Below are 71,578 nucleotides of genomic sequence, written 5' to 3'. Positions count from 1 at the left end.
AAGGGAGGAAATGCCTCTCTGGCCCAGCCTCATAATTAGACCCTTCAATTGCAATTACTTTTGCAATTAGCTCAGCTGGTAATTGGAACTGGAGGTGGTAATTTCTGTCCTTCACGGAAGCTCCCTTTGAATTGAGCTTTACTTATCTGTCCAGGATGCTGGGGAGTGCTCTGGGGAGCACTCAACTCTTGGGAGCAGCTCAGAGAGCACAGCCTTGGGCTTGGCACAGTAGGAGGTGCGGGGATTCTTCTGAGTCCTCGAAGATGGAACCTGAGGTGTGGTTGAACAGGAGCCTCACAGGCTTCTTAGCAAAGGGTGATTCTGAGCTTAAGTTTTGCAGAGCTTGGAAACGCAACATCCTAACCACCTCCATAACCGGAAGTCATGAGCTGAGCCAGTGCAGGTAGGCAGGCTCTCCAACAGCCCATACTTCTGGTATTTGTGTCCTGGTATAACTAGCTCTCTGAGTGCAGGATGGCGTGGTGATCCTTGCTTTGAATCATTTGAACATAACAAAGGTTTCTATGATATTTGTCACAAGGGTTTATGTGTCAGAAGGTTTAATCTCCAAGTTCATGGGTCAATGGTATTTGGAGGCGGGGAACTTGGGGGGCAAACATGGTTGAGTGAAACAGGAGGGTGGGCAGGAGAGTGGGTAGGAGGGTGGGCAGGAGAGTGGGCAAGAGGGTGGGCAGGAGGGTGGGCAGGAACGTGGGCAGGAAGGTGGGCAGGAAGATGGACAGGAGGGTGGGCAGGAGGGTGGACAGGAAGGTGGGCAGAAGTGTGGACAGGAAGGTGGGCAGGAGGGTGGACAGGAAGGTGGGCAGGAGGGTGGACAGGAAGGTGGGCAGGAGGGTGGATAGGAAGGTGGGCAGGAGGGTAGGCAGGAAGGTGGGCAGGAGGGTGGATAGGAAGGTGGGCAGGAGGGTGGATAGGAAGGTGGGCAGGAGGGTGGGCAGAAGGGTGGACAAGAGGATGGGCAGGAGGGTGGACAGGAGGGTGGGCCTCCCTGTCCTTATTACAGCTTTCTGAGGAGAGATGGGCCGAGCTGAGAGACTTGCTCGCTCTTGTCCTGTGATACCGTCTATTAAGGTCCTTCCTACTCTCTAGTGTCCTGCTCTCCCACTCCCCACTCTCTCTGGTACCTTGAGCAAATACCCTCACAGTCTCCATGAATCACCTAGGTGTGTGTAGACTGAGACAAAGGCTATAGAGAAGAAAAGACCTCTCTGCCATTGTATTTTACTCCCAGAAACATGGAAAACCCTTCTGTGTCTCTAGTTAATAGAACCGTGGGGATTTCTGCTTTCCGAGCAAGCAGTCCTGCAGATTCTTGCCACAGGCTCCTTTAATTCAGTACAGACACAGTCTGTTTGGAGGGGGCGGTAGCTGCTGCAGCCTGAGCTCCTGACACACTGGCTGCAGGCTGGTTTCATGGACACTGTCCTGGGCTTGGTGGCTTTGTTAATGGGGCTTACATAATGCAGGAAAACATGTTTATTGGCTTCTTACTTGCTGCTGAGCAGCAGGTGGAGAGATGTGCAGGACAAGGCATGAGGACACGGACTTGGAGCGTTGGGTGTGCCTCTCCATGGGGGTCTGCATGAACTCAGGGGTCTGGGGATTTGACAAACGTGTCTTTTGGGGTTTTATGGATAGTTTGTTACTCCGGCATGATTGAGTACATCGTGAACCATCAATGAAAACTTAACCTCCTGTCTCTTTCCCTTCCCCAGATGTTGGGGGAAGGGACTGAGAGTCATACCTTGGTCTTTTTAGTGACTAGTACCTATGCTGAAGCCAGGCCATGGTCTCTGGATACCAGTCCTTTATTAGCATGCAAAAGATATCCTTGTTACTCCCCCAAGTCCAAGGATTTCAGGTGCTCTGCGTCAGGAGGCAGATGAAAGTCTACTTTACCGTGTTATAGGTATTGTCTCCAGGTGGCTTACTCTCAGTCGGGGAACAGGACCCACAGGATAAAAACACAGTGCAGATGGGCAGCTGCTGGGCTCACACAACCCAGTCATGGGAGGTCAGCCAAGGCTATCTACACATTGAGAGCCCGAGAGCAGCTCCTTCCATGAAGTGGGATGCCAGTACTCCCAACCTGGCATCAACAGCCTGGAGGATCTGGAGAGCTATTGGAATTCAGCTTGTGTTGGAAGCTCAAAGAAGCTGGATTCTGATGTCAGCAAAGAACAAAAGCAACATCACCACCATCATGGCCATCATTGTCATCATCATCATCATCACCACCATCACCACCATCATCCTCCTCCTCTTCCTCCACAGCAGGGCATCAAGACAGGCAGCCAAAGAACAACATAAACTCACATTTAAAGTGGGTCTTTCCAGATCAATGAACCTAGTCAAGCATCCCTCAAGGGTGAGGGATGATTGGAGGTCAGGATGAAAAGCAGGGTCCTTCTGACCTGGGTTTGAAGGTAGTCTTGAAAGACCCCTTGTTCTAACCATCAAAGGCAGAGATGAGATACCCCCAGTGACATAGCAAAATAACAATGGCCTTAGAGAGGCTTGTTATCTCTACCCAAGATACCCAAGAGTCACAGTCATAAGGGTGGAGGGCTAAGTTTGACTTGTGGTTTTCAGGCTAAAGTCAGCTAAGGCCATTGCTTAAGGCTGGGAGTGAGGGTAGTGTGTCACGTCAGTGAACGTGGGAGGATGCTGGTGATATCGTGGCAGCCAGGATCAGAGCCACAAGAAGGGGTATGGAGTGAGGGGGCCTTCCTCACTTCCTCGTGTGAGTTCTAATGACACACTTCCTCCAACAGGCCCCACCTCCCAAGGATGCGACCATATACAAATATACAAAGGTTAATCTGTTGGGTAGTTAGTTCATTGTCCGCCTGATTCAGTCATCTCTCAGTAATTGAATCTACCTACTGGAAATCAACACATATACATGGGGCGGGGGGGGGGCAACCTCATAACCAAACCGAATGGTGTGTGACTTCACCCAAAGTTGGTCACAAACAACAGACAAAAGCCATGATTACGCCCATTTCTAGCTCGTGGCCCAACAAGTCTATGGCAGTTGCTTACAGAGGCATTGATGACGACCTACTCACAAGAGCATGGGTATCTCAAAGGCTGGAGAGCCCACCTAGGCATGGGTGACATCTCATTAAAGCTGTTTTTTTTTTTTTAAATAGCTTCCTGCCCCACTTGCATGCAGACGCCAGCAAAGGACTGCTACCTTCCTAGCAACTGTCTACTGCTTACATCACCTGGAGAAGCCTATGGACCTTTTAGCTTTCTGAACTTCCAGAGTCCTGCAATTTACCTTATAGAATATCATTGATTATTAATTGTTTGATACTTTCATGATGCACACAATGTATTTCAGTCATATTCACCTCTCATCCTCTCCAGTCCTCCCTCCCCCCCGGATCCTCCTCATATCCCTATCCCTTCTCTCAATTTATTGACCTTTTCTTATAACTTGTGGAGTTCCATTAGTGTCCGTAGGGTCAGGGGTGGGTGACTGTCCAGTAGAGAAATCTATCAGGGCTCACTCTCCTAACGATAAGTGGACCTTCTTCTTCTCGGGACCATCAACTGTTGGTAGCTGCTTAAAGGGCTCTGTGCCCCTCCACCTTCCACTCCGAAATGCTGACAGGTTTGATCTTGCACTGTTAACTTAGAGAGTGCACTGGTCCTGCCATGTTCAGAAGATTGAAGGCAGGAACGGGAATAGAGGGTGGGATTAAGTGGAGAGGGAAATGGGAGGCAGGAGAAGAGGGGAGAGAGATAATCAACATGAAAGATGCTTTAAAAGTCATATAGAAGCATGCTATTCTCTCTCTCTCTCTCTCTCTCTCTCTCTCACACACACACACACACACACACACACACACACGCACACACACATGCACGCACACATACTCTCACATCTTACACGGAACATAACACTCCTACCTGCAGGTTCAGGTTGCCAAATAAGAAGTCCCGTCTCAGATGTGGGCTACCTCCCCTTCATTTTTTTGGTTGAGAGAGGAGGTTTGGTAGATTTCAAAAACAACACAGGCTACTGTCATTTGCTCCAGGTTGCCCACCAGAACTTGATGATAAGATTCGATTGCTGAAGACATCAGATACTTTGGTCCCAAGACTTGGAGAGATCAAGCTGGGACTGACCTGGAAGTTTCTTCCCTGTTGGATAGCTTTCATAGTAGCGCATGTGCTATGCAGACTGCTAGAAGAGAGTCCGTGGTCTTGCCCAGATGTGAACCCTCCAAGCTACACTCATGACTGACCTGGCAAGCTATGCTCATGGGTGTAAGAGCGGCACAGATGTCATGAGAGTGACCAGTTGTCTTCCGATTGCATTGAAGGCCCTCTCCATGGGATGAAATTCATGCCTGTAAATCTGGCCAAGAACTCCGACTAAGGAGCCGATAAGTCCCAGGGGCGAAGCGATTACGCTATTTTGTTAAATGGACATAGTATCAAAATGCCTTCTAAACACATATCTCTACACTCAGAGATGAGGGCAGCTCTCAGACCTCATCAGGGAACTTCTCTGCACAGCAGGCCGTGGTTAAGACAGAGACTTGTAAAAGCCCAGAGTATGGAGAGCAACTGTCTGTGGAGAAAGGCAGCTCTTGGCTTCTCAGTTAGTAAGGAAGACACGCCTCAAAGGAGAACCTATCCTTCTATCCTTCCCTCCAGCATCTTTATCCCATTAGACTCTACCCCACATTTCATTGGTTAGGTGTGGGATTTCAGTAGAGAGGGAGCAATTAACATGGGGCTTATTAAAAGTTTACTGGAATGGTGGGCTGGCTGGAAGCTGTGGCTGCCCTCAGAGGCCCTTGCCTGGTTATGACCTTGTATTGAAAGACCCACAATGTGAGGACTCCCCCACGTTCTGACTCAGGAGAGGCGACACCCCAAATCACCCACAAGAAACAGTCTTGCTGCAAACTGCAAGAGGATTTTTATTCAAGAGGGTTCTCGGGACCGTGGTCATACACCACGCAGGGGTAGAGGACCGTGGCGCCATGAGTAGCTGGATAAGGGGGTATTTTTGATTTGGGCAGGAGAGCTTCACAGGGGAGGAAAGGGTTAAGATGTGTGCGAGAACCCACCAGCTGGGCAGTCATGACTGAAAACTGGCTGCCAGGGCAGTAAATAAACAACAATAAAACACCCCACAGTCTCTACACTACATAAATGGTGTCCTTTCCCCCCTGACAATATGCCAGATCTGTTTTCTGAGAACACGGGTCTGGAGGAAGAAGGATGGATGGGCTGAATCTTGAGAAATCCAGGATCCAATTCCTCCCTCCCGTTGGGATTTGGGGGCGGTGTGCACTTCCTATTTAAATTCAGGCAAACCTTTACAGGACCTTGAGAGCCCTTGGTTTGGCTTTGAAGTTTCTAATCTCCAGCTCAGCATCTTCCCCTGCTCCTAGCTGGCTTCCCACCTTCCCCCTCCCCCCCAAAAAAACCCTCCAGATTTTCGTTTTATTTTCTTCAAGAAGGAACACAAAGAAAAGTTGATACAGAGCTTTTAAAACGAGAGCACAAAATTACAAAATCAAACTCAATCGATGTTTCTATCCAAACCTGCTCTGCAAGCAGCTGATATTTTAACCAGCTGGTAATGTGCAACTGAGTTCAAAACGGAGAAGGTCATTTTGACTGGGTTAGGAAACATTATCCTGTGTTGATAAGGTGAAACAAGCTCTCCCGAGCGAGCCAGCCCCTGAAGAAAGAGTCCTTGCCAAAAGTCCAGCCCCGGGATTTGTTAGACCTGGGAATGTCCTGTGTTTGATGACTGTGAAATGGTTATTGACTTTAAATGACGTGATTTTGGAAGCGAATGTTTAATAGCAAAGCTTTACGGGGACGGCACTGGATGCATCGCTTGCTTATTTTATTCTTTCTTTGGTCTTGGTAATAATGGCCGCTCCTGTTTTCCAGATGGTGAAATCAGGTGCATATGAATGGGTAACAGACCTCGAAGGCTCTCGTAGAACCTAGCTCAGAGTCAGAACACATACCTTGGGGATTCAAGGTATAGAGAGAATTGTGATTCTCTTTCAGCCAGTTTTCAGTCATGACTGCCCAGCTGGTGGGTTCTCGCACACATCTTAACCACGACTCCAACCCTGGGGCTTGCATATTTTATTCTGGGCTAACATGGAGTTTGTGCTGATGTGGTGATGTGCTGAGCCTAACGGAAGCTGGGCCAGTGGGGGAAGGCATCCTCAACTCCTACCCTGTGGTTCTGAGAGTGCTTTGTGGGTGGTTCTGGTCAAAGATGAGAAGCTGGTTGCACTTTTTTATACTACACCAGCTGTCCATAGCTGACCGAAGAAGCAGTTCTAAATGATCGAAATATAAATTAGAATGTTAAAAACAATTAGGATTTTTTTTTTTTTTTGGTTGTTTGAGACAGGGTTTCTCTGTATAGCTCAGGCTGTCCTGGAACTCACTTTGTAGACCAGGCTGGCCTCGAACTCAGAAATCCGCCTGCCTCTGCCTCCCGAGTGCTGGGATTAAAGGCGTGCGCCACCAAAGCCTGGCCTAAGTAAGACTTTTTTTTTTTTTTTTTTTTTTTTTTTTTTTTGTTNTTNGAGACAGGGTTTCTCTGTATAGCTCAGGCTGTCCTGGAACTCACTTTGTAGACCAGGCTGGCCTCGAACTCAGAAATCNGCCTGCCTCTGCCTCCCGAGTGCTGGGATTAAAGGAGGATTTTTTTTTTTAAAGAAGTGATGGTTTTGTGGATGTGGAGACACAAAATTTTCACAAGACCTCTTCCTTGCACCTTGGAATGGCTACAGGTGCTGACCGATGAAGGGCTTTCTCAGGGCACAGGCAAAACCCAACTCAGCCGAGGACCTTTAGCTTCTAACTGTTTCCTTCTGTTTCATCTTCAGAATCTCTTTCCACTAGGACAGTAGAAGAGGACTATGGGCTGGCTGTCTATCAGATGCCATGGCTCACAAGTGCAGGGAGAGAGTTACAGAAGCATGTCACAGACTGTGGTGACAGTCATTCAGGGAGGAGGGAGGCAGGGATTGCGTTCATTTCCATCCTTGAGATTTTAGAATATCAAGATGGGGTTGGTGGTGGACCAGAGTTTGACGACACCTTGGAAACAGAGCCAGAGAATGTGGCCTTGCCTTCATGTCTACTTTACATCCCATAAAAATGATGCTGAAAACATGTCTTCCCCACTCTCCTGAGAGATTCCTTAAGGTTAGGTTTCAAACCTGGGACAAATGGCTGAGGTGCCTACTTAGCATATCAAAGTAGACCTGGCCTCCAGGTTCTCCCTGCATCACACAGACCCCATCTATTACAGGGCCCTCCTGGATGACATACCCTGTCCTCTACCCTGAACTCTGCAGCCCTGGGCTGGGCTGCTCTTCCCTATATAATCCAACCATTTTTGTTACCTACTTTTACCATTGGGCTTCCTGGCTGTTGTGCCTGGTTTCCCTCTCTCGCCTTTCTTCCTTCTCACCGCTCAGTCTGGTCTTGTCTACTTTGGACCCTCCCAGATGTGTCTGCCTCTGGCTATGCTCTCCCACATATCTATAACAAACCTTTCTTCCACACATTGCCTTCTGATGTACACATGAGCTCCATGCAATCCACCCTTGCACGTTTTATGTAACTGAGCTGAGCCACGTTTGACAAGTTACACTTGGTAGATATTCAGATCTTGTACTTTGGAGAGTTTTAAAGAAGCATCTTTTGGTTTTTTAAAGACATTGTTTCGTACTTTGGAAGTTCTGATTCCCCCCCCCCCCCTTAGGCTCAACTATTTTTGCAGACTTACGGTGTCTAATGACAAAATGGCCCAGCCAGTAGGGGGCACCCTATGCACCAGCTGTTCTTAGAACCCAAGATTGCTATTCAAGATCTAACCTGTGACTCATACAAATGAAAAGCTTACACGTGGCACTTTGAACGTGTTCTGTTGGGGACAGCAGGGATCCAGCTAGTGCATACCAGGGCTGGCAGACACAGATTCTCATGAAATACAATGGCAGACACAGAGTTTCGTGAAGCATAATTTGGAGATCCTGTTTGCTAAGTTGGATACAAACTTACCAGTGTGGCCCTGGATAGTACACCGTTGTATGGTATATTATAGTTCTCCCCGTGCATCTTTACTGCACCAGAGGGAAACATTTGTAACGTATCAGTGTTTTACAAGTTAACACCTCACCCCTAAGTCTTGTGAACAAAGACAGCCCTTGAGAATCAGGTAACCTAAGCATACCTGCCAGCATGGTCACATAAGATGCTCAAAGTTCATGTTGCCCTCTTCGAGTAAATCTTAGCAACCGAGAGACAGGACAAAGGGGATTTCCTGGGACAGTCCCTCCCCAGGTTAGACCTGAATCCAAATGTATGTGTAGTCTGGGCAGGTGAGTGGCTTGGTACTTGGCACATGTGTGTGATTCATTCTTTTATAGTATTCATTTAAATAAAAGGGTTGGGCAAAACTTGATATTTCTCTTAATAAAAACTATATAGTTGGCTCTTTGAACTAGCAGATTCTAGGTCTGTGGACTCCAAAATACGTTTAAAATTGTGTCATGTTGAACAGGTAGACAATTTTTTCCCTCTTCATCATTGCCTAAACAGTGTGATCATTGTTATCTCAATATTTACACCTAGAGATAGAGTTTGATCAATAAATAGAAGTTGTGCAGAGAGTTGAATAAAATACCACTTCATCTCTGGAAGGGACCTGAACATTCATCGTCCCACACAGCAGCCCGGCTCCACTCTTCAGTGGTTTCTGCAGTACCTCTGGCGGCGGTGACGGTATTGTTGATGTATCTGTAGACGGCAGGGCAGGGGCAGAGACTGATAACAGGGATATTGATCAGAAATGGTTGATGTGATTCTTCTTATTTGTCTTATGCCAGTGAACTTGGGTGGTCCACATAGGTGTCCAAGTCTGCCGGGGATGTGTCTGATGTGTTCTTCTCAAGGAGTGATGCAGGGGAATGGGAAGTGGTGAGCTATTGTGAGAATGGGAACAGAGACAGGTTGGAAATGGGCGTGATGTTCAAGCTGAGATTCGGGAGATGAGTAAGGGAAAAGGTAGGTTGCAAAGAGACTTGTGTAGAGGATGTGGCTGAAGAGGAGGTGTGTGCTACAGCTGCCGGGTCTTTGGAGGAGGTTGGACCATGCCATTAAAAGCCCCTTCTTGGTTAGTTATGCCTCCAGACTCGGGAGCTGACTCGGTATTTATTGTCTTGTGTTGTGAGTTTAAGGATGTTTGTTACACAGCATTGTTGGGGCAACTCTAGCTGCTACAGCCTGCTATGGCTGTGTGTCTCTGATAGGGCCTTTAAAAAGATCTAGGAGAAAGGCAGGACTTAGGGGTCATGAAAAGCCTAGGGCAAGTTCAAGGAGACCTGTGAAAATGTCTGTTCCCTACATTTTCTCTACTGTCCTGGTAATTGACTTGTTCTAACTTCTAGGGCCTAAGAGAAGCCAGAGGGCCTCCTCTTAGACACAGGTGCACTGGGGAGCTGGGGGAACAGGGTCTCCCTGTTGGTACTGGCACAACTGGGAATGGATTCTTCTTCCTTGACGGCACCTTGACAACACGTGGCCTCCATACCCAGAATCCACTTGTGTGTACAGATGTTCTTTGACTTGTGATGGGATTATTTCCCAGTAACTCACCAGAGTTTGGAAACACCAGAGGCCTGCTGCTCTGACTCTATCTAACCCAGTGAGACCCTCACCTAACAAGCTAGTGTACTGCGGAGTGCTGGCTGCTCACCCTGGGGATCCCATGACTGAGTAGGAGGTGCAGCCCACTGCTGCCACCCGGCATCACCAGATGGGATCCTGTCACATCTGTCTAACCTGGGGAAAGATGCTATTTCCATCCATGCCATGTGTGTCGCCCTCACATGACCACAAAGAAAGAACCCTAAGTAGAGCTGTTGTAAGTCAGGGGCTATCTGTGTCTTGGGGCAAATGTGCACTGAAGCCCTGACAAGGAAACGTTGTCAAGTCACCAGCATCTCCTTGTTTAAGCATAAGAAAGGGGTAGCAGTGACTCAATGTCTGTGGCTACGGAGACAGACACATAGACCAGGGGACAAGCACCCATGGTTAAAATAAAGAGGGAGACCTTTGTGTTGCTGTTATGGCTGAAAGTTGAAGATGTAGTGTTGAATTTATGTCCTCTCAGAGACTGCAGTTTTAATGATAAAGAAGAAAAAAAAATCAAATTTAATTAAGCGCTGCACAGCAATCTGAGGCAATCGATTCATCAAAAAAAAAATTATAGGGAAAATGAGGATTGGAGCTGGGGGTGGGGAGGTTGCCAAATGAACTCAAGTTTTCTTTATAATCGTATAATGTTTTAGTTTATATGTCATTTTTAATTTTTTTCTTTTTTCTTTTTGGTTTCTTTGAGACAGGGTTTCTCTGTGTAGCCCTGGCTGTCCTGGAAGTCACTCTGTAGACCAGGCTGACCTCGAACTCAGAAATCTGTCTGCCTCTGCCTCCCGAGTGCTGGGATTAAAGGCATGCGCCACCACGCCTGGCTCCGTTTTAATTTTTAATGTTTTTCTTTGAGATAGAAAACTCTGCTTCCCCCTTCCTCCCCTCCCCCAACCCCTCTCATCTCTCCCTGTTAACAACCCCCTTTCTGATTATTATTGTTACTTACATATATAAGTACATACATGTACATGCACAAAGATATGTGCTTACAACTGCTGAGCCTGTTTTCACTGGTGGTGTCCATATCATTTTGAGGCTGATCATTTTACATTGGATAACCAATAAGTGGGGGAGGGGAGTACTCATCCTTGGAAGAGGTTAATTCTCTTTCTCCCAGAAGCCACTAGCTTCCTGTAATTCTTTGTCTAGGAGCAGCCTCCATGAAGGCTTGCTAAGGGCGGGGCCCCGTGAAAAGTTTCCCTTCCCACGTTGACACGGCCGTTAGCATTCTTGTTATTCCTCTCTTGTTTATTTAGTTATTTCTATTTTTAAGAGACCATCTCTGCAATCACGTACGAGCTTAGGAATAAACTCCAACTCTAAATCAGAATTGATACAGACTGTTGATAAGGAGGCCTGAGCTATAGCCTCAGTTAGGCCATTGACTGGGTGGGGCTGTTCGTGGGGTCATGTTTCCTTCTCCTGGCCCCATTTTGTGAGTTGCCGACTGACTGCTGCTGCCCCACGGAGGTGGCCACCAGAAGGATAACCCTGGGTGTGGGAAAGGGCTTGATGATCTCAGCTGAAAATCATGGTTAGGTTCATCTGGGAGCCACATTACCCAGAAGGCAAGTCCTCTGGGGGCCCTGTTTCTCTGGGAATCATGCCAGGTTTACGGCATGCATGTGACAGTTTTGGCAGAGCCCCGGGGAGTGAGCCCCTGTTGCAGCAGACCTGCTTCTGAGGGCAGTGACATGGCAGAGTATGAGAAGCCCCTTGTGTCCCATGACCTTGAGCAAGGAGATCAGGGGACTTGGTGCTGAAATCTGTGGTCACCTCCAAATAATGAGTCACAAGTCCCTTCAGGCTGCTAATGGGTAAAGGAGCTCGTTCCGGCCACCCAGCCAGCGACCTGCCAGAGCTGATGAATTCCTCCAGGAATGCTTGCAGTTCTGGTGGGAGATGTGTGCCTGCAGCGATCACTTCCTGCGTGAATGGCCTGGAGAGAACCACCCACACATGTTAAGCTCCTTCCTGTTCTTTACCTGTGTGCTGATTAGCTGTCTCTGGAACACTGATGACCGACCGGCTATTCTGGAAGGTCTGCATTGTCTCCCAGCTTAGCTGAGGTGGGATTCTGAACGGATCCGCCTGGGTCAGGGCTCCACAGCGGTTCCCTAGCATCCACTGTGTTCCTAAAATCCACCCCAGGCTTTGGTAAGACCTGGGTTCTGTTGGACCACGAGCATCATCCCATCCTCTCTCCTGGTGTAAGTAAGTCTACCACCTGTCTCCTGGTGAGGTGCCTGCTAACTGGCATGCCTCATTCCTCCCCTAATTCCTTTGCAATGTTTAAATACAAGCTCACCTTTCTGGAGAGTAGGGAAACACATGCGCAAATACACTCTTCTTTGTGTTCCCAACACGGAGCTCAGGGTCAGTAGAGAATGGGCCCTCATAAAGTGTTATGGCCAAGTTGAGGAGAGTCAGGGAGATCCAGAGTTTGGGGTCACTGGGCTACAAAGTGAGTTCTAGGCCAGCCTGGACCATGTGGTGATACCTCATTTCAATTTAAGACAAAAAGCTTTACTCTTCACCCTGCCTGTCCCATTGTTTGCCTCTGCTATTGTTTGCCTCTGCTCTGATGTCCCTAGGCTTCCCAACTGAAATCTCAATGTTTCCGTTCTAACCCTGACCTTATTATATTAACCCTCTCTTGCTTAAATTGCTACATTCGGTATAGGATAAGGCACCCCATCCCCAACCCTGCTAAACGCCAGCTGCCCATTGGGACCCTGCATGGATCCCCACACACTGCCTCAGCCAGTCTGTGGGACCCCTGCTTCCCTCCTGGCTTTCCACCGTGGCTCACTTACAAGCCTCTGCTTCTTATCTGGTTCACGCTGATGGTTTCAGAGCCTGCAGATCAGGACTGCAAAATGCCTCTCCCAGGTTCCAGCCTTGCCTGGCTGTCTATTTAGTTCCTGGGTGATTATCACAGTCCTGGCTGTAACCAGGGAGAAAGCAGCTCCAACGGGAACTAACCAGCATCGCCTTTAGACTCGCCTGCCTGTGTGCGCCTTTCTAAGCCTTTTGCACAGCTTTGAGCTTCTCTCTTGACATAGTAGACGCTGCTCGAGGAGAGCACTGTAAGCTTTGCCTCACCAGCTTTTCTCTGGTTCTTGTGAAAGTCCATCAGGGTGTGCCATCATGGTTTCTTCTGAAGGGGCCAAAGTTCAGAATTCTACCACCTCCAGCTTCATCCCTCCCATACCAAGGTCCCTTCTCAGCTTGATACTTAGTAACCCAAGCCCATTCTCCACCCCAGCCCTCTTCCTTCCTTGTGTCCTTCTCTGAAGCCTTCCGTTGGGTCCTCTGGGATTTGGATTTCTCTTGCCTTACCTGCCCTTCCCCGACACAGTGTGGCTCTCCTCCACCAATAGATGGATGTTTCCATCCTGAAGATGTTGCTCTGTGTAATGACAAGCCTCTAACAAGTTTGAAAATCTACTTCACAAATACACTTTGCCACACACCTGCTGCACACATAGGCCACCAGGTGAGCTGGAAATGGTAGCCTTCCCCAAGTCAGCAACAAACGGAGACATCAGACCACAGAGTGGGTTGGATGGCAGCTCTCCAGGTGTTTTTAACCTGGAATCTCAGCATGTCACCTTAAGGTCACTCCCTCCTCTGTGGTTTGGCTTTTCTTGGCTTCTGACAGGAGGAGGTGAAGCTGCTGGGGAAACTTCCTTCTTTTTTTGTTTTGTTTTAACTCATGTGTGTGTGTGTGTGTGTGTCTGTACATGTGTGTGTGTGTGAAATCCCCCGGAACTGGAGTTACAGACAATTGTGAGCTGTCATGTGGGTGCTGGAAATGGAACCCAGGTCTTATCTTGGAATTAAACCTAAGTCTTGTTTTTGTTTGTTTGTTTGTTTGTTTGTTTTTGTTTTTGGTTTTTCGAGACAGGGTTTCTCTGTATAGCCTTGGCTGTCCTGAAACTCACTTTGTAGACCAGGCTGACCTCTAACTCAGAAATCCGCCTGCCTCTGCCTCCCAAGTGCTGGGATTAAAGGCGGGCGCCACCACGCCCGGCTTTGAACCTAAGTCTTATAGAAGAGCAGCCACTGCTCTTAACTGCTGAGCCATCTCGCCAGCCCCTGAGTCAGGGACTCTCACTGAGTCTGAAGCTCATTTTTGACACTGCTGGTCAGTGAGCCTTTAGGATCTTACTCTTTCTTCCCCGTAGTGCTAGAATTACAGCTATGTATGTTCATCCCTTTGAGATGAGTGTGGGAGACTCGCACTCATGTCCTCTTATGTGGAGGGTAAGTGTCCTTTCATCTCCTCAGCCCTATCCTAACCTTTAAAGGCAACTTTCAATTTGGCCCCTCCCAGCTTTGAGCCCTTTATCCCAGACTTTTCTCATGACTTTGTTTCCCCCTTCTAAATCAAGATACCACATGATAAAATTTGGGAGTATTTCCTTGCCAGGGAGAGAAGGAGGGATGGAGAGAGAGGGAGGGTCGGAGAGAGATAGAGACAGAGACAGAGAGAGAAAGACACACACACACACACACACATACACACACACACACACACACACACAGAGAGAGAGAGAGAGAGAGAGAGAGAGAGAGAGAGAGAGAGAGAGACCAAGGCAGCATCTGCGTTGATAGCTTTATTGGAACATGGAAACACAGAATGGACTTGAAGTTCCACCTCAGCTGATGCTCCCCCAGGCTTCATGCACCCCACTTGTGCTGCCAGGAAAGGCTCCAGAAAGTTTACATGTGCAGGAATCTTCTGATGTGGCAGGTTGTCCCCGGGCACTGTGCTCTTGAGTCTGACTGGCTGTCTCTCTGATCACGCAGGTCCATTTGCACCAGAGATCTTGTGCCTCCGGTTAGTTGGCTGTGAGTTAAGAGACTCACCTGCCATTGGCTCCCAAGAGGATGTCTAAGTGGGTCTCTTGGGCTTTCAGAGGGAATTTGATAAAGATACTCAGTGGTCATCTCTGGGAGTCATCAGGCCAAATTACTCCTTGAAGTTTATTGGCAGGCTAGCCCTTAAAATATTGCTGTGGACCATTCTTTGCCTGTTTCCCTGACAACTTTAACTAAGCTTCTACTATGTGTGAGTACTCTTCCAGAGACCCAACAGGCAAAGGTCAGCAGAAGGAACTCATGCATAGAGGAGGAAGATAGTGTCCAAGAAACCACAGCTGACTATCATATTATAAGGTATAATATAGAGTCAATGGCTTCTACATAAAGTCCCATGGTGTGTGGCAAGGGCCTGGTATAGGAAGGGTCAGAACAGACAAGGAGGAAATCCCCAAGGGAATGGTATTTTCAATGAGATCTCATGATGTCAAGTTGTCCAGAAGAGAAAGGAGCATTTGAGGTCATGGAAATAGCACTCCTAGTGCCTTGTTTGCTAGAAATAGTAGAGCTAAATAAAACAATATGACAAACAGGGGTGGAATTAAGAGAAGGTAGGGGATGGCAAAGCAGGAAGCTGGAGGAACATGGAAGCTGACAAGGCTAGGCTGGCGGGCCGTTCTAAAGAAGGTTCTATCCTGGATGTGACAGAGTAGGCTATGAATTTTCACAGCCCACGGAGGCTGTTGTGTGGAGAGCTGATGGTGGGAAGAAGGTGGGGTGAGTGTAGGAAAGAGATCTAAGCAGCTTTTCCAGTTGTCCCGATGGAGACGACAGCAGCAGGGTCATGTGATACAGGGAAGATGAGGATTATCAGTTGGATGGTGGATATGTGTTGGAGCTAAGACTCTAGTGTCCGCCATGAGAAGAAGCAAGGTAGAAGGAGGGGCTGAGGCTGACCAAGGGTTTTGAAGCCCAGGATATATCCTCTGTTTGAGAAGGAGGGCTTTGGAGAAGCAGGCGAGGGAGAAGTTGGAGTGGGTAGTTGTGGACTTGTTAACAGTAAGGTACCTTTGAAGTATGCAGATGGAGGTGACCCAGTGTCTGATGCTTTGCCTACAGTTGTGAATCAGCCAATAATTTCTTTATGTTTGGTGATTAAGGTTATGGATGCAGATGAGGTCCCAAAGGGAGAGCCAAGGTGAGATGTCCCATCACTGAACTCCAGGGGACAGTCACATCTAATGGTTGTGTGGAGGATAGCAAGTCACAAAGAGGGCTGGAAAGTCACATAAAAGGTGGACATGGCGGGGGTTGGGGGCGGGCATGAGGCAGCAGGAGAGGGTCTTGGAAACCTGGGTATCAAGGAGGAGTTGAGGCCATGGAAGGGCAACAGCAATGAGGAGTCCTCGGGGAGAGAAGCCCAGATATCCTCTTCTCTCTGGGACTCTCGCCAACTCCACCTCCTTGAATCTCTCAGTCATTCTCTAACTATAGAAAGGGAGTCTGCTCATTTACACAGAGGAATAAAGGGCTGCTCAGAGGGGCCAGGGATTTGTTCTGGTCATGTAGCCAGATGAGGGTGGCACTAGGTCAACCTACACATTTGTACTCTCTGCATCTTCCCAGCTTCTATCTGTGCTTTCCTGGGACTCAGTAGACACACTTTGCCCCACAAGCCCACTGTACACTACTTCTTGTTGATAATGAGCACCATCAATGGCTGTAGCTCATCATGGAGGGCTTCCTGAAGGGCTAAGACTTGCTAGAGGAGGGTTAGCTGAGTTAAGGAACTGTCTTGGCTTCTCTTCTGAGTATCAGTGTAGTTTAGAAGACATGGACGTAAGCCTGGATTTTTATTTATCCATCCATCCATCCATCTATCCATCCATCCATCCATTCATCCATATACTCATCCATCTATCATCCATCCACACATCTTCCCACACATCCATTCTTAGTACCTCTATCCCAGACATATTTTCTGGCTGAGTGGCCTGGGGTACATTCCACACTACCCTGACTCTCAGTTTCCATCTCTGTAAAGTCTGGATAGTGATGCTTATCCTAAGCATATGTATATAAATTACGAGAGCCTGTGTAGGCAAAGTATCTGGAACTTAGTTAGGTGTCCATGGAGGGCAATTTCTCTCCTCCTCTTTCTCTTCCACTTGCTTCTCTTCTTTTCTGCTCATTTTGAGACCCCGCAGGGAAGCGAGGCTTCTCAGTGCTTTATGGTAGCATCCTTTGCCCTGCTCGGCAGATGCGCATGTTTTCTACAGAAGCACGTCCATGCACACCTGTGTAGACATCTCTGTCCTGCTCTCTCTGCTCATGACTCCTAGGGCCAGCACCAACATGAGCTTTGAACCCAAGGAATTCTGCCCAAGGATTTTAACCTGTCTGAAATCTGCTCCCAGGGAAGATGTTTTGTGTGTTCTGTGAGCCTCCAGGCTCAGGCTGAAGTTTGTCCTCAGTGGTTTGGTGGGGCTTGGTATACAGGGGCTCCAGAAAGGAGATCCAAGTGATAAGGCCAGCATCTTGGCGTCCTGGGCAGGATCTAGACAGCCTCATAGGACAACAGCCCCATTCCTTCCTGCGATGGTGTCCTTTCTGGCTTTTCAGACAGTGGCTCCCCCAGTTGCTCCTTTGAGGGTCCTTCTGGGTGTTGCTGGAGGAAACGAAGCCTCCACAGGCTCTTGCAGCAGCTTAGGAGGTTATTGGAGCATATGGTGCAAGACAATGCTGTTTTCCTGCAGAGACACAAGCACAGGTCAGAACTGGGGTACTGACATGACTTGTCAGCTTGACATACATGGAAAGAGGGACCCTCAGTTGAGAAATTGCCTCCATCAGATTGGCCTCTCTGTGGGGATTTTTCTTGATTGCTAACTGATGTAAGAGGATATAGTCCACTGTGGGTGGTACCATCCCTAGGCAGGAGAGTATGGGCTTTGTAAGGAGCCTAGCTGAGCAAGCCAGAGTGAGCAAGCCAGTAAGCAGCCACTCTCTTGGTTTCTGCTTCAAGCTCCTACCTTGAATTCCTGCCTTGGCTTTCTGCCACGATGGACTATAGCCTATAAGCTAAAATAAACCCTCTTCTTCCCAAATAGCTTTTGGTTATAGAGGATTTGTTGTTTGTTTGTTTGTTTGTTTCACAGTAACAGAAAGCAGGCTAGAACAGGTGATCACTGAGACAAGTCCATGGGATGAGCCCTTGTCCTGTGTATCCTCTAAGCCTGGACTAAGCCTGTGGGATTCTCTTCCCTGTCTAGAGCAAGGAAGTTTTACGGGCAGAGCAGGGAAGGTCATCACCTTATAAGGAGAAGCAACCAGGGGCCATGCCTACAAATCCCAGCTCTGTTCCTGTATGCTGTGTTGGCATGATCCTTCCTCTGAATCTCATATGGAGCTACTCATAATTATATATTCTCCAACTCTGGTAAGAACCCAGGGTTATAAAACACACCAGAGCGAACACCTCATACGTTAGGGGGCCCAGGTAACGAATGTTCTATCTGTGCCACTTTTCAATGTTCACAGTGCTGGAGATGGAACCCAGAGAGAACCATCTCACACGTCTTGTATGAGCTGGGGAAGCTTGGCCAGTGGGACCATCAAGCTCTCTGTTCCTCCTTCCATACAGGGAGAGGGATGGAGACTCTACTTCCCTTGCTCACTTCTGCTAGTCACACGGTGGCTATGGCTGTGGGTGCCTGGCTTTGCAAGGCTCCGTGGACAAAGACTCTGCTGATTCCCAGCCTCCTTCTGTGCGTGGCACACCCTGGCTGAGTCACTGCCGGGAACTCCCAGGTGGCCCTTGGCCCTCTCTCTTAACACTCTGTACCTTCGTCTGGTCGGCAAGGTCAGGCCTGTGGCATTTCAGAGGTTTCTGCTCCCACATGAGCAGCAATGTACATATTTGGCCAAGCTAGCAGGGAGGTGTCTGCCCTTGGACGAACATTCCAGTAGCTCTGAGAAAGTACTTCTTGCTGAAATTACTACCGAGGAGCCACTCGAAGCTGAAGCCTTTGCCCTCTAAGGAGCCTGCCTAGTAATTCATCATGACATATTCACAGTAAAATGTCAGCACGTAGAACCAACAAAAAGACACAGATAAACAACACAGGTAATCCCCTACTCCAGCAAATCCTCTTGGCTCACAATTCAGCTATTGGATATTTTTGAGTGAAATACACTAGCCACCCAAACAGAGCCTATTTTAAATACATAGACATGATTTAAAGACTATGTAAGTAAAGAAGTTGAAATTCACGAGCACCTGATTCACTCCAGCAAATATTTTGTTTTGCCTTCATTTATTTTATGTAGATGGTATCATGTTTTATGATTTTTTTCCCCCTCTGAGGCTGACTTTTTATTCATACCTTATTGCCCTGAGACAGGTCTCTCACTGAACTTGAAGTAAGATCCTTCGGGTCGGCTGGCAAGCTCTGGGGATGCACTTGTCTCCACCCCTCCGTGCTGGGGTTAGAAGCACATGCGGCCATGTCTGGCTTTACAGTGTGGGTTCCGGGGATTCAAACTCAGTTCCTCGTGCCTGTGTCTCAAGAGTTTTTACCTACTGTGCCAGCAACTCAGCCCGCATTTGCCTTCATTTTAATAGCCATGTTTTATTTATTTTCCCTTCCGGGATTGTTTATGAAAAGCCTTATACATCCCAAAGTCATCAAAGTGTTCTTTTTTTTTTTTTCTTCTACAAGTTTAAATGTTGCGATTGGCTTTTGTGTGTCACGTGGTGTACTGACTGGCTTTGTGTGTCAACTTGATAGGAGCTGAAGTTATCACAGAGAAAGGAGCCTTCCTTGAGGAAATGCCTCCATGAGATCCAGCTGTAAGGCATTTTCTCAATTAGTGATCAGGGCTGAGAGGGCCCATTGTGGGTAGGGCCACCCCTAGACTGGTAGTCCTGGGTTCTGTAAGAAAGCAGGGTGAGCAAGCCAAGGGAAGCAAGCCAGTAAGCAGCATCCCTCCATGGCCTCTGCATCAGCTCCTGCCTCCAGGTTCCTGCCCTGTGTGAGTTCCAGTCCTGACTTCTTTGGTGATGAACAGCAATGTGGAAGTGTAAGCTGAATAAACCCCTTCCTCCTTAACTTGATTCTTGGTCATGATGTTTTGTGTAGGAATACAAACCCTGACTAAGACACGTGGCATTCAATACTTTTTCCCCCTTTTTTCTTCCTGACCCCTCCCATTCCTATTTTTAACATGCAAATGGTTTTCCTACCTGTGTGTGGTGCTGACTGAACATCTCCACCTGATCATTGTTTCCCTTTGGGTGGACGTGGAGTTGATTCCAATGGTATTTTCATTCTTAATTATACCAAAATCTACAAAAACGTCCTTCATTCCTTATGCGATGGACCTGCCAGTTTTTCCAGAATTTTCCGCAGAACTGTGGCTGGGTTTGTTCCTCTTCTTTGACCAAGCCTTTGTCTTTTGCTTCACTAATGTCTGCTCCATGGTTGACCTTTTCTTTACTGTGTATGGGTGCGCGGTGTTGATCTTTTTTAACTTTCCAAGTTGAACTTTTAGTACTTAAATTTCAAAGCCATTGTTTGTGTTCTAAGCGCATACACCTGCATTTCCCTTGGTGGGCGCTTTGAGGAACGGAGTATGTTTCGAAGTCTTGTTTCCATTGTCCTGCACTCAACTCTATTTCCTAACAGCTTCAAGACTTTTTTTTTTCTTCATTCCACCAACTAAGGAATGCGTTTGCAAGTTAGCATAGGTTTCTTTTGCTATTTATTTATTGGTCTTCATTAGAGCACTGCTCTATGAACAGAGTTCTAGTAGACGCTCAACTCTTTTTCTTCGGTTTGTTCTTTTGAGACAGGATCTTGCTATGTAGCCCTGGCTAGCCTGGATCTTGCTATGTAGCCCTGGCTGGCCTTGAACTCACAGAGATCCACCTGCCTCTGCCTCTGGGAGTAAGTGTCTGCCACTATACCCAGCTTTAGACAGCTCTTTTGTGTTCCGAATGTGCTCTGCCTTTGTCGGGAGGGAGCAAATTTTTGTAAATCAAAATAAAGAATTATATTCTTATATTGATAGTCATATACCTGGTTTTTAAATACTGATAATATATTATACATTTTATATTATAATGAGTTGTAAGTTTTTCTTTGTGTTTCTGTTAGCTTTACATGTTTTTCAAGCTAGGGTCATTTGGCACATATGAATTAAAATGATCTTTCTGATAGATTAGCTCTCATCAAAATATATTTATCCTTAACAATACCTTCCACTCAATGTTTATTTTGTATGATATTAATAGAGCTAGCTAGATTTCCTTTTGTTAGTATTAGTGTATGGTATCTAATATATATGTTCTTCCTGTGCTATCAATATTTCTGTTTTATATATGTTAAATCTGTTTATTATAAAATATTTGTTTAAAATAATCAAATCTGACAACCCCTCCTTTCTTCTTTTAAAAATTTTCTTACTATTAAAACCTTACTTACTGTTATTATTATTATTATTACTATTATTGCTATTATTGCCTGTTTGGTGTGTAGGGCATGCAAATGCTGTAGCTTGCTTGCCATGGTCAGAGGACAGGTTTGACCAGCCAGTTCTTTCCTGCCACCTCTGCATGGCCTCTGGGGACTGTGCAGCATGCTCAGTTGAGCCATGTCACAGGCACTTCTGTTGAGACAGTGTCTCACCCTGTAGCCCAGGCAGACCTTGAATCAATGCTCCAATATCTCAAGTCCCCAGTGCTGGGACTGAAGGTGTAGGCTGCCAAGCCTGGCTCTTCATATCCTTTTAATTTGGTCATTTTATTCCATTGGCCAATGAGACTACTGATGAGAGTTTCACTTTTTCCTTTCATCTTGATTTCTATTTCACCATTAACATACCCTATCTAAATGTCCCCATTTTTTTCTTGCTGTCTTCCAAACTTCACCTATCTTCACTTCCTTACCACAGCATCATATGGATTTGCGTACATGTGAAGTCCAGTGGCCTAGGCCATCAGACTCACCAAACCATGATAGGAGTCTCTCAGTGTGCAGACTCCAGCCTAGGTTCATAGAGACACTAGAAGGCTTTCCATTCCTCAACACCTCTCATAGCCCCATAACCGATTTCTGCCTTGACCCCCACCACTTGCTGCAAAGACTGTTAGCAGGGCTCCAAGAGAGAACAGGGCCACCTTTTCATTGCCCTCTCCTGGGAACACTTCAATTGTCCCCTGAGATCCCCACTCTGTCCCATGTGGAAGAGGGGAGGCTGACCTCCCCCAGCCCCTTCTTGTGTTCTTTGCTGGGCTCACGACAATTAGTTTCAGGATAGAAAAACCAAGACCTAATTCTATAAATGAATTTTTTTTAAAAAAAAAAATTGATGGTTTTATTTTTCCTTCATCACCAATTTTTCTTTTCTTTCCTTCTTTTCTTTTCTTTTCTTTTCTTTTCTTTTCTTTTCTTTTCTTTTCTTTTCTTTCTTCCTTCCTTCCTTCCTTTTCTTTTTTCTTTTTATATGTTGGGGGATATCAAGTGAATGAAACTTAAACTTGAAACATTTACTGGAGCACTATTGGGGAGAGCACCTTTCTATTGGGTCTGAAAAGACAGTAAGACGGGAGCTTGGGCCAGCTGCAGGTCACATGGGGAGAAGGAAGCCTGTTGACAGTGAGAAGCCAAGCTGAGAGCTGACTGAGACCCGTCCCTGGTGACCTCAGCACTGGTTCTAGTCACACTCAAGCTACCCTTGACCTCACGGCTCTGAGTCAGTGGCCACCTCCACCGTCCTTCTTTACCGAGTTTCTGTTACTGGTGCTTACCAGTGGCCAGACTAAGACTATTCCTAAATACGGATTTGATTGAACTGAAGGTGTTAGAATCCATTCAGCCACCAGGGGTCAGAACCCAGCATCCATGCTCCCTCATGGGATGCCTCCCTCAGCTCTTCTCCAGACTCCCGGCTTCCTTCTGTGATATTAGTAACAGCAGCATCCTGGGACACGAGCTCCCGGGCCTTCTTGCATTGAGCTCTACTGCCTACAGGACAGATGGTCAGACAGAACCACTGACTGCTCTGCTTGTGTCTGCAACTCTGCATATGTTGTTCCTAGCACCTGACATACCCTTCATTTCTTCTCCACCTTCAGGGTGTCAGGGCTGGAACCCAGTACCCCACACCTGCTATCTCTACCACAGAGCTATGTCCCCAGCCCTTTATTTCTCCTTTGATGACTGTTTCTACTCCCGTTTCAAGGCTGTTCAGTTGTCACCTCCTTGGGCAGCTGTCTCTGAGCTCTCCCAGAATTACTGCCTTCTCTCATGTTTCTGCATTTATTTCCCTGAGCTGGCCACTGGATTGCTTCTCTGTCTCCCAGACTAAGCTAAGGGTGTCATAATGGCAGGTGGCAAATTTTTCTTTCTTTTTGCATTTGACAAACCACATATGTTTATTTGCGTGTGTCACATATGCCATCCTGCCCATGTGGAAAGTTAAGAGACAACTTGTAGCAGTTGGTTTGCTACTTCCACGATGTGGGACCCAGGGGTGGAACTGAGCTCCTCAGGCTTGGCAACAAGCACCTTCACCCTCCGAGCCATCTCCCTGTCTTGGATCTCTCACCTTCTATCCATTTTCTACCTCAGAGTGGATGTTCATCTGTGTGAATTGATGAATGAATGCTGGCAATCTCAAGAGACAGCGACCTAGACAGGCAGGTGTGGGAGCGCCTATTCTGGTTGACTATAGCAGTCCTCACCTGCTTGCTGGCTTCCCTGCCTCTCACAACTAGCCTGCCAGAGCCTTGAAAGCAGGAGCCCTAGCAGACGGTGTGTGTGTGTGTGTCTGTGTCTGTGTGTGCATGTGAGTGTGTGTATGTGTTGATGGTAGTGCCATTTCAGCAGATATCTGAACAATAATTAAATAACGATGTCCTTGGGTGTGTTTGAACAGTGTCTGAGTTTGATCCCTGGGACCCACATGATGGAAGGAGAGAGCCAACTCCCATAGGTTGTCCTCTGACGTCCTGTGTATACCATGATGCACAGTGAGCCTTGTGCACATGCGTACACACACACACTCTAAGATAATGTGATTTTTAAAACCCACAGAAAATGATTGACAAGAAGCAGCACCATCTGAGGCTTTAATCAGTCGCCACACCCTTTTCTCCTCCACTATGGCAGTGACCCTACGAGGCAAATGTTTTCACCACAGAACTGAGGCTCCAGGGAGGAGGTGGAGATACCCCGAGGACTCTCATCAGAGGGCAGTCTGAGCTGGAGCCATCTGACTCCGAAGCATACTACCCGCTTCCCATGATGAGCTGTTCTCTGAGAGGCAGACCACATGCATGTGATAGAATGAAGACTGCCTCGGAGATAACAAGATAGGTGACCAACCTCCAGGGACTTATGGTGACGGTGTGCACAGATCAACAGCTGAGGTAGACAGAGAACAACGTGTGGACCTTTGAGTGAGCAGAAAGCAGGAGTGCATGAGATTAAGAGTGCGCACTTGTGTGTGGCTGGGTATGCATACACACACACATGTGCATATCCGGTGCCTGAGCGTGTGTGTCTACCCTGCCCGTGAGCAAGAACCAGCACCGTCATGAGAGCTGTGTGGAACAGAAGCCATTTCTTGTTCTGAGGTGTGAGAAAGGGGACATTTGTGTTTTCCCTGGGACAATGGATGGGGGGGGGATTCAACAGCCCCTCCAAATGTTTGGGGGTGTGGGGCAGAGGGAACACCATGAGCTGGGGCTGAGTTCTGAGGACAGGGGAGGAGAAGATGCAGAGGAGACAGACGTGCATCCTTTCTGTGGTAGCAAGGTGGTTCTGACTGAGGTATGGTCTCCAGGTACTGGGGAGCTGTTGAAGGCTCTGGAGCGAAGGGGTTTAGGGAACTGTCTAACACTCCTGGCAAGTTCCCTGTGGCTTCCTCAGGATTCTGTGTGGAGGCTGTGAGTGACTCAGAAGATAGGGGAAAGGAGCTTGCCCTTCCATTGTTGCCCCTCACACAAAGGTTCACACGCTAAAGGCTTGGTGGCCAGTCAGGTGTACTAGTGGGGTGCATATGTCAGGGTGGTGTGGGGTGTGCACCTTTAAGAGGAGGGACTTAGTGGAGAAAAGTTAGGCCATTAACAGCAAAGTATGCTCTGGAGGGGGATTTCGCCCAGCTGTCTCTGCCCTCTCTGCCTCCTAGCCACTAAGAGGAGGCTCTCTGATAGACTTGCTACCTCAGCCCTGAAGCAAAGCGGACAACGGCCACACACTGAGACGTCTCCTCTGTTTTGAAGCTGTTATCTCAGCTATTTCACCTCACTGACAGAATGCTGACCAATACCACCCCCGTCAGGAAATAGTCCCCCAGCACTGGGAAGGTGCAGGGAAGGGGGCTTAGGCGGCTCTCTCAGATGTCCTTGCTCAAGGCAAAGTGTGTGATCCCACATTCATCTTGAGCTTCTGCTGGGTGTGTGGCCTGGGACTCTCTCAGCAGCCGGTTGGCTGGGCACCAGGTCGGGTATCCAGAGATTCAGGTCTAGCTATGTATATGTTGCTGGTAAGTACGGGGCTATAGGCTACACACACCTGCTAGATCTAAATTCTGGGCACTGAGCGATGGGATCCATGGAAAAGCTGTCATCTGTGAGCGATTACGCATACCAGGCCTGGCCCTGGGCATCTTGTGTGCTCAGTCGCTTGTCACACTAACGCTGGAGATAGATTACTGTACTATGGAGGGGTTGCAAAGGTCAGACAAGTTGGGGAACTTGCCTGAGGAAACACAGCCAACAGGTTGGTGCTGGGTATGTGTAATGGCTATTCCTGGTTGTCAATTTGACTATATCTGGAATGGACTACAATCTGGAATTGGAGGTTCTGAGGGCTCACCTGTGATCCAGATCTTGAGGCTGGAAGACACAAGTTTCTGACCTGGGTCTTGCCATGGAGATCTTGAGGCACAGTGGCCATGAAAAGCTTAGGCCCAGGCAAGGAAGGTAGTACACACCTTTAGTTCCAGGAGACTGAGGCGAGGAGATCTCTGAGTTCAAGGTCAGCCTGGGACAAAACAAGTCCCAGATCCAGGTATGGTGGCACACACCTTTAATTTGGGCCACACCTTCTGCTGGAGACCTACATAAGGACATTGGGAGAAGGAAGATTTGCTCTTCTTTGCCTGCTTGCATTTACTTGCCAGCACATCTGTTGGAACCTACTTCTATAGAAGACCAGCTGAAACAACTAGCCTGTGGGACTGAGCAATTAATAGAGTCTTGGGCTTCCCATTCACAGCTGACCATTGTTGGGTTTGTTGGACTACAGGCTGTAAGCCATCACAACAAATTCCCTTACTATATAGAGACATTCTGTAAGTTCTGTGGCTCTGGAGACCCCGACTAAGACAGTGTTATAGCTCATGAGCTTGTTGCTTGAAGGAGAAGCAAAGGTGTAGGGAGCCCTTCTTCCTGTTTAGCTCCTCCCCATCTGTCACCCAGTGGCGTTGGACTGCTGGACAAAAACCTGTGAGAATCTCCAAGACTCACTTCACATTACAACTCCCATGTGAAGAAGAGCATTTGTTGATCACCTCTAGATATGGACCAGGAATCCAGGAACTTCAGTCACTTTCCCATGGACTCAAAGCAAATAAAGATGGTGGCTTCCAGGGAGACCAGCTGCACCAGACACCCTGCCATGATCTCCTCAGGATGCATGGAGCAGAGCTGGGGGCCAGGAGCTATATGGTTCCATCTCTTGGAATGTGGGTCCTCTTGGGTCTCCCTTGTCCTAGCTTTTGTTTACCCTGTCTCCTTGTGAATCCTCTCTTGAAACTTGGTTTTAAAAAATTAGTGTTTGTGTGTGTGTGAGAGAGAGAGAGAGAGAGAGAGAGACAGAGACAGAGACACACAGAGACAGAGAGAGACAGACAGACAGAGAGAGGGAGAGACAGACAGACAGAGAGAGGGAGAGACAGACAGACAGAGCAAGAGAACGTGTGTGTATATGCCATGGTGCATATGTGAAGATCAGAGGACAGCTTGCGACAGTCAGCTCTCTGTACCATGTAGGTCCTAGGGATTAAACTTAGGTCATCAGCCTCACTGGAGTGTACCTTTATTCACAGAGACATCCCATCAGCCTCAGGGTTGTTTATTTAAGGTAAAGGAGATCCTAAACTCCATCCAAACTCATGCTAGTGGCTGCTTATGTAAAAGACCCCAGGGCATCTGATGCATTCTGGGAGTTCACTCCCCTCATTCTTGGTGCCTCACCATTGAGGCAGGCAGGGTGGCATGCCCAATGCATCAGTAGTGAACCTGAAGCTTGGTGGAAGCTTCCATTGAACCATGCTCTGGGACTCCATAGCCTGTGCCTTTCCCCTGTGCATCCATGCTAGTCCCTGAGTCCCTAATTTGCTCTCCAGCATCTCACGGGCTTCAGCCTTGAAGTTAGGATGGGGTTTTTTCTTTCACAGGGTTCCTCCTCAGCCCTCTCAGAAACTCTTCCTCCTTCTAGGCTCCTACCACGATCTTTCTAGGCCAGTGCTCTTTCTTCCTGTTTGGTCTTTATCCTCTGCTCTGGCCAGCTGGCCACGCAACACTTACAGGATCATACTGCTTTGAGGAAGCGATACCTTCAGATGTGGCTAGCAGCAGGAAGGCCATGTAGCCCATCCCGAAGACAAGCAAAGTGGGACAAATGGCCTAAAATAATATTCCTTCCCTCTCGCCTGGAATCCTGTTGCTAGAAACTCAGTTCCTAGGAAAAGTCTGAAAGAAATCTGGGTGTTCTTTGTTCAAGGATGTTCATCTTGGAGTTGCTTACGGCAGCAAACAGACAAAAGGCAACTCGAGCCAGGGCCTGTGCATCTGACTGATTCCTGAGAGTGCCCAGAGAAGCTTAGCGGCAGCCAGCTGTGACCCAGGCCATCCATTGCAATTGTGCCATCACAGAAATGCCACAGGACAGGTCTAGAGGGGCCCAGACAGCCTGGGGAACTTACCCCAGAGGCTGGAGGTGGGGCGAGTCCTGCAGTGACTACCTTCAGCATCCAGAGTCACTGGGGTCACAGATGGAAGTGACAGAGTTGTCTGACACTGGAAACTTAAGGTTTTCCGTCATCTGTGAAATCGTGGTCTGTCTGCTCCCTGTGCAGAAAGAAAGGAAGACTTTTAACCCTGGGGACACCCAGGTACTTGCTGACAGTCCTCACCCTGCACCTAGAAGGAGGTGCTGACATGGTTGGTCCACTTCTCAGACAGAGGCAGTTTTAGAGAAAGGAAGCAATGCCTAGGTCAGCTGGCTACCTCTGGGAGATGCCCCAGCTTCCAGGAGATGCTCCCATGGCCAGCTTCACAGAGATAAGGAGTGAGCTGGCAAAACCGAGACTTGAAGAATCCAAATCAAAGACTTGATGAATCAGAACATCAGAAGGAGCATCAGCTGCCACCAGGAAGGAGGAGGGGGAGGAGGGAAGGAGGGAGATAGGGAGGAGGGGGAAAGCTTCTTAGAGGCCAGTCCCACAGGGAGAGATGGGGAGAGCAGAGCACAGAACCTGTCACCTGGACGTGGACAGTAAGAATAAGGATCCTCTGCGACTTTCTGTTGTGATTTTGTTTGAACTAAATTTAACATTCCTTCCAAGAGGGTAAAGGGAGGCTAAGAAGGTCATGGAACTTACAAGAAACTTTCCTCACCCCTGGTGGGGGGCTTATGCAAAAGTAAGGAGTCGTTCTGGAGAAGGGGACCCTTGGGTGGTGCAGCCACTTGGGGATTGGCAGTGCTCCAGTGTCCCTCAAGCTTTTCAGGGATGCAGCTGTCGGAATTGCACATGCTCCCGTGACCCCAGGAAACCCATCAACATGCCTGTCTGGCCCTGGGTGAATGGACTTGTATCCCTGGACTCTTTCTGCCCTTTGTGTCTGGGATGAATTGAAAGCAGTACAGTCAGGCACTTCCCCACCATCTCTCTTGAATGGCAGTCAGTGGGTGATGGTGGTGTGTGGGCAGTCAGTCCTCCAACACTGTACGGTGCACAGTCTTATGTGGGCTGTGAGGTAGTGTGCCCTGTGCCCTGCGGCTTTAGCATGGGGCATACACAGGACAAGAAGACCTACTGATGGTTGCGTGGCAATCCCTGCCACCCTTCAGCCCTTGATACAGCCTTCCCCCCTTCATTTCTTATCTCTGGGCAGGGAGGATGTGACAGTCAGGGGAGTCTGATATGTAGACACTCTGTCATGCTATCCCATCCTGGCTCCTAGCACTCTGCTGTAAACAGCTTCAGTGTTACATAAATACCACTGTCACCCCACAGCAAAGACCCCTGGGGCTCACTGCTATTTCTGCAGGAGCAGGACCAGCTCTTTTACAAGTGAGAAAATTGGGTCTCTGAGAAAGATGTGACCTTCTCAGAGTTGCCGGCAGCAGATACCTTTACAGAACAGGCCGAGGCTGCCTGTCTGTAAGGCTGGGGTTCTTGCTTGCAGAGTCACCTTGTGCATAGGCGATGTCCTGACCTGGCCCTGTTCTGGCACTTGTAGCTAATCATGACAAGAACAAATTCATTGTATCTGCCTCTACACACTAAGCAACTCATCAGGATGAAAACCACGTTCCCCATTGCCACTGCCAGAGATTCTTGACACGGCACAGTTGGGGTTGTGCGCATAATTTCCCTCCCTTGTTAAGCATTGATATGTAGTGATGGTTGGAAGGGTCTCCTGTGATGAATCCAAGTTCCCAGCTTCCAGATGAAGGACAGGAGGCTCAGGCTCAGGAGACAACTTGAGTGACTCAGTCCTGTCCCGAGAAAGACACGAAAGCCGTAAACTTTTCAGCTTCTCCTATGCAAAAAAAAAAAAGGCCACTGGGGAATAAAACCCACTGCTTTCCAGGTGTAGACACAGGCACTGTGTGTGAATTGCTGCTAAATCTCATCCTGCCCCTTTTAGGGAGGTGGTTTTAATACCCGTTATTTATTTTTTTTCTGATGGGAAAGCTGGGGCTCAGAGAGGGCAAGCATATGCCTGAAGTCCCAGAGTGTGCAGCTGGGAGTTGGTATCCATGTTTTACCCTACACCAGCATTGGTGATTAGATTATAACCCATGGGTCCAATCCTACCTACTGTCTGTTTAAATAAAAAAGGGCTATAAAAATGTAAAGAAGCACTCATGACCCATGAAAATGTTATGCAACTGACATTTTGGTGTTGGTGAACAATACTTTAGTGGGACACAGCCACCTTCCTGCATTTATTTGTTTATCATGGCTACCTTTGAGCTATTGGCAGACTGAGCAACAGTCACGCGCTATTTAGCAATTTGACATTATCTGAGAAATGCCCCGTTAGGAGATAGACCACTGTGCAGATGTCACAGTGTGTACTTACACACTCTGATTTGTCGGGCCTTGCATATACCTCAGCTATATAGCATAGAGAGCCATTTCTAGGTTAAGGACCTGTGCAGGGAGGACACAGTACTGAACTGTGCAGGCAATCCCAGTATAGTGCTAAGTATTTGTGCATCTTAACATAGACATAGTACTGCAAAGGCATAGGCAGTAAGATCGTTGGCTTCTCTCTTACATATTTAGATATGGAACCTATCTGACACTCTGAAGGAAAAAAAATTCCCATCTGTTTCCTGGAACATCTTCTGTGGGTCCTGGAAGGTGTGCAACCCTTCCAGGTATGTCTCCAATAGGACACACTGGCTGCTCTCTGCCCAGAGCATCAAGTGTAGGGTGTAGGGCTCTCTCTGTGCTACCAGGTTACATGCTGTTCTGGAGGCTGTGTCTCACAGGGAAAGAGGCTTTTGTTTCTTCCCCTTGTCTGGTCAGCTGGGTGAAGTCTTTTTTCCTAAAGGTGAAAGTTAACAAGTCAGTGGCCCTTTCCTCTCCTCCCAGGCCCTGGGAAGGCAGTGCTCGCTGACCTGCCTTAGAGAGAAGCCAGGGGAAGGGTACAGTTTGGGGAAGAAGGTGAAGTAGGGGTTCAACTTCCATCTGGCTCCGTCCCCAGATGTGCTAATTCCAGTGAAGAACCACAACAGGGTCTCCACTGCTCTTTCTAGTCTCCTCTCCACACCCCTCCCTCTCATCTCCCATCCCCTGCACAGTGAGCTCATGCTATTGTGAAGGGTCTATGTATGGCTGTCCTACCTAGAGACACTTTTTATGTCATTATCACGTGTCTTAGCTCTTCCAGGCCCATCTGTGACAGCTGGTGGGGGTGGGCGGGTTAGGGGGAGACTTCCCACTAGAGGCTCTGTGACTCAGAGATGGCCCTGGATGCTTCTGTGAGATCTGCCCCTGGCACCAAGTCTCGGAGGAGGGCCGCCTGTGAGTCAATGTATAAGAAAAGGGAACAAGCTCTCTCTGAGCTTTTCTAGGCTCCCCAACTTCCCTTTTTGAGGTTTGGTTTCCTGATGTTTAACAGTGGGTGACTCTGACCAGTGTTTAGGGTTCTCGGAGACCTAGGACAAGGAATTCATTCATTCATCAGCCTGCCAAGCACAGTGCTGGATCTCAGGGACTCAGCAGAGGTTGACATGGGCAGGACCTGCCCTCTGGGAGATGATGATGTAGTAGGGCAAGCATAACCCAAATTGAAGGTGGGATAGCATGTGACAGCCTAGGAGTTGCACAAGGAGAGATTAGTACAATTGCAGGCTCCTGGTATTCAAAGACTGTGACCGGGTAGGCTTTGATCTTCATTCCAAAAGTAACGAAAGGGTTGAACCACAATTGAGTCGAATTTTGAAAGAGCCTGGGTGACTTTAGAGGGAAGGAAGGCAGACTCAGGCTAGAGGCCACTCTGGCTCCTTGGCAAGAGGAGGGTTGGAAGGTGAAGATGGAGGTACCCAACTGGGACTCCAGTCCTCGAGGAACCTTGGTCTTTGCCAAACCAGGGGCAGAAACAAAGGGGCTCTGCAGGAAGGGGGACATTCCCACTCAGAGGTACCAATAGGCTAGGTGCCCAAGCATCTTATCTCTACAGAGATTATTGGAGCAAGTGAGTAGAGGAATAAGATCCCAAGGGCCCAGCCTTTCGGCTTGCTCTGCACTACAGATGGATCAAAGCCTTCCAATGCCTCTGCTTCCCCTTCTGGTATCTAAAGGACTGAGTCTGAGGTGTCTGTCAATAGCAGAGCCAAGTTCAAATCCAGGTGTTTGTTAGACAGAGGCCAGACTTGGAAGACAGACAGGTGTGGATTGGAATCTTAGTTCTGTCATGTCTGGAAAGGTGGTGGCCCAACGCCAATTGGTTTGTCTCTGGGCAGCCTGCTGGTTCAGGGCTACCCTGTGAGAAGCTCTGCTGTTTGCCCAGGGCTATGTGCTGAGAGCACTGGTGTCTAACAAGGGTTTGGTAAACATTTGGTAAAAAGCTCACATCTAGTGATGGAATCAGGGGTGGGATGGGTGAGGTGTCCCCCACAATGGGGCTGAGGAGGGGCAGACAGAGCCTCAAGCTAGAAAGATAGGGCTAGTTAGTTTTGCTAACCTCTCCCGAGAACCCTACATTGTCTGGCTGTGCCCTGCCCCTCTCCACTCAGGGGAGTCTTGGTCGGCTGCCTTCAAGATTCTTGGTAGGGTTAAAGGCTTTGGGTGAGTTCTGCTCTTGCCCTCAGACAGAACAGAGAAGACATGCTGTCAGTCAACAGGGAAGCTGGGAGCTGACCTTACTGAGGGATGAGAAAGCTCACAGTGCCCAGGAAGCTCAGAGAGAAAACCTGGCTGTTTTTAGTCTCCTGCAATTCTAAAGAAGTATGTGGGCTCTCTGAGCCCTCTTTTCTGCTGAGCCCACCTGCTCACTGTTCTCAGAGGCTGAAGACAGACCACAGTTGAGCTCTCCGGGATCCTAGCTCTGGGTCTACTCTGCAGCAAGCACCACCTCTTGGCTGACCATGGCTTTCCCCAGCCTGTACCAAGGGCGACCCTGAGGACTAGAAGAAAATGTGGACCTTCAGACTTACCAGGTACCAGTACCCAGAGACTACTTAGTAATGGAGCCTCTGGGAATGTCCGACCATGCAGTACTTAGGGAAATTTACTGGACTTTGGGTCTAGGTTGCCTGTCTATGAAGTGGAGGTTAGGAGTTAGAGAGCTGCTTCTTGGAGAAAACAGTTTGATTCCCAACATCTGTGTCAGGTTCTCACACCTGTCTATCACTTTAGTTCTCGGGAATCGGATGCCCTCTCTTGGCCTCTGCAGATAGCAAATGGAAGGAGCCCGGTGGAACTTAGTCATCTCTGCCAAGTGTGTTAATAGGCTTACTAAGAAGGGATGGTTGATACCAAGTAACACACAGGACAACCAAACAGGACTTTTTTTCTTCTTCTCCTGTCTAGTCTGTAACCCTTGAGTCTTTATTCTACCTCCACGGTGAACTCAAGCAACGTTGTGAAAGAAGTGGGGTGATGTGATTGAGGGGAGTATTTTATCCGTCAGGATGGGAAAAGGAAGCCTCCAGGTGCAGGGGCACCCTGTGCGGCCTTGGATGATGGACTTGATAGTGAGGGATGAGGGTGGCGGTGGGGAAGGCCCAGAGGCCAGAATGATACAATTTGTGACACTGTAGCAAGGGTTCAGGAACAATAAGGTTTTCTCCAGAGGGAAGGAGGAGAGGAGCAGGTGTGCAGCCTATGGGAGGACCTGCCTATGGAAGGGCCTGGCAATGGCAGTTCTAAGCTCAGCTGTTCCTCAGAACTCAGAGCCTACTACCATCAAGGCTTGCAAATGAATGGATAATGAAAGGAATGACTGGGTAGGCGACCTTGACCAGCACTGTAGGGGGCTAAGGCGTGGTTTATGGGAAGAGAAAGAGAAGCCACCTTCATTGAGCAACTCCTCTGTTAGGCGCTGGACTCTCTTAATGCCTCAAGCAGGCGCTGGCTCTGCACACATCAAGCTTCCCCACTGCCTCCCAAGACAGTGCCTTGGGTCCCTGCAACACCCTGCAGTGACTTTGTCCTTCAGTGAGTTTATTGAAATCTCATCTTGATTTGTTTCTCTTCCTAGCCTGGACACTTCCCATGCTTCCACTCTTACTGCACTCTTCTTACCCAGTGTTCTACAGGTTTTGTTTGTTTTGTGGTTGTTAAGTAGCCTATAAGATTTTGCTTTTCTCTCTTCCCCAACCCATGGATCAACGCAATTCCCTTCTTAAATATCTACAGGCTCACTTCGCTAGCTCACATCAGAGAGGTCACAATAGCCTTCTCTCCACAACCCAGATCTGCTAGCCATGTCCTCCTTTCTGAAACCCAGCTATGTGAAGTCCACTTGTCCCTAGTCCTTGTGTCTGTCCCTCCCCAAATTCTACACATGAGACCCACATTTGCCCACATTTGCGGTTCTACTGAGGCCACACCTGCCATTCTCATTCCCTACTGACTGGAACACTCCCCAAGGAAGAAGCGATTTTCATATGACTTTTGCATGCTTTTCTCCTCCCTCCCCACCCCCCACGCAACCCCCCACCCCCCCAGGGTATAACTGATCACTCACAACTCCTGAGTTGCAGAGTTGGGCCTTTCTTAGGCACCTGATGGAAAGGTAGTTATGTTTTTTGTTTTTTGTTTTTTTTTAAAGATTTATTTATTTACTATATGTAAGTACACTGTAGCTGTCTTCAGACACTCCAGAAGAGGGCGCCAGATCTCGTTACAGATGGTTGTGAGCCACCATGTGGTTGCTGGGATTTGAACTCTGGACCTTTGGAAGAGCAGTCGGGTGCTCTTACCCACTGAGCCATCTCACCAGCCCCGGTAGTTATGTTAGAAAGAAGGGCCCCTGAGCTCTGGAGTGAGTAACATTCTGTCTAGGTCCCAGCTCCGTGGATCTTGGTAAGATCTCCGTTAACTTTAACATGGCCTTTTAAAAAAAGGAAGGTAAATGGTCTACCTAAGAGAATGAGAGATGATTTCTGTAAAATGCCCACGGACCGGTCTCAGCATCATCTACACAGAGGGTGGGGTGTCTCCCAGCACTTCCAACCCACACCACTTACCGGACTGGGCTTCCCTGGGGGTGTGTGAATTCTGTCCCACTCCACACCTGAAGCTTCAGGGGCTTCTCCTCCTGCCATCTACCTTCTCGGCTTTGGCTCCTGGACAGCAGAGAGTTGTTCAACCTCAGGGAAGTTTTGTGAGAGTTGTGGCTTGCAAGCTTGCAGTGGAAGAGCTGTTGGTACGCCATGCGGAAGTCTCTGTTGAGGGTGGCGTACAGGATGGGGTTCAGGGCTGAATTGGCATAACCCAACCACAGGACGATACCCTCGACCACCTCATTCACGGCATCATCCCCTCTCAGTCCACGGTAAACAAAGGCAGTGAAGTAAGGAAACCAGCAGATGATGAACGCTCCCATGACGGCCGCCAGGGTCACGGTGGCTTTGTGCTCTCTGATGGTAGCTGCCTTCCAGGAGCTGATGTGGTTGATCCTCTTGGCCTGCTCCCTGGCAATCTTAAAGATTCTGTAGTAGGTGACACACATGATGAGAAGAGGCAGGTAGAAGGTGACCATCCCATCCACCAGTCCATATACCTCGTTGACCTGCACTTTGCACTTGAAGGTGTCATTGCCCCCTCTGGTCCCATTTCTGCTGTTCCATCCTAGGTGAATAGATAGGAAGGAGAGGGTGATGGAAATGACCCAAATAAAGACCAAAGAGATGGCAACACGAACAGGGGTGACCAACACGGGGTACCGCAGTGGGTCCGTCACGGCGCAGTAGCGGTCCAAGCTGATCATGAAGAGGTTGAGGATGGAAGCTGTGCAGAGCATCACATCCAGGCTGGTGTAGATGTTGCAGAAGACCTGGCCAAAGCTCCACTTGAAGGACAGCTGGTAAATAGCAGAGAAGGGCATCACCAGGAGGCCAAGAAGCAGGTCAGTGGCTGCCAGGGACACAATGAAGCAATTGGTCAGACTGCGGAGCCGACGATTCAGGCTGACAGCCAGGCAGACGACCACATTGCCAGCAACAGTGATGAAGATGAGGGTGGTGAGGACCACACTGATGGTGACTTTCAATGCAATAGAGTCCAAACAGCAGGAATGAACCGTGCCATTGGGTTCCATTCTGGGGCCCCGTGGCTTCTACACTCACTTCTTGGCTTTGGTGGCTTCTCTTCTAGCCCTAACCACTGGGCTCCCAACCAAGCCAAAGTTTGGGAGGGTGTAGTGACTGACCCAATGCTGTTCTAGCAATTAGATCAAGTTTTTTCTTGTGAAGTGCAGGACATAGGTAAGAATGAAGTAAGGCAGGGCCTTAAAAGCTCACACCCCAGTCCTCAGCAGGTCTTCCATGCCAGACTTCTCCCAGGTCTGTAGTATACACCTATCTTCTAGGTTCCTCATGGAGACTGAGGCACTGCTGGATGTATCTTGAGGTGGCTTAGGTTTTATATGCAAGAGATCACACACATAGGCTGTCATGTCCTTTTCCATGGCTGGTGCCCGTTTCCATCGATGGCTTAAGGTACAACACTACTGGCTACCCTTTCTGGGGTCATAGGAGCTGAAAATATAAAGATCGTGTGTTTAGCACTTCAGAATTAGACCAATAACATGACCGTTCCAAGATGAGTCTTTCTAGACATCCATCACCTGATGAGAGGTCAGGAGGCAATGGGGACTCTTCTAGGTATCCTTCCTTAGGAAAGACCAAGATGATTAAGGCGCATGTTGGATGGTGAAGGGTACCAGGATATAAGTCTATAATACTGTGAGAAAAAAAAAAGTGGAGGGGCAGGTCTAGGACAAGCCTGCTTCCCTTTGCTGCTGGTGGCTGCCTGACCCCACTCACTGGTAGACATTTGTCCTCAGTTGATTAAATGATGCATTGAATGAGTGGGCAAATAAATGCACTCAATTTACTCTTATTTAGTGTGTGAAACACTCTAAACTGGGGACTGACAGCCTTTTCAGAGAAAAAAACCCAGGCAGTCTGTATTCTTTTCCTCTCAGTCTGTAGGGTGTCTGCTGAACTGACAACACTGCCACTGTCCCTAAAAGCAGCCACTTAGGATCATGTGCCAAAGAATGCATGGATCTCGCTTCGTGGTGGGTGTGGAACTGCAAATTTTATATTGGCTTTTCTCTGCTACAAAATCATCATGATTTCCCCCAGGCCCTAACAATCTCAAAGCATCCTTATCTCCCATACAAAAGCAGGCACAAGGCTAGTCTTGGTTTTAATTTTGTCACCTGCTGTCTCCATAATCTGTCAGCTTCATCCTTGCTCAGGGTTCAACTCCCATATCTAAGCGTTATTGGTTTGTATGTAGCAGTGTGAACATTGCCACTTTCAAATCAGCGGGTACACAGCTCACTCAGTTCTAATGGCTGTATAACAGCCCACCACGTGGCTGGAAGTGATTACTCTACCACTGTATCGCCTTCTAGGGTGATTTTTTTCCTTTCCTCCCTCTCTCCTCTTCTTTTCCCCTTCCCTTCCTCCATTTCCCTTCCTTCCTTTCCCCTTTCTCTCTCTTCTTCCCTCCTGTACACACAACCCCTGTCACCAGATCACCTCCACAAGTCTCCTCCAGTGGGGACAGCCTATGTTTCCAGTGGATGAGAAACAAGGTCATTCCTTGTTTCATGGCTAGCCCCTTTTACACAAGTTCCCCGCCTGGTTTTTCTGAGAGCTGCAGGCAGGTTCTCCTGAGGACTGAGACTGTGGAAATCTAAATGACAGCTGAACCCTCTCAGAAGCGAGCTGATCTCTGCAGGACATAAATTCTGCCTCTTAGAGCTCTGGCCTGGGGTTGCTTTTCGATCTGAATACAGATGCAGCCTCTGATTACAATGCCTGTGCTGGAGCAGGGACCAGGGTTCCCCAGCACCCTCTGCTGCTCCGGCTGCCTGAGCCTTTTAGCCCTGTGAGCTGAGCCTCTGGGTATTATTTCTGGAGGAGTTTTTCATTACAGGGAGAGCCTGAACAGCACAGGTCTTACCACCACACTTAATTAACTTTGGAGGGGGAGCAATAAGGACAGACATTTTTGAGACTCCATATTTCTGATAATAATTTCCTCTGCATTTCCTTGATAGTTGGCTGTAGGCATTTTGGCATCAGGCTGGCATTCAAGTTAATGTCTGGGAGAGTCTTCACATCGGAGTGAAACAGCTCTCAATATGATTAGAAATCCCCTCCCTCCCTCCCTCCCTCCCTCCCTCCCTCCCTCCCTCCCTCCTGTTTTCTTCTACAATCATTTCTCTGGATGTGCTGCAGAGCTCTGGGTACCAGGGATGAACAGGTGACTGTTATGATTTGTGAGTCTTCCAGGATCCATTTCTCGGTCTTTCTGTTTAGCATGAAGCTTCCAGAGTTTTCCCCGAGAGCATTCTGAAGGCAGGGGGTGTTTGTGTGGTGCTAATGAGTCGAATGCTCACACTAAGGGACCATGTCATCTACACATCGCTCTATAACCTCCTTTTCTGAATTTCTCTTAAATGTATAATGGATGTCTCTTTAAAGGACTTAAGATTTGACTAATTCTTTTTCCTGTTACCCAGCCTGAGGTGATATAACCACAGATGCATGGACAATAATAATACCTTTGTTGGCAGGCTTGAATGTGGCAAAAATATGGAGACAACATGAGTTTCCACCATGAAGAGGGTGATAGATAGATCAACAAATGACAGCGAATCTATACTGGGTAACAGGCCTGGCCTGGGTGATGTTGCATACAGCAGGAAAACATCATGGGATCCTAAGAACAGCCATAGGAATGAGAAAAATCGTCTCCGTTTAACTTCGAGCGGTGGTTTGGACAAAGACCCAAGTGATGTCACTCCTCTGATACCTGGCAGAACCCAAACTCAGATTCAGTCCTGCAGTTGGAGAAGTGGCTGCCAAAGGCCCGTATGCCAAAGGTTTGGCCACCAGCCTGAGGTGTTACTAGAGGTGGTGGAAGTTTTAGTAAGTTGGGCCTATGGAGAGGAAATGAGGTCATTAGAATTAGCCAATTGAAGGAGGTAGTGGGTCTCTGATCCCCTCAGGTCTCTACTGTTGTTTCCTGGCTACCATGAGGTGAACAGACCTCTCTGCCATGCACTTCTGCCATGATGTGTTATGCCACTGTAAGCCTAAAGCCACAGGGCCAAGAGACCATAGACTGTCACCTCTGGAGCTACAAGCCCAATTAATCCTTATTTCCCTGTTTACTTTAGGTATTTTGTTGCTCTGTGAAAAGCTGACTAATATACACAGTTCAAGTTATGGTGGCTTGTTCTTAATGCTCATTCTTTGATTAGACTTCAGTTTTTCTAATCAATTGAATTTCATCATTCATCATCTGTCATCTACACATCCACCTGTCTGTCCATCCACCCACCCATCCAGCCATCTATCCACTCATCCACTCACCCACCAACCCACCCATCCATCCACCTGTCCATCTATTCATCCATCCACCCCACCCATCTATCCATCCACCATCCACCCATCCATTCATCCCACCAACCCACCCATCCACCATCTATCCTTCCATCCATCATCCATTCACCCACACATTTATCCACACACCCACCAACCTACCCATCCATCCACCTGTCCATCTATTCATCCATCCATGCATCCATCCACCATCCACCCATCCATCAATTCCACCAACCCATCCATTCATCCATCCCACCAACCCACCCATCCACCTATCCATCCATCCATCCTTTTCCATCACCCATATAAAGGGAAAAGTGTGTACAGTGTCGAGTGTGTGCATGTGTGTGTTCTTGTATGGTTTCCCCACCTTAATGCTCATGGCCCTGGTGACTGTCTGAAGGCAGGAATGTGTTTATTTTATATTGAATATTCCTGAGCAGTTGTGTAAAGCTGAAAAAGTAATATGCGTGACATCTTGTTTATCTTTGATACAGTTTCAAGCAGTTTGACTCTACCTCTCTGTACATGTGACAAATTTATAATATTCGTTCGGCCACTTCCTTTCCTATCTCACAAGTTGACCACAAATATTTCAGTTGTGCAGTTATGTGTTTCCTGTCAACAGCTCCTTATGTTTGCCTTAATGCATTTGAAAGAGGTCCTTCCTAAATCTACCCACGCAGAGCAAGCCCCCAACACACATGCAGAGAGAAGCTTTTGAGTTTGGCTACAGGTGTTCCTAGCCACTGCCACCTTGTTAACAAGGCCATTGTGTGCCCCTTGTCCTGGGTGGCCTCCATGGGCAGCACTCGAAAGCAATCATAGGCAGGGGACTCAGTGGATCTCTTAAATACCTGTTACATCCACCCAGCCATACTGGGCTCTCTGTGGGAGAACTGAGCCTGCTCTTTGTTGTCTCTTACCGACTCTTGGCTGGGCATTCATGGTGAATGGTCCTATCTTCCACCTTCTGTGTCCGCTCCTGCCTGCTGAATGCCGACTGTGCCTCTCAGCAGTCTGAGGAACACGGTTGTGGCAGTTTCAGTTTCTCTTGGTTCTGAAGGGTGCCATTCTGACTGTGTGCCTCTGTGCGTACTGTTCCTACTGCCTGGCAAGCTGGCCCTCCATCCCTTCCTTGTCCTGTATGCGCTTACTCTCCTCCCAAGTCCTCATCTCCTGTCTCCTCCTGGTCCTTGGGGGGTAGTTTTTACTTAATTTAATTGCAGTTGTGCCAAGTCCTCTTCAGGAGAAGTAAGAGAGCCATGGAAGACAGAAATGAGGTAACAGCAAAAACAGGGCCCACATGGAGAGGGGACACCTCCGAGGAGCTTGTGGTGGGAGGTGGTGTTCTGTAACCCAGGGTGCATGCCCTTTCTGGCAGGGAACAGGGAGAGTGTGCAGAAAATGCTACAGTTAGGAAGAAACAGGACCCCTGCCACCCATCAGGCATCCCTGTGGGTCTGTGTGTGCAAGCACGGACAAAGGGCCCTGCCCATCACCATAGATGACTGGATACCCATACACATGTGCATGTGAGCATGTATATTGAGGATGAGTGTGTATGTGTAAAGTGTGAGTGTGAGTGTGTATCAAGTATGAGGGTGTGTGTGAGTGTGTGTATCAGAGTGTATATGTATGTATGTGTGAGAGAGCATGAGTATGCGTGTGAGAGTGCGAGTATGCATGTGTATATTGTATGTGTATGTGAATTAGTGTGTGAGCTTGTGTGTCTGAGGGTATGAGTAAGTATGTACGCGTACATATATGTATATTATAAGTATGGATGTGTGTTTATGTTCTCACATATGCACATAGAGCACATACTTTGAGAAAGGCAGCATTTTCTTGGGTCTAGAAACACCCACTCTCATCATCCTAAGTATTATCTACTCATTTATTTTGAGATGAGACTCTCCCTCCGTTGTCCCGGGTGCCTCTGAATTGATGGCTCGAGCTCTCCCCAGCTCCGGATGCTCAGTGGCCAGGATCACTAGTGAGAGCCACGTTCAAAACCCGTAGACGAACTGACCCGGCAGCTGTGCTTCTGAAGGTTTGTGTTGGGGTCTCCCTGACACTGCGTGTGGTAGCAGAGTTTAGAAAGAACATAAAAGTATACCCGAGAGACTGTGAGGAAGCCACCAAGACTAGCTTAGAGCACCTGGGCCAGGGTGGGAGAACCTCCAAGTCACAGAGGAGGTTACCCATGCCCCCAGGGAGGGAATGGGTAGCCACTTCAAGGGTGGAAGACTGCCTTCTCACCACCCTCATCTGAGGGCATTTCCAGACATCTCGTTTACTCAAAACCCAATAGCCCATGACTTGTCATGTTGAAAAGGGAAGGGGTGGTGCATGCTGGAAAGGGACATGGCAGAAAGGAAGTAGGCGACCAGGTCACATCGAGAGGGAATGGAGGCAGAGTTGTAATGGGTTTTAGGTTAGGGAGAGGATACTTTGTACGAAGTCCACCACTTCCAAGCTCCCCGTCCTTCCTTCCATGGAATTCACAGCCAGGTGGTCATGTCTGTGACTACACCATGCGCCCAACCTTCCCAGCTGACTGTCAGGAAGAAAATGCAACTGAGGATAGGTGCCCAGACGTTTAGACTTAGTTCTGAAGGAGACAGGGTGACATTGACTGTTCAATGAGCAAGTTCAAGATCATCCGGGGAGCGGATCACAGACAGAAAACACCAGATCTCCCTAGTCAGTCAGTGAGGCTTATCTACCTGGGAATTAGCTGAGTGTCTACCTTATGGCCTGGGGCAATACACTGTTTTATTTCATCTTTGCACTATTCCGTCTAGTGAGGGATTTTTATTTTCCCCACCTTAGAAAGGCAGAAATCAAAGCTTAGAAGTTGTGACGCTTGCCCAGAGTTTCAAAACTCAGTAAGAGGGAAAGTCAGGATTTAAGCCCAGCTCTGTCTGCCTCCACAGTCCCTATTCTTAGCTCCTCTGTATTTAGCTTTTCAGCAGACAAAGGCCGATCGGCCTGAATGCCTGTGTTTGCCGCTCAGGCATCTTCCTCCCTGAAAATCACGGCCACAGGAGTCTTTCTTTTTTGTTTTTTTTCTTTTTTCTTTTTTTTTTAAGTGGTGAAGCTGGCAGCAGCTTCCTCATACATAGTGGGCGGGACATGGGACATTTGGTCACGGCCTTCACTGCAGGAAGGCATCTGGTGGAAGCTGTTGCTTGGAGGGAAGGTCCAGCCTCACAGGGCCTTTCATTCCACCCTTCTGCTTCTTCTGGACATGGTGATTAAAGCCAGAGCGAGCTTTTGCTTGTCCTCATGTCACCTTGCTCAAGGATGCACACACACACACACACACCAGGCATAACGAAAGGTGAGCAGATCTGAATGTCATCTGAAATCTGGGGCAAAGGTCTGCAGCTGCTGCTCTTGGCCCAGGTAGACAAGAGCCTTGCTGCTTCTTAGCCAGGCTCTCATCCACACAGAGCAGGGTAATGGGTTCAAACTAGTCTCTTTAGGATGATGGACGGACCCAAGAGGGAGAAGGTGACTTTGACTCAAAGCCAAGACAGTGGCCATTCCCACGTGCCAGTCACCTACCACAGGCTAGGCACTTGCAGGTGGTAACACATCTGCAGCAGGGGCCAACGTTATCGCCACATGACAGGTAGTGAAACTGAGGCTCAGAGAGAGCCTGACACTTGCCTAAAGCCACACAGCCAGTGGTGAGACCGGCAGGTCGTTGTACAAGGTCTAGGTCATCATGTGAGCATCCACACCCTCCCCACATCATCCAGATTCTGGGTAGCTTAGCTGTCATGTCACCTTTGCAGCGACATCTGCTTGGCATCTGACAGCAGTGCACAGAGTCGGGCAAGCCACAGCTGGGGACAAGGTCCCTTAATTTTTTTTTTTTTTTTTGTCTGAGAAAGCTATTATTTCTGCTTCACCCCCTTTTCCACTTGGTCTGAAATTCTCATAAGCATGGTTTTGGGGCACCATCCAGCAGCTTTAGACAGCTTTATCACACTGTACACATATCCAAAACACAGCAGGAAGGAGATCCTATCCTTGTAGGGCCCTCCTCCGGCCTTGGTAGCCACTGGACTACTTTCTGTCTATAGACTTGGCTGTCTATACATTTATCTGTCTGTCTGGAATCAGGAAGTGGGTCCCTGAGTCGTTTCTCTTCTGCTTTTGCCCAGCCTTCAAATGCATTGTTCAGAGAACTGATCTGTGAAACACATCGGTGTTACCCTGCATTCCCTGCCCCTCCTTCACATCAGCGCTCAACCACAGGCTAGCCCCGTGTGTCCTGCCTCTATATCTAGCCTCTCTCTTCCCTGTCACCTTCCTTTGCTTCTGCCACCAACTCTGTGGTTACTCTGCTGGTACAGGTGTCCGGTCTGGGGAGGGGCCCACTTGGCTCCTCTCCACTGCACAACCACCTCATATTTTTTAACTACTTAATTTTTTGTGACAGAATCTCATGGCCAGGTTGACTTTGAACTTACTGTGTAGGGGAGAATGACCTCGAATGCTTGATTCCCCTGCCTCAGCCTCCTGCCTACACCTGCCTGGCTTGTTTTCCTACTTGTTGCCATTCTCCATTGGAGTGTGAGCTCTGTCAAGTGTTAGGACTAAGAGCCCCTTTAGCTTGCTCCCTGACAGGCAATCGGAGATCATCCACTATTAGCTGGAGTAGCCAAATACGCCATGGTCACATAGTAACGCCCAGTTTATCAGGCCCTCAGAACTGTCAGGCTACATCGTTGCACCTTTTACACATGTGTTCTCCTTCACTGTAGCTCTGTAGCTACTGCTCATGTTTGTTTAATAGATTCAGAATTGAAACAGTTTGGTCAAAGAGGATCAAGAGCATGGGTCAGCACGCAGGGGTGAGAGGGGCCTGGTGAAGGGCTGAATCTACAGGCGCTAGAAGGAGCCAAGGCAAACTTCTGCCTTGGTTCTCAAGAAGTAAAGTTGAGGACTCCCTGCTTTGGCAGAGAAGTCCAACTCCCTGCCACCTTGGAGATAAAGGTCTAGGGCAGGAGCTGAAGTGAGGAGGGCAACCTACTGCAAATTTGGATCTCCAGTCTAAGTTCTGGTGTGACTCTGACTTTATACTCTCAGTTTCCTTGGCCTGAAAATGAGGAGACAGGATTAGAACATCTTGAGATTCTTCCAGTTCTACATACATGATGAGAAGGAAGGAAGCAAGGGAGCGAGGGAAGGAGGCAGGGAGGAAGAAAGCAATTATGTGTCTTCCAAATGACAAAATATGAGAGATCTGAGTGGAATCCAAACACAGACATCCCCTGGCATTCCTCAGGCCCCTTTACAACATGCTTAAGAGACAGCCATCTTGGGTCTTTTTCCATAATTCCACTGATGGAGAGCCTCTAACAAACGTTTCCCAGTCAGTCATTTAGAGCCTTGTCTAGGGCCCTGTCCACTTTCTGTTGGAAACCATATTCCCTGGGAACAGAGGAGCATTGCAGTTTATGATCATTCCAAAGGAAGGACAGCACGGATGTAGCTAGGTGGCTAATACTATGTTTGCGGTTGTCTGACTACAAGCTGCCATTTACAGTGTGTGTTTTTCTCTCTCGTAGTTTTTTTGATCAGGAACTCAAACATTTTTTTTTTCCTGAGGTCCCTGAAAGGCTCTAAGTCCTCCTTTACAGGCAGCTCTACAGAGCTCTGGTGCCTTTCAGGCCTTCACAGCTCTGTGTCAAACAGTGTCAGGTCTGCCAAATGGATACCTCTTACTCCCCCCGACCCCCTGGCTCCCCCACATCCCCATCACCATCTCAGCGGCCACCCTAATCGTTATCACCGGTACAGCCACCCTATGCCCAGGGACCAGCTCTCTCCTGCTCTCCTCTCTGCCCCAAGCTCATTCCTTGAAGGTTTTGCCCTTTCTAGCTGGGTACAGATTAGTTGTACAGGACAAAGCCCTGTGGTTGGCTGGGCCACTCTATAGGTATCAGAAGCAAACAGCTAACCCTTGCCAGGAACATTCACACTGCTGGTTATCTTAGGCAATCCTCTGTGCCTTTGCCATCCCTTCCCCCAGCCTCTTCGCACCCACTGCCTCAGTTGGAGGCCTGCGGGAGAGCTGTGTGCTGTGAAGAGGGATACCAGTGTCACCCTATTTTGCAACGTGAAGCAGAGAAACCAGGTACCTTGGTGGAGGCCACGTAGCTGATTATAGGCTGTCAAGAGCCAGTCCTCTTGGAATTCAATTCCTTCTAGTTCATCCCATCTCCCTCTGTCTCCCAAGCGTCAGTCACTCCTCCACCCCCTCATGATCATTACCAAATTTACAGATTATTACGGCTATATTTTTTATTTGACATTTTCCCTCTTGCATGTGATTTTTTTTTTTTTTTTTTTTTTGCGAAAGGAATTGTCTGATCATTCTATACGTGGATAGGATCCCTCACCCACAGATAGGCCACACTGTCAATAAACGCAAAGAACAGCCAATGTTATTAACGCCTCTGAGGCCAGTCCAAAGGGTTACTGGTCTACCTTTGAAAAGTAGTGAATCGTGAGATGGTAGCACTTGGCAGGTGTGTTCTCTGTGTTCAGAGGAAGGGTTACAAGACACCCGGGCATCTGTCCATGTATCACGTCTAACCCACATCTCTCTGGTGGACCCCCTAGGGCTGCCTATTCTATACCAGAGGAGTCATCTCAGCCTTCCTGGGGAGCCAACGATATGTAGTAGGAGGGCGAAAGCCTGGTCTGTGTCAGATACTAACTTAGCTATGTCTCCACTGTGCTGCTGGGAAAGCTCTTGACCTCTCTGAGGCTGTGTTTCCATCCATAAGTGGTTCATCACAGCCCACTGCTGAGAGGAGAAAAGTGAGAGTCAGGGCCATGGCCGTGTGATGATCGCTGAGGCTTCTCCACAGATGGCGCGCCTCATGCTTACTGTCTGCTTCTCTCTTACAGAAGCTTATTTGAAGTCCCACCTTGTCTGAGAGTGAAGACGGCCAAGGTCACCAGATGGAGAGAGGCAGAGCGAGTCTAAAACAAATCCGTCTAAAACAGGCTGTGGGCTGGGAACGGGGCCAGGGCAGACAGGATTGGAAGGTGGGGGATGGCTCTGAGGGGAGAGAGTAGATAGCAAGAGGAGCCCTTGCTGGAAAGGGTCACTTTGGTAACAGCCCCTGATGGTGGCAATAGTAGTAAGAGAGAGGGGTGAGGCCAAGTGGGAGGGGGGCAGATCATTAGGAGCTAGAAGCCTCTCCTGGGCCAAGGTATGGTCAGACTCTGATGCATTCTACACAGGGAGAAGGTCCCTTAGATATCAGGCCAGGAGAGATTTGTTACGTTCCACTCTGCTGAGGAGATCAAACCCACAGAGGCTTCTGAGCCTACCAGTCCTTGGAGGTCAGAGGCTTCTGGCTATACCTGCTTTTGGTCATATGGGACCAGAATCACTATAATGGGCCTGTGACCAGAGAGAGTTTGGCAAGACAAGCCTGGATGGGATTTTTATAGTCCTAGTGTGTCAGGGCTTTGGCTAACGGCACACTGGGGATGGACTTCCATTGTAAACAGTGTAGGCTCTGGATGGGTCCCTGTGGGCTCAGGGATGTCATGGGGTGAGGGTAGAAGGCATGGCAGAGGCTTATGGGATCTGCGCATCTTGTGATGCTGAATTGAGGAGATAACCCAGAGATCTCTGAGGTGCAAGAATCTTTGTCCAGTATTCCACATGGTGGCCAGACTATCTCCCCTTGATTATCTCCAAACACAGAGCTATTTATTGCCCCCTCCATTCAGGAACATGTGTTTTCCTTAGTTTACCAGTTTGTGCGCACAAAAAGTAAGCCAGTGACTATATATATATTTTAGTCTACTGAAGAGTATTATTGGGCTTAAATAATTTTTATAATTTTTTAAATGCCCACTTTTATCATCAGGAAGTATAATGGAAATTCTGGGGTTGTAGTTAGAGTTAGTTTCTGGCTTGCTATGGCTTGACTTAGTAATGTTATTACTTTATGAGGAGCAAAACACATGCTTCTAGAACAGAACTCAAGAAATCCCAAGAGGTGGGCCACACTTGATAAGGCAGGCTTTGTGCTGGATGACATCTGCCCAGCTGGAGGATGAGGTAAGTGTCCTGATCATGTCCTTGGGAGGCTAGGCTCCCCTGTGGCCTCCTTTAGGCTGGAAGCCTTTTCAGTGTCTTCTGTGTGCTACAGGCTGACCGTGCGGACACACTCACTGCCATCAGAGATGAAAAAAAGCTGGTGTCTAAAGAAAACAGTTCCAGGCCACTCCACCAATGGCCAGTTTTGGTCTGTCCTCATGCTAAGGGTCACTTGGAGCAGATCTAACAGGCAGGGATATCAGATGTCTGGTCTCTGAGTAGCTGGGGTTTGCCATTTTGAGGCAGCAGTTCATGTAGTTTGTGCAAACGAGGCTGTACAGACAGTTTCTACCCAGTTAGATAATCATGAAGTCCTCAAGGTTCTGTAGCTCATGTTTCCCTTAAGATCTGTCACCTAGAAGAAGAGAAGTTGTCCCTGTGCAACATCATCTGTCCTAGTCAATGTTCTAGCTGTGAAGAGACACCGTGACCAAGGCATGATGCTGGGGAAGTACCCGAGAATTCTACATCTGGATCTGCAGGCAGCAGGAAGAGAGAGTCACTGGGCCTGGCTCGGGCTTTTGAAACCTCAAAACCCACCTCCAGTGACACACCTCCTTCAAGAAGGCCATACCTACTTTAGTTGAGGCCACACCTCCTAATCCTTATCAAGTAGTGACACTCCCTGATAACTTCAAATATATGAGCGGGGGTGGGGCAGGGTGAAGGGCATTCTTATTCAAACCACCATATCATCTGACCTGTAAGGGGTCAAGGGGGCAACTGCATCTCAAGTCGCAGCATCTCTGAGTTCACAACAGTGCATCAGTACAGTACAGTACAGTACAGTACAGTACGTGGATGACTGCCTTCCTGCAGCTACCCACCAGCATTTGCCCTTTCTCCTCCGGAGTCTCATTCTGTCCCCTCATTAATCAGTTCTCTTAAACCTCCCACACCCTGCCTATCAGATCCTGCCCTGGCACCCTGCAGTCATACTTGTGGCCTAGACACCTGTCTTCCTTGACAAGCCCAAAATATTCTGCGCCCTCAGCAATGGCTTGAACGTTGAAAATGATTTTTTTTTTTTTTTTTTTTTTTGGTTTTTCGAGACAGGGTTTCTCTGTGTAGCCCTGGCTGTCCTGGCACTCACTTTGTAGACCAGGCTGGNGGGTTTCTCTGTGTAGCCCTGGCTGTCCTGGCACTCACTTTGTAGACCAGGCTGGCCTCGAACTCAGAAATCCGCCTGCCTCTGCCTCCCGAGTGCTAGGATTAAAGGCGTGCGCCACCACGCCCGGCTTGAAAATGATTTTTGATGCTCAGTAGCTGAGTCAATTATGCTGCATCAGAAACGTTATGCGTACTATTGCCACATATTGGAAACTATAAATAATAAGGTGGAAATGCTTGTGCTCAGATTACAAAGGCCTCATCAAGATTTGAATTATGTAATTCAATGAACTTCTATTCTATCAGTGTTAAGTAGGGGAGGATACCACCAAATACTGGTGACCAGAGTGACTGGATTGTAATAACTGTCTTCTGGGAGGGGGGGTTGTTAATACCAATTGTTACATTACTTGCACAATTCTTTCTCCATTGATAATTACTACTAGCAGCTTAAGGGCAATCTTTATAGTGTAAGATAGCATTTATATGCTCCCCTTTGGTAAAAAAAAATATGAAAACATAGATAACATGAACCTAATGACAATATAAAGTAAAATACAGTGAATCTTTTTATTTGTAGTGTTTTTTTTCCTTTTGTGATCATCCACAGCCTGAAAATGTTAATGAGAAACTCAAGAAATAGGCAATGAATCAATATCAGTAATACATAATTGAAGCTTTTAGTCACCTGACATTCAGGTAAGATGGTATGTACCTATAACCCCAGTATTTGGAGGCCTCAGGCAAATGGCCTGTGGGAGCCATTCACAAGCCCAGTTCCTGAGTATAATCAGGAGAATTGCAAGTTTGAGGCTACACTGGATTTGAAAGCCTGCCTCAAAAGCAAACACAGAAAAGGCTCTACTGCTCTGAGGTGCATGCCGAAACCTCATCAGTCCTGGCCAGGATCAGCGCTAATCCCTTTGTCCACATGGGCTGTGTCCCTTAATATCCAGTATGCATGTTTGGTGACAGGCAGTGCTGTGTCCAGAGGGTTGGCCACTAAACAGCTAAGGTCACCCTGGGCCCAGGGCCCTCTCATTATCTTTTCTGAAAGAAGCTAGAAAGCTGATGTGGACTCCAACCTTTTGGCTTTAAACCAAGATGTCTTAATTTCCAGTGAATTCTCCTTTTAAAATGTTGGCTCCCACAGGCCTTGATTGCAGGACATGGAGAAATCAAGTTAGCACGAGGCTGGAAGCTTCTGCCCTACTGTGTTAGCCCTTGGTGCTGTGCAGGCCACAGAGGGAGAACTGTCATCAACATCCTGTTAGCTGTGGACCCTGAGTGTAAAAGTCTAGCCTGCCAGGCAAGATGAGGTCACTGGTACAACAGAGGCAAGACCATTAAGAGGGTAACTAACGGGCTTTTGATTAGATCAGACGTCTACTCCACGGGAGGCAATTCACTTCTATTACTACACACCCACCAACAGCCTGTGGCTGGGGAAGGCAGGGGCCCTAATGAAGAAGCAGTTGCTTTATCTTGCTAAATGGACATGATGTGCCCATCAGAACACGTCTAAGCTGCTGTGTTCATACCCATAGAACAGCGTGGCTGTCAGTTTCAGTTGGAAACGTTTCTTTTTGCTGTGACCGATGGTGGCTGCGAAGACTCCTAAAGTCCAAATACTGAGAATTAAGGATTGACAAAGGTCCAGCCATAAAGGGGACATCTCTACCACCTCAGGGCTCAGATCACATCTCCGAAGAAAGGATGGAATGAATGTCATAGCCCAAGGATGTGGGTGGGAAGAGCAGGAAAGGCATGAAGCACTGAGCCAGGCATGGCACAGCTCTTGAACTCACAGCTGATGTCCTTAGATATACAAGATGATACAAAACTGGGCCAGTCTGTCATGGAAGGGGCTTATAAGGCCCCACCTTTCCCAGAACCTACACACAGGTAGTGTTACTTGTTTGGGAGGATCAGTTTCTTTGGGGGTATAGCACTGGTAAACTTCCCACGGAAGCAAAGCCTTACTCATCCTCCTGTGAACAGCCCCAATGAAACTCATTGGTACACACACACAGACACACACAGACACACACACAGACACACACACACACACACACACACACACGCACACCCGTGAAAATAGAGGAAGGTCTAATCAGAGAGAGAGGAAAGGGGTCAGAGAGAATGGGAAAGGGACAAGAGAGACCGCAATGGGTGTGTGAAAATAACTGAAACACGGTATGCACATGCATGGGAAATTTGTAATGAAATCCATTGTTATGCAATTAATATCTGCTAGTAAAACATGATAATAAATAGGCTCATTCAGACAAACAAACACCCTGTGGGTTGTATGATCATCCCCTGGACATGTGATCTCTGCATGTCCTCCTGTGTCCTGCAGAGTCTAGAAGACTCCCTGGCTGACACTCTCCTTTTCTAACCGCCTTTGCAGGGGGTCATTATTGCTTTAGAGTTTCCCTTTCTGATTGGCGTCCAATCCATTGGCAGCAGTTTGAGGGAGACTGATGTCACCCACTGCCAGAGCAGCAAGATGACACGCGGAGTTGCCTGACTCTACCCAAGGGCTTTCTCCTGGGTAATGAGTATTTTTGCTTCTGGGGACAGCCCATAGTAGTCCTGTAGCTTGAAGTCCTGCTCTCATCTGTAATGTGGCCTCACTGTCCCCACCCCTTCCCTCCACACTGTCTGTCCTTGGGTCTCCAGAAGGCTTCATCATTCTTGGCTCTCTGCTTTTTGTCTCCTTTATTTCTTTGCCATCCAGATCCCTGTGTCTGAACCATCCTCTCTGGCTGCCTCTCTCCTCCATTTCCTGGACTTTTGTGTTTGGATGCCAGTTCACACCAGCCTGGGTGCCTCCCCTGTGGTAGCAGAGACCTCAGGAGCCTGGCATTAACTGTTCCCTATTGATCTCCACTTAAAATTCCTGGCCCTTATCTCTGCTCAAGGTAGAGGTGCAGAGCTGGGGCAGCATCAGTGGGCATGAGGTCTGTACCCTCCTCCAGCCCACCTTCCTCTCCATTGTGTGGAGGAATGGCATTTTGGAAAATGCGAACTCAACTACTTCTTTGGGAGCCTAGACTCCCATGTGGCTCCAACAGCCTACTTGGCAGTGAAGGATCTAGGTCCTGTAAACTGTGAGACCCCTTCCCACCCCCCCTCTCCTGCTGACATCGGTTGACACCTAGCTGTTCTACCTGCCCCAAGAACACCTGGAAGTTCCACAGCACTGCGCCTCTGGACCTTCTCTGACCTCACCTGGGCTATATGGCCATTCTTTGTGTTCCTTTCACCTCCAAGGCAATTTTTGAAATCTCTGGAGGTGACTTCCTCTGGACAGTGGGGTGCTTGGGTCTCCCATGATCATGGGTCTTCAGCACATGGCTGAAGGGCTGCCCTGTCCCTTTGGCAGCAACATCACCATCTTCCCTGATAAACAGGCATCCTTGGGCGCATTGCCACATTCACCCATCTCTCTTCTGTGAACTGCTCAGGTTGCGCACATGACAGCCTTAAAGAGTGTTTTCTGAACACCTCGGTGATTGAGTGGCTAGCTCTGATTTGGATGTTTGGAGGCTATTCTGTCAGGAGAAGCTGGCAATTTTAGAGTTTACAGTGACCACAACATTCAGTGCTTGCTGGATCTAGAAGTAGTAATGATCACCTCCTGCTGATTTTTGAGTCTGAAAACCAGGCCAAAGATCCCATATACTCCGGGATAATACTCTCATATACTCCGGGAGAATACTCTCATGAGGCTGGTAGCAATTGGCCACTCTGCCTGTTTCAATTCATGCCCAACATGGGCCTAGCCAGCCTTCTCTCACTCTGGCCGGGTCCACACCCTTCCCACTACACTGTCAACTAAAGGTTGAGTTGGAAAACCCCTCTGAGATCAGTCAATGATGGGCCCCTATGGGTTTTCATAAATCAGTCACCGAGGCCCAGAGAGGAGAGTCTACTTGCCCAGAATTGCAGAGATGAGGGAAATGGGTGTTCACACCTGAAGTCAAGTGTGATCAAAGAAAAGTTTGAGATGGTCTAGGAAGTGTCTGGGCTAGCCTGGAGGTTGAGAAGCCAGGGAGGGTCCCTCTGAGGCTACCCATGCAAGGGGCAAGAAGGACAAAGGAAACATGCAAAGGTCGGAGAGCGAGTGAGCTTGCTGCTTTGAGGCCAGAAGAGAGAGGAGAACACAGCCATGCCATGGGCTACGTGGAAAAGATCTGTGGCCTTTGCAGTGTAGTCTCAGTAAGAGAATGCCATCAGAAGGTTGAACTGAACGTCTAGAAGATACCAAGCAGCAGGCACAAATGGGATCCAGGAGAACCCAAATCAACTCACCCTTCTACCCCCAAGTACACACCCGACCATAACCATAACGTACATGTCCCCCCAAATGGCCTGCACCCAAGTGATCACAGCAACTCTTCATAACAACTCTAGAGTGGAAACAGCCTAGCTGCCCATCAACTGGTTAACAGATAAATAAAAGGTGGAGCCCATAAAATGGACTCTCCATCAGCTCTAACAAGGCGGGTGGTACTGACACATGCTCCAGCAGGATGGGGCAGGAAAACATAACAGGAAAGGTCGCATGCTGTGAGACATTTCTCTGAGATGTCCAGAACAGAAAGGCTTATAGAGATAGAGAGATAGGAATACAGATAAGTAAGTAGATAGATAGATAGATAGATAGATAGATAGATAGATAGATAGATAGATATGATAGATGATAGATAGGATAGATAGATAGGATAGATACAATAGATGATAGATAGGATAGATAGATATGATAGATACATAGGATAGATGATAGATAGATAGATAGACAGACAGACAGACAGACAGACAGACAGACAGACAGATAGATAGATAGATAGATAGATAGATAGATAGATAGATAGATAGATATTTGGGGCAGGGTCTTTCTTTGCTGAGGCGCTGGGAGGGTACCATGGGTTGTCTAGCAGTGTCCCTGGCCTCTATAGTTAGATACTACTAGTGCATCCCTCCTGACATTGTGACATTCAAAGACCTGCAGTTGATGAAAAGATCCCCTGGGGTGTTAAATGGTCCTCAGTCAAGCACTACCTTCCTTGCTGGCAGCTCTTGCAGAATCACTTAAGTATCTCACCCTGAGGTCTCCAGTACCGCCCTAAGTCCTGCAGCCTGGGTCCAAGGGCTCTTTCCAATCCATCTGGGCATTCCCTGTTAGGGATGGTGCCTTATGTTAGGGCCCTAGAGTCCAGCACAGAGACTATCACTTTGTGGTCATCCAGAAGCCATTTTTTAGTCTGTGAAGGCCAAGGTATCTCTTCTCACAGGGCTGTGGGATGGCTACTTAGATGCTGGAAAGCACACAGAGCCCATCAGATAACTGTTGGCATTAATAATTTGTGGTTCCTTCTTCTCCCATGCCATTGCCACGTGTGCATGTGTGCTTCTGTTGTGGCAAGAACACACATGCTAGCTATGTGAAGGAACTAGTGAGAAAAGACAGGGTAGGTAGGTCCCATAGTCCCCGCCCTCAGGGGTCTCCAGGGTCCCATAGTCCCCACCTTCAGGGGTCCCCATGGAGGTGTATACCCATACGTATGAAACACAGAAGAACTGTGCATGCCAGTTTATGAGAACTGGGACAGGTGGCGGTTGGAAGAAGATAGGAAACAAGATGGTGACCAACTCAGTCTGGCAAACATTGCTTCTGAGGACACTGTCTACCGAGGCTCTGGAAGTCTCAGAGGTGGCATGCCCATCCACTGAACCACACCAGGAACACCTCTTTCCTTCACTCACTCCCTTCCTTCAGCAAGACCACAGCCCTGGAAGCCACAGAGATCTCTGTGCTGATTAGCGAAGTAGGTACTCCTTGCAGAAAATCAGGAAAGCCCTGGGAGCAACCATGCCCCCAATCCTGCCACCATGGGCAAATGTTGCTAACCTTCTTTTGATCCCTCCCCACTTTTTTCTAGGTTTTTGTCTCAAATCCAAGGTAATGCCATGTCTGCAATGGATAAGGGTGTCCCCAACCATTAAAACTGTTTTTAGTAAAAACTTGTCTGTCCCTATTGTTGGGCATTTAGACACTCTTTTGAGTTTTGGTAACTGTCTTGGGGATTGCAGTAATCTTTATTCTCCTCCCATCACTTCATGTGGATGGATGTTCTCTTGTTTTAAAACATTCTTGGCAAAGAGCCTTTTTGGCTTGCTGAGACCCTTACCCCATTACCAGGGATTTCTTTCCCAAGGATGACCCAAATCCTCCTGATTGCAGTTTAATCCTGCTTTTACTTCCTGGGGCGTTGGTGGAGTGGGACCACAGCTGGGTTTGTTTTCCCTGCGGACGTGATGACTGGGAAGGCTTCTGGAGAGAGTGTCTCTAAAAGGAGTGTTTGCCAGATTGAATCTGTCACCAGATTTTTGTCTTCTGTCTTGTCCCTCCTATTCAGATGTCACTGTCACTTGGATGACACGGACTGAGTCAACCCAGTTAGTACAAGTTAGCCATTCGTCCAGGACAGAGGGAATGGGCATGCCTCAGAACCCAGGGGAGCTGTCCAGGCTGAGACTAAACAGGGAGGGGGGTAATTGGGACAGGGTGACCTCAGCAGCAGAGGCGAAGCAGTTCAGTATTGCTTTCTGTGGGACACTGAGCAGTGGCCTTCCTTCCTTTCTGAGCTTTAGAGGCAATGCTTGGTCAGGGTACCAGCTCTCACTGACAACCATCAGTCACCTCCAGGAAGTGTGCAGCTATTCTTCCCGTGTGGGACAAGGAGGGAACGATAGCCTAGTCTACACTGGGAGCTGTGCATTTCATGCTCTTATTTAATGGCTGGGACTAGAATGATACAAAGCAGTATCACCCCTGCAGCTGGGAAGATGGGAGGCCAAACTTCACAGCAGGGACTACGGGAAATCACTGTGGAGAACCTCGGTTTCTCCATCTGCAATAGGGGGTTAACAATACCGGTCCCCAGTACTGTGATGACAACTTTAGTCTGAATTATTACACATCTAATGTGCCTGGTGCCAGGCCTGCCCACAAATGATATCTTTACTCTTTCCGGTTCTCCCCAAACCCAGCTCAGAGATCAGTCCCATAGTCCTGGATAACCTTTGGGGAAAGCAAACATGTTTATAGAAATTCATAACTCTCTCTTATAATTAAGAAAGCAGAGACTTGGCCAAGACTTATCTGGAAGGTGTCTCTTTAAAAAGCCACCTTGACATGTGTCTGAGGGGAGGGGTGGGGCTCCTAAGACTTGAACCTCCCCTCCTCCCCATTCCCTGGGCCCTGTTCTATGCTTCATGCTTAGCTACATATATGACCTCCAGACAAACAGTGCCAAGGCTCAGTAGACACCAAAGTTAGTGTATGACAGTGACCAGTGGGAACATCTCCGCTCAAGGGTGCTTTACTGCCCTGTGAGTGTCAGAGGGGGAAACTGAGGCTTTCAGGCTCAAGGTCACTGGGTTTCTCAAACCAGAGTCAAGGCCACTTCTGAACTTCCACAACCAGAGAACAGCTATCAGATGTCCCTGGTGTCTCGGACAGCTACCAGAAGAGCTACCAGAGTCAACTCCCAGTCTAGCGCAGGGAACTCCTCGATTCCCAGCAGCCCAGAATGGGGCAGCAGCCCAGGAGGACTTAGGCAAGGCGACCTGTTCTTGAGAAACTAGACAGGCTCCTTCCTGTCAGCCCCTGACGCTTCACTGGTGCTGGGGAGTCGAAAGTCTCTCCAAGCTCCCACATATATATCGGGCGACTCACGCCACCGCCCAGAGGGCACAAAGCAAGCCTTTAAGCGCAAGAAGATTTTTTAGAGGGCACGGAGGGGGGGGGGTGTGTGAGGCTACCCTGGCATCCCTCACATCCGCGGGACGAGGCAGCAAGCCTAGCTCATAACACCCCTTTGGGGGTGGGTATGACCCTTGAGGGTGACAGGGAGGAAATCTAGGTAGAGGCATCAGCCCAAGGTCAGGTGCTTCCTGTGTGCAGCGCAGCCTGAGGTCGATCTGGGGACGGGGGTCGGCAGGAATCTGAAGCAGGCAGCCAAAGCGGCCACGCCACAGCCTGGTCTCCGCGCAACCCCACCCGCGTCCCCATCCCGAGGCGACGTCTGCCGGGAGGCGTCGGTCACCTTACCTTACCTGGTGCTGCTGCTGTGCGCCACCGGCTGTACCGGGTCGCTTAGGACTGCGCGCTTGCACTGGCTGGGGCAAGGATGGAGCTGGCGGCGTGCGCCTAGCACCCACTTCCTCGTCCCCGCCCCCAACTCGCTCCTCCTCGTTCTGAAAGCCGCTCCTTTCCTCAGCGTTTTCTCCCATATTCATCCTCCCCTCTCCCTTTCTCCCCCTCTTCCCCTTCTTCCTTCTGTCTCCCCCTTTCTCGCTCTCTCTTCCTCCCTCTCTTCCCTCTTCCCAACCCCCCTTTCCTTCTTTGGACGCTTTCACCCCTCCCTCTTCTTTCCTCCCTTTCACATGGTCATCTGTCATGTTCCCCCCCCCCTTCCCGCCACCCCCCACCCACCCCACCACCCCTCCTACAGTGGCTACTTATTCTGGGCAGCTCCCTGGCCTGAGACTCTGCCCACCTGTGTGCACATTGATGGTGTGAGGGGAGATGCTCAGCCTTGGCTCACTCTGGCTGGTTTGAGAACGCTAGGCCAGAAATCTGATGAGCCCTTCACCTGAGTTCCTCCAGGACCTGACCACTCCAAGAATGGCCAGGTGCGAGAGAAGAACCAGTTTTTTCTGAGAAAATCCTGGAAGATCTTGGGAATCTGGAAAGCCAGATTTGGGTAGATCTCAGTCAGCCCAGGGGTTCTGGTGGAAAGAACTGGGAGGGGGTTGGGGCTTTGGAGGCAGGACAAATAAAAACTGTCCAGGTAGACTGTTCCACCTCCTAGATGCTGAGCCAATGCAACCTGAGGTGGAGTGTCTGGCAGGAGGTGGTGTCTCAAATCAGTGCAGACCCAAGCCTCTTACTTTTCTTTGACAAACTCCCTCCACATAGCAGATTCCCCTCAAGTACCCAGGGGCAGCTCATCTGACCACCTGCCTCCCTAGCTAGGCTGCTACCCCAGTGCCTAGCACAGCACTGTGGCCATTCTGCCTGTCCCTATCTTCTCTCCTGAAGTTCTTGTGGCAAGCACTAGGTAAGTGTCTCTATTTGTGAGCCAATTTCCTCCTCTGTGACCCTAAAGGTCATGTTCACCTCACGGAGGCTTGGGTAGCAACAGATAAAGCCTTGGGCCAAGGCAGTGAAAGGGATACAGGTGAGCTTTGTGCACACTCTGCTCACTAGGGATGCATTTGCCATGTTCCCTTGTGCCAAACCAGTCTGTTTCCAAGGTAGACTTTTGGGCTCTTCTCTTGCCATTCACAAAGCATCTTAGGTCATCTCTAAAACGTGCAAGTTGATCACATGTCTCTGTTCCTGGGCGTCCAACCCTCCCACACTTTCTGCTTTAGTCACACACAGAACCAGGATCCTCCTGTCTCCAGTGATCTGTAAAATCGCCTCTCTACAACAAGTGAAGTCACTGTCCACTTAGTGCCTCTCATGGCAAGAGCATGATGGCCCCCAGCTTGCAGAGCTACTAATGTGTTGGTGGAAATGACTTTGGTGAGAACCTGCCCCATCTCTTTTCCATCTACCATGGGATGCCATTAGGGGAATGTTCTGGAAGAGGCTAGTCCATTACGTGAGTCCCCAGGGAACAAGCAATATTAGCGAGGGTTTAACTTGCTGAAGGCCCTTACAATTTCTGAAGTCATCCATCCTCCTTTAAAAAAAAAACTGAGTTTTTATTTTTGTGTATAGGAATGTCTTACTTGCATGTATCGTCTTCACATCGTGTGTGTGTCTGGTGTCCATGGAGACCAGAAGAGGGTAATTGGATAGCCTGGAACTGGAGTTACAGATGGTGGTGAGCCACTGTGTGGACAGTAAGAGTCAAACGCAGGTCCTCAGGAAGAGCAGCTCTTAACTGTTGAGCCAGTTCTTTAGATCCAAGTCATCTGATCAGGTTAGACGGTCATGGTCTCTTCAGTACCACACTGAGTCACACAGTCAGGCCGGTTCTAGCGATTGGTGGTTAGAATGAATGGATATTTCAAAAGAGAGGGGCCCGTGCCTTGGAAAGCGTCGCGGTTCCGACAGCGTCTGCAGGAGGTGTCAGAAAAGTTACCACAGGGATAACTGGCTTGTGGCGGCCAAGCGTTCATAGTGACGTCACTTTCTGATCCTTTGATGTCTGCTCTTCCTATCATTGTGAAGCAGAATTCACCAAGCGTTGGATTGTTCACCCACTAATAGGGAACGTGAGCTGGGTTTAGACCATTGTGAGACAGATAAGGAGGTCGGCCAGTTCCTCCTGCCTTCTGTTTTTCATAGCCCACACACACATGCACGCTCCACAGTGGGGAACAATCATGGAGGAGGAGGGTTCCCAGACTGCCCTTTGAGAATAAAATGGGAGGCCAGAACCAAAGTCTTTTGGATAAAGCACCACAACTGACTACACACTAACCCGTTTGGCTGCCTTCCTTCCCAAGGCACGGATCGTCCCAGCCTGGGAAAGACCTCCCTTCTTCCCTCCCTCCCTCTTTCCCCCCTCCCTTTTGACCCACCTTCACTCTTCCACCATACACTCAATAAAATAAAATAAAATAAAATAAAATAAAATAAAATAAAATAAAATAAAGATGATCGTGCCATTGGCCCAGGCTTCTATTCTATGGGAGGTGGAGGGTACACCCTGCTGTAGGAATCTGGATCAAGGAGCTTAGCAGTTCGACGAGCTCTCCCTCCACAAGGCCCACAGTGCTCCAGCCATCCCACGATATAGATGCCTAAGATGCTAAAATGATTAGAGAGTGATGCTCTTAGAGCCGACAGGTGAACACGAAGCATTCTCAGGCAAGAGTAGCAGGAAAGCCACCAGTCAACCCACAGAGAGAACAGCTCCTCGGTGTAGACAGCTGTGCTGTGCTGTGCTTTGTCACATAGCAAGGAACAACTAGATAGGCAGCCGGAGGGGATCAGTTCCTGTCTCTGGGGTCCTTTCCTTGTCTGTAAAAGCAGCATCACAAGTCATGCCTGCTGCCAAGAGCTTGGGCAAGGTCTAAATCACCAGAAGAAAGGGAAGAGAAAGTCAGGTGTGATGTGCAGGAATCCCAGGACTTAGAGGCAGGGAGGATCAGACGTTCAAGGTCATCCTTGGCTCCATAGTAAGATGGAGGCCAACCTGAACAACATGAAATCCTTTCTCAAAAACAAACACTAAATAAATGAAAAGGAAACATTAAATCTACGTATTTACTCAACAAACGTGTCCTGAAGCCTGCCAGGCACTAATTCCATGCCAGGATACAGCAATGAACAAGATAGGAAAGGGTCTCCTACACCACACAGAGCCGGCCATGCCAGGTAGTTCCACTGAAGGGAGTTAATATAGGCAATAGGAGTAAGACTATCTGGCTCAGCTGTGTTTACCATCCCTGGTGTGTGTGGCATCAGGACTGAGTTGGGCACAATAAGAGAGAATAGAGCATCCCTAGAGGAAGAACAAGTGTCTGATGTAGGGACCAGTGTGGCCTTGACCAGTGAGCAGGAAGAAGACTGGTGTAGCGACTGGATTAGGGACTGGGTGCTGGGCAGAGATGGGTCAATAAACCGGATGAGTGTGCGTTACACTGTAGCAGAGTCATGAGTGGGGGTGGGGGTGGGGGTGAGATGGGGAACCTACCTGCACTGGAAAGTTTGTTGCCATTCTCAACCGGCCAGCCAACTGCAACATTTTCCAGCTCTGAAGATTCCCAGCTCCATCCCAGATGGGGAGACCTTTGGCAGCAGTGGCTCAGCCCTGTCAGTATAGGCGCTCTTGCTAATGGGAACCATATCTCCACTTGGCAGGGGCTGTGGAGGCTGCCAGCCACCACAAGATGTGTAAACACCATCTTCTTCCGGCACCCTTTGCCGGAAGAAACCTCTCATTCTGAGGAAACCTGTTGACAAAAATAGAAAGGGAAAGAAAAGGTGGTTTTTTTTTTAAAAAAAATTCTTTTTTAATTTTTTTTTTTTTTTTTTTTGCTTCGGGATGAGTAATCTCTGCTGAGTCTAACTGCTAGGAAAAAAACGAGAAAGAGGAAAAGGTGGAGGTGTGGGGGGAAACACAACAGTTCAAATATCGAATGGCAGGACATAGTGATAACTTTTAATGGAGTCGCCTGTGGAAAACCCCACGGAGAACCTGCTGGGATTGCCAGTGGTTCTTCCCTACGGTGGCTCGGGGTTTGTGCGGGGCTCCTAGGAGTGTGGTCCCAAGTGGGCAGGATGCTCCATATGCACTGAAAGTCTTGAGATGCAGTAAGGTCTCTGCTCCGGGTATCCCTGGAGGAGGGAAGCCAGTTCCTGACCCTGCAGTGCTGCTGTGGGGCCCAGACCTGGCCATTTCTCAGCATCTTTAAATTTGCACCTTGCTTAGTTCTGCCACACAAGACAGGAGGGAGTGCCTGCTGTGTGTAAAGTCTGCCGTTTTATTTTATTTTTTCCATAGGGGGCTGAGTTCTTTGTATACAACATCTTAACTGATTCTCTTCAGAGCCCTGAAAGGTAAGCATTGACATCTCCTCCAGGCCTACGAGTGGGGAGTACAGAGGTAAGAGCACCTTCCTTGTTCTCATCTCTATCACTGGAGATTCATACAAACACGGTCCTACTTGTAGGCCGTGAACGCTCCTAGCCCACTGTCTTTTCTGGTGAATTGGCTGCTCTGAAAACTCAGGATAGAGAGTGATTCAGCCTGGGGTGGAGGGGGGGCCGTGAGGTGACTTTTTAGAGCAAGTCTGCTCATGGATTGGGTGGAAGGATACTCCAAGAAACAGCTCAAAGAAGGTTCCAGAGCTGTCTGTCCTCAAAGACTTGGTCCCCATTGTAGTGGTGTGAGAAGAGGTGGGACCTTTAAGAGTTAAAGGCCGAGTGAGAAACCCTCAGACCCTCTGAAGGGATTCTGGGGGTCTGAATGTCACTTCACTTCCTGTCCGTAATGCCATCTGTATCGGCAGCTTTGTGGTCTTCTTCCCCAAAGCCAGGCACATGAAGATCTGTGAATGAAGATTCTTGTCTTTAACAGCTCAAACCCTAACATGCCTCTGTGTGTGTGTGTGTGTGTGTGTGTGTGTGATGCATACACATACACAGAGAGGACGTTTAGGGAAGAAAGGAAGGAGAGAGAAAAGATACATATAGGGAGAGTAATTATAGCTATACATATAGTATACATATAGCTATACATATAGACATACATATACACAGAGAGAGGAAGAGAGAGATACATATACATATAGGGAGAGGGAGAGAGACATACCTACACGTTTAGGGAGAAAGGGGGAAGGGGTATGAGGAGAGAGGAGTTTGGCTAGAACATGGATGTAGAACGTGTGGTCAGTAGAATCAATGAGGGAGGCTGAGGAGACACGTTGATCTAATACGAAATGTGCTTGAACATTATGACTTGCTCTGCATCCTGGTGGCAGAGAAGAGACACCTTTGAGAGACGGTGAGTGGGAGAAGGGGGAGACTAAGGAATCTTCTGCTCACAAGGAAGAAAAATGCCCGGAACGGCTCATGAATACAGGGCATGAGAAGCGAGGATAAGAGGCAATTGCCTGGGCCTGGTATCAATGAGGACCACAGAATCTCTGATCTTTGGCCAACTTCTGTACCTACCTCACATCTGCATTCCCCAGCTGTCATCTCTTCCCCCATCAGAAGACACATTTGTTCCTCTAGTTCTGGTCCTCCAGAATTTTCACCTTCATGGCACCTCTGCTTGGGCCTTAAAGCTACATGGCTTTAATTCTAAGTCTCCTGACTATTCAAATTGGAGGAAGGAATAGTCTGAGGAAAGTGGCCCTTGAAGCCTCGAGGCCAAGGGAAGGAAGTGGCATTGCTGGGCCTGCCAGGAAGGCACCTGCAGTGCAATAGCCACGTGAAACAAGAGTTGTCTCAGAGAGTGGAGTGAATTGTCACTTTGTGGAGTGACAATTTGTCACAATTTGTCAATTCACTCCACTTCACTCAGAGAGGGCATGACTGGCCCACATCCAAAATAAGGAACTGGCAGAATGTCGAGGTTGACCATAGGGCCAAGGTATCTGTGTGAACATGTTTCTGTGAGTGTTTTGGGGGCGAGACTGCATTAAATTAGTCTTTGAGGAAAGCAGGTTGCCTTTTGTATTCAGAGTGCATTTAGCCAATCAGTTGAAAATCTGATTGAGATGAAAGTACCCAACTCTAAGCAAGAAGGAAATCTACTAGCCAAAGATGGGGTTGAGCCACAGCAGGTCCCTACGTGGGGTCTCAGCCCCCCAGGGCCTTAGATTTCAGGGTTGCCAGCCTCCATGGTTGTGTGGGCTGATTTCTTCAAACACACCCCTAGAGGCTGAAGAGATAGCTCAGCTCACCCATCATCCGACCTGTGCTGACGACTCGGCTCTCCTGCTAGGACTTGCTTTTATCACACACCCTATCCAATCTCCTACCAGGCTTACATCTTGCCCTGCTGGAAAGTCAAGGTCAGAATTGCAGGCTAGGTCACATGCTCCTAGTTTGAAGGAGGCCTTGCAAAGTGACAATTCACTCCACTAGACTCTGTAGTATAATGCAGGGAAGAAACCAGGCATGGAATGTCCCTTTTGATATGAAAATTGGAATGTTTTATTGAGTTATTTGATTAGTCTATTTTTTTTTTTACATTCTGTGTGTGTGCGTGTGTGTGTGTGTGTATGTACACATAGGTAAAGAACAGAGGACAACTTAAAGGAGTCAGTTCTCTCCTTCTATCATGTGGGTCCCAGGGATTGGACTCAGGTCAATAGGTTTAGTGATAAAATGCCTTCATCTTCTCATTGATCCATCTTGCCAGTCCTGAATTTTTAGATTAAAAAAATTAGTTATTCACTTACTCATTTGTATATCTGTGTGAGTGTGCACATGTGTCTGTGTGAGTGTGTACACACATATGTCTGTATGAGTGTGCACATGTGTCTGTATGAGTGTGTACAGGTCTCTGTGTGAGTGTGTGCACATGTGTCTGTGTGGGTGTGTGCACATGTCTCTGTGTGAGTGTATGCATATGTATCTGTGTGTGTGCACATGTGTCTGTATGCAGATGTGTATGCCTGCACGTGTGATCAGGGGCCTGAAGAGGATATCAGATGTCCTCTCCTACCTCTGTGTACTCCTTTGAGGCAAAGTCTCTCCCTCATCCCAGGTTCTCATCTTTTCAGACTGGAAGTCAGCAAGCCCCATGAATCCTCTTGTGCCTGCTCTCCTCAGAGCTGGGCTCATAGGTGTGCATGTGTCTGACTTCTTGCATGCTGGGCTCTGGATGAGGCCATGTGGCTGCCCAACGAGTCTTTCTAACCACTGAGCAATCTTGCCAGGCCTAACCCTTTTGACTTTTAATTCTTAAAAGCTATAATATTAATTTTTAAGTAGAAACACTCCTTTTTAAAAAAAAGGCAATAAAACTTGTAAACAATTAAAACATTTGTACAACAAAGTGAGTCTTCTGAGCTCTTCTCCTCAGAGGTCTTATGAACTTCTGATCAAATTCTAGAATTTGATCTTATACATTAAAAATTTTAGCCATTTTATTTTTTTAAAAAGTCATATTACATATTCTGTATTCTGCTTTAAGGTATGATGAGCCGTTTCTGATATTTTATACAAATAGATGTAACTCTGCCATTTAAGCTAGTAGAATGGTTTTTGCATTAGTTAGCTATTGCTATGTAACAAATGACCACAGTTAGTGGCTTTTTGTTATCTCATGATTTCTGGGACCAGGCATCTGCACAGGTATTAGTTAGGGTTTCCATTTTTGGGTCTCTCTGCTGGCTGTAATGGAGTTGTCTGGAAGGTTTGAGTCCTCTTCTGAAAGCCCCACAGAGCAGATCTCCTTCCTGATGAAGTTCAGGTACTCTTGGGTTAGAGCTCTGAGGGCTTGACTTCTTCAGTGGCTGTTGGGCAGATGAATTGGTCTCAGTTCTTTTCCTTGTAGCCCTTTCCTAATATGGTGGCTTTCTTTTCCAAAGTCTGCCAAACAGCGAATCCACTGGCCAGACAGAAGCTAGAGCTGTTTGTCATCAAAGTGCACAGTTCATCCTCTTGAATTGAGACATCCTATTCGTCAGAATCAAGTTATGGATCCTGCACACATTCAAAGTAATAGTTAGAAAGGTGTAAGTGCTCAGGACCAGGGACCATGGGGACCAGGGTCTGCCAAGGTGTCTGTCCCAGTTGTTCCAGCTGTTCCTTCATTTGCTGATGAACAGCCAGGCTGTTGATAGTTTTCACATCAGTTTAAACAATGTCTTCATCCTGCCAAGTGTACCTTCACGAACTGACTCAAGATTTTTTGTAAAAATACCTGAAAGTGGAATTTCTTATTCTAAGGCAAATAGATTGATGTTGACTACACACTATATCAAAGGTATACCAGATGTACAAGCTCAGAAGTACTGTGAATGGACACACACACATACAAACACATACACACACACAATTACTGAGCATTTAATCCCATAGATTTTTGGTATGATAGGTAATAGCTGGTATCTCTGTGTCTTAGTCTACAATGATGTCTCAATAAAGTTGGATTCATATATATATATATATATATATATATATACACACACATATATATATATATATACACACATATATATATATGTATATATAATCAGCTACTTATTTGGCCTAGGGTGCTTTGGTTAGCAAGCATAAAAATCCATTTGAACCAGCATAAGTATTAAATTGAAAACTCCTGGTTCTCTAAAGAGAAGACAGAGCAACTCCCTGAACAAATTATTGCTTTTCCTCATGGGATGAGAAGCAGTGTCTATCTCAGCATGTGGACATCACTCCATTTATTGTTTATACTCTGGGGACCCAAGAGACCTCATTTCTCTTTGAATTTTTCTTTGTTTTCCTTTCCTTATTGACTGGCCTTTCCCCTGACTCAGAGTAAGGGTCCTCATAGCTTCCTTTTGGATTCTAATGTAAAATGTTTCTAATCACAAAATCACATGTATAGCAAGTCAAATGTCATACGCAATCTCTTCCCTACTCCCTTCTTTCAGATATACTGACAGTTTAAAAAGTGGTATGAATATTTTAGGTTGTCTTAGTCAGGGTTTCTATTCCTGCTAAAAACACCATGACCAAGAAGCAAGTTGAGGAGGAAGGGGTTTATTCAGCTTACACTTCCACATTGCTGTTCATCACCAAAGGAAGTCAGGACAGGAACTCACACATGGCAGGAACCTGGAGGCAGGAGGTGATGCAGAGGTCATGGAGGGATGTTACTTACTGGCTTGCTTCCCCTGGCTTGCTCAACTTGCTCTCTTATAGAACCCAGGACTACCAGCCCAGGGATGGCACCACCCACAATGTTACCACCCTTGATCACTAATTGAGAAAATGCCTTACAGCTGAATCTCATGGAGGCATTTCCTCAAGGGAGGCTCCTTTCTCTGTGATAACTCCAGCTTGTGTCAAGTTGACACAAAACTAGACAGTACAAAGTTCTTTCAAAAACTTTCCTCATGTGTCATATGATGCTGAGATGAAGGAAGATGGTGGAGATTAAGATGCTGGTGCTACTGCTGATGGAGACCATGGCAACAGAGATGGTGGCAGCAACAGTTAGTGAGCATCAACTGAGCGGCTGCAGTATCTTAATAGTGCAGCATGCTTTCCCATGCTGTGAGAGGCTTATCGTTCATCACCACTGGGCCTCCGAAGATCCTGAGGAAAGCCTTTTTGTCAAATAGCAATCTAATTTATATTATTCAAATTATAAAACTTGTTCCTGGGATGCTATCAGTAATTGAGAGCATCTACCACTGTTCTCACAGAGGACTCATGTTCAATTTCCAGTTCCATGAGAGCTGATACCCTCTTCTGGCCTCTATAAGCACTGCACACACACACACACACACACAGAGAGAGAGAGAGAGAGAGAGAGAACACATACATTTATGCAGACAAATATGCACATCAAATAAATACATTTTTTTAAAAAATTTAACTTTTTATTTCCTCCTATTACGTTTATTGTGGCATTGAAATACTCAATTAGCCATTTCCAAAACATTTCCTTGAGTAAGCCATCTTTTCTCCATGGATCCAAGGAGCTCACGGTGTCACTGTCTCTTTGTTATCACCACAGTGGCATGGAAGTGGGACAGACTCACCTCCTCTGCCTCCTCTTTCTGGCCACACGGTTTTAATTAAGAAGCTCAGGTAGTGTTTCTGGGTTCATGTTCTGATTTGCAGAGTGGCGATGTCAGGGTTTGGAGTCTGGAATGCCGGGAGATTCGAGGTGTTTCATGTGCAAATTGCTCAGGTGACTCCCAAGAATAGTTTTCCCTGTGTCCTGGAAGCGCAGCATTAAGCCCTCCCATCCTGCAGCACATTGCAGAACAGGGGAGCTTGAACACCCATTGAAAGAATGAGTGGGTAATGTGAGCGCCCCTTCTGTGTTTCTGTCTTGAACATTTCCCTAACTACTTTTGGATATTATTTTACTCAATTTAATTTTAATTGCTTTGTCAAGATCTTCTTCCAAAGGCTAATGGAGTTTTTCTTTTCTTTTCTTTTCTTTTCTTTTCTTTTCTTTTCTTTTCTTTTCTTTCTTTTTTTCTTTTTTTGACATTGCAGCAAATTAATGGGACAATTTCAGGAGAATTGGCCACCAAGAATATGGTCAGAATATGGTACATCTTTCCTGGGCACTCGGAAGCCATATCAAGTCAAAGGTGTCTGCAGTTTTCTCTCGCTTTTTAGAAAGGGGCTTCATCTCCATTGGAAAGACTGGGTCTTAGGGTCTCAGCCTGGTTCTCTCGTGCTGGTATCAGCAGTTTGAAGCACTTGGCTTTGGAGCCCAGCAAAGGCTGGCATGAATCCACTGGATATGGGTGTGACCTTGAGAAATTGCCTCGTCACCGTGAGTCCTGGTCTCTGGTGTACCTGTGTGCAGCACAGCCTTCCTGACTGTGATCTTACAGGTAATGCTTTTCCGGGGGCTGCCTGCTATGGTAGAATTACACAGCAACGTCTTGCATTAGGGCTACTTCCTGATATTAGAGACATGGATACTTTATAACCGTAAGCAGTGCATTACCACCTGACTCTGCCCTCTGTCTTTGTTCCTTGGTGGCCAGGAGACTACAGTGCCTGCTATATATACACCTGTGCTGTGTCCCTAGGCTTACAACGTCCAGGATTCTTGAAGGTGATGCTGACACTGGGGGTGGAGATGTGGAGAAGGATATTGTCCTGCCTGAGATCAGATGGAGGCAGGGTTAGAGCAGGGCATGCTGGAAGACATGAATTGTGGGTAAAGGGAGGAGATGTTCTTAGAAAGACAGCAGAGGAAGGCAGCAATTTGGAAGAGACAGAGCCCTAGATGTGATAAATATTTGGAAGGGAAATCTCCCACTCCTCCAGACCTACGGACTCCACACTACTCTTTCTCCTATAAGCAGGGAGATTCTGAGATTCTGAGACATACCGCCCCCCCCTCCCCCGCCCTCTCCCAATCCCTAATTCCAGAAGGCCTTTGATCCTGGCCTCTCAGCAGCTGCTGCCTGCACCTCAATCAACCATAGTGCTACAGATTCCTTGCAGGGTCCAGATTCTTAGGTCTTCCATGGGCCACAGCCCATGGATCAATGATGCCCCTGCCTCCTGTTCCCAGTGCAGGTGGTGACTCAGTGTTGTGCCTGGTCTAACCCCAGGGAGCCCTCCCAGAGGGAGCTGAGAAAAGCTGCAGGGTGTGTGGTACGAGGCCAGATCCTGGCTCCCTGCCTTGTCCCTGCTCCCTGATGGCTTCTCAGCCGCTTTTCCATGATGACAGGGGGCTTCCTCAGGCCAGAAGGGCTGGCTGACCTTTCTGAAACAGGGCCAGTCTCTAGCTCTGCACACGTAACTACTCATTTCCACCACCCCTCAGGAAGGCGTTGTCTCACCATGGGCTCCACAAGTGACATGGCACCATCAGAAAGTGTCCCTGCAGGAAAGAGTGGACACACTCTAATGAGATGGTTTGAAGAGTATAGGAGAGGGACTTTCCACAAAAGGACCAGTGAGCTTGTGCATACCATGAAAACCAGACCTTAGCCACTGCTGGCGGGCATTGGTCCTGCAAAACTGACAGGGGAGGGGACAGAACAAGTTCCAGACAGAGAGAGTTGGGTAGGGCATGCCTGGGAGCAGCTGCTCCTTTCTGTAGAGGAAGATGTCCATCTCCAGTAAGACATGAGTTGTGGGTAAAGGGAGGAGATGTTATTAGAAAGACAGCAGAGGAAGGCAGCAATGTGGAAGAGACAGAGCCTTACTGTATAAAAGGCATGATGGCGCCCACCCTTTCCCTTGGCCTGGCAGAGCTTCCTATGACAGCAAACAATAGGTACCTAAGAGACAAAGGACCATTTAGTATAAGAGGACTTTTGGAGGTGGGGAGAGGGTCTGGAGGTTATTGCCACCACAGGGAAGCCACACCCCAGGGTCCACAAGCACCTGTGCACATCTCCCCGAACCCAGCTCTGTTAGAGGTAACTTTCATTAACATTTCCATCCTCCTCACAACTCTCTGAGGCAGATGACAACATCAGTAGCATCCCTATTCCACCAGAGACGTCAAGTGCTTGATTGCCTCGGATGCCACGCCCCTGGTACCTAGCTGTAGACTGCCTCGCGCCAAATGACATTGATCATGGGAGTTCACCACTATCACCTTTTTTTGGCCATGGCAGAGTTTCTCTGTGTAGCCCTGGTTGCCCTGGCACTCTCTGTGTAGACCAGGCAGGCCAGAGATCCACCAGCCTTTGCCTCCTGAGTGCTGGGATTGAAGGAGTGTACTACTATGCATCGCTCACTGCTGTTGTCTTTTCTATTGCTCCGATAAAAATTATGTCCAACAACAAGTTGTGGAGGAAAGGGTTTATTCCATCTTACTCTTCAATATCACATGGGAAAGCAGCCAGGAACTCAAGGCAGAAACTTGAGGCAGGAACCTGAAGATAGGAATTGAAGCAGAGACCACGGAGAGATGCCTTGTTCCCCAGTGTTTGCTTCCTTATAGCATCCACACAGGCCACCTAGCGGGGGGCTGGGGGTGAAGCACTGCCCGTAGTGAGCTGAGCCCCCTTGCATCAACCATTAGCTAAGAAAATGCACTGTAGACTTGCCTACAGGTGAGTTTGATGGAGACAATTTCTCAGTGGAAGTTCCTTCTTCCTATACGACCCTGGCTTGCATCTAGTTGACTTAAACTCTAACCGGTACAATCTAACCAGTGGTAGTGGTTACTCTACAGTTACTGCACTCTACTTCATTATTACTACGAGCACACCTCTACTGACTAGCTTGCTGTCAAGCATTATTCTGTGTTTTGCTCATTCCAGGCGTTCTATTTATCTTGATGACATCTAGAGGTCACGAGGAGTGACTGACCACTGAGGCTCTGTGTGGCATAACACAGAACAGAATCATCCTATGTATTGCAGGGCATATCCCCATCCTTAAGCAGCTCTGAGGTACAATTGAACTGTTCTTGACCACACTGTAAACAGCTGCCTTTGTATCAGCTAGACATGTAGACCTCCAGGCCAGGGCTCCTGGCCAGGTTGGCCATTAGAATACACCGGAGCTATTTCTGATTTCACTTGAGCCTGGGACTCCCTGGGGGAACTCATTCATATCTTAGGAGTGTGGTGAGCATCAAGTTGTTGGTTAGAGGTGAATCCAGCCTGCAGAAGTTTAACTTTGGTTGGAGAGAAGAGAAACTGGAGCGCTAGTTGGTTCTTTGAAGGTGAGTGCTGAAACCAAGGGGTCATTTCTTGAGGGAAGGGGAGTGACCCGGGAAAGGTCAGGGGTCTCCCTTTGCAGATCAGAAAAGAAATCCACAAACATTCCCCAGACAGGAAGCCCAAGGCAGGAGCCTGTCTGACTGCTGCCTCAGATAGGGCCTGCCACATGGCAGGATTTTGTAAATATTGGCTTAAGAGAGAGTGAATGGGCATGTGCCCTCTAAACGGTCGAACTTGTAACTCAGTATTTCTTTGTATTCTGTATGTATCCTCTTCTTGTGTAACACGTGTGTAGCACGAATCAGGTGGTTTACAGGACAGAAATCCACAGTTCTGGAGGCTGGAGGTCCAAATCAAAGTATGTAGAGATCAGAGCCTTCTGCCCTGTGCCCCACCCACCCTAGGCTTCAGTTGCCATGGCATTCTTTAGCCCTTGTGTAGTATTCTTTTCCTGTATCTGGTCATGTTTTCGTGAGCCCAGTATTTTCTGCTTATAGGGACTCTCAGTGATGAGTCTATCCCACATGATCTCATCTTCATCGTCTGCCAAGACTTTGCTACGCTTTGGACACAGTTTGAACATATCTCTTTACAGGTCATATGCTGGTAGCTTGGCCCTTGGTATGCTGATGTTGAGAGGCAGTGAGGCCTATGTGGAAGGTGACTTAGGTCATCGAGGCATTGCTCTTAGAAGTGATCAATGCTGGTTTTGTGGAGTGAGCTCTCAGGCACATCAGTTAGTCTGTCTGATCTCTTCCGTACAGGGGTGCTTCTCCTCCTCCTTATCTGCCATGTTATGATGAAGCAAGAGGAGCCTTGGCTGGGAATGCCAGTACAATGGTCCTAGGCTTCTGAGTCAAATAAACTTCTTTTCTTTGCAAATTATCCAGGCTCATGTATTTTGTTGATAGAAACATAAAGTTGACTAAGACAAGCTTCTTTTTTTTTTTAAGATTTATTTATTTATTATATGTAAGTACACTGTAGCTGTGTTCAGACACTCCAGAAGAGGGCACCAGATCTCATTATGGATGGTTGTGAGCCACCATGTAGTTGCTGGGATTTGAACTCAGGACCTTCAGAAAAGCAGTTGGCACTCTTAACCACTGAGCCATCTCACCAGCCCCTGACAAGCTTCTTTACAGATGAGTCAAGTACTAGTGTTGACTTCAGTGTCTTTCGGGTAATAAAATTCATATGACCTTGTTAACTGGAGAGCTTAGACATCTAATCCTTCCCTTTATAGCTCTGTTGAGTACGTGATGCATACTGTGTCCCAGATGTTGCAGGTCAGCATGGAAATGAGCAAAGACATTGAAGACTGGCACCCTGGTGCCAAGGAGCTCACAGCCCCCAGAATAGCATGCCCATAAATAGCCGATAAGAAGGCACTGGAGGAAAGAGGTGGTGGAGAAGGCTGACGGTCTAGGTCAGAAGTTCTCAACCTTCTTAATGCCACGACTCTTCAATACAGTTCTTCATGTTCTAGTGACCC

At 48.0% G+C, this 71,578-nt stretch overlaps 1 protein-coding gene across 1 annotated transcript; it reads right to left on the bottom strand.

Annotated features, from left to right (window-relative positions):
• Nucleotides 1-14,352: 14,352 nt before the first annotated feature.
• Nucleotides 14,353-56,407, bottom strand: Hrh2 (histamine receptor H2). Its single transcript, XM_021181005.2, has 4 exons — nucleotides 56,347-56,407; nucleotides 34,578-36,089; nucleotides 27,568-27,712; nucleotides 14,353-17,321 (listed from the first exon to the last, which is right to left on the bottom strand). Exons 2-3 carry the CDS (start codon nucleotides 35,648-35,650, stop codon nucleotides 27,670-27,672), a joined length of 1,116 nt encoding a protein of 371 aa, XP_021036664.2. The 5' UTR covers nucleotides 35,651-36,089; nucleotides 56,347-56,407; the 3' UTR covers nucleotides 14,353-17,321; nucleotides 27,568-27,669.
• Nucleotides 56,408-71,578: the final 15,171 nt, after the last annotated feature.

Source organism: Mus caroli, chromosome 13 (genome assembly GCF_900094665.2).
Source record: "Mus caroli chromosome 13, CAROLI_EIJ_v1.1, whole genome shotgun sequence".
Taxonomy (NCBI): Eukaryota; Metazoa; Chordata; class Mammalia; order Rodentia; family Muridae; genus Mus; species Mus caroli.
Note: the sequence above shows the minus strand (reverse complement) of the source record. Positions and strands in the feature narration are given on the sequence as shown.

Excerpts from the sequence above, each read along its gene's own strand:
- Hrh2 (XM_021181005.2), bottom strand. The coding sequence starts at position 35,650 with ATGGAACCCAATGGCACGGTTCATTCCTGCTGTTTGGACTCTATTGCA. Across the intron at positions 27,713-34,577 it reads CCCCAGGGAAGCCCAGTCCG|GGAGCAGACAGACCACGATT; the intron begins GTAAGTGGTGTG and ends CTTTCTGCACAG.